The sequence below is a fragment of the Micropterus salmoides genome, unplaced genomic scaffold, assembly GCF_014851395.1.
Source record: "Micropterus salmoides isolate LMB-PRFRI ecotype aquatic unplaced genomic scaffold, ASM1485139v1 Ms_hic_scaffold_11, whole genome shotgun sequence".
Taxonomy (NCBI): domain Eukaryota; kingdom Metazoa; phylum Chordata; class Actinopteri; order Centrarchiformes; family Centrarchidae; genus Micropterus; species Micropterus salmoides.
This window is the reverse complement of record NW_024040152.1, coordinates 31,374,361-31,446,449: the sequence shown is the minus strand read 5'-3', so window position 1 is coordinate 31,446,449 and position 72,089 is coordinate 31,374,361. Positions and strand designations below refer to the sequence as shown.

Sequence of the window (72,089 nt, the reverse complement as noted above, 5' to 3'; positions counted from 1 at the left end):
GACATAATCCACCATGACACCTAAAAATGAAACGTTTAGGCTGCATATGGTTAATTATCTGTTTTGACAATACCCTTTTCTTTAAAATTGAATGCCTACCCCATATTTAACCCTTCCTTCCCCTATGCCTGAACTCTTTAAACTGGCAGCAATGACCTACTGTATGTGAAATGAGTTTTCAGGTGGATTTTTCCAGTAAGCTTTGTATTCATCATCACGATCCTCCAAAAGAGAGCCTGGACTCACTAATGGGTTTCTGGCTTTTCACAGAAATAACGTTCTGCTGTGAGGAAGGGTATAAGGTTAATCTGTATGTGTTTGAAGTCGGGGTTGTGCCTCATTGACTCTCTCCCTTTCTTCTCTCATCACCCTCTTCTCCTCTCCTTCTCTCTCTCACACATATCAGTGCTGTGAACTGTGACTAAAGCGTTGCGGTGTCTCTCTCTGTATTTTCTCTTTGACCCTTTTTGATCTGTGTTAAAAGGTTAAGGTGACTTTGGGGGATTGGGTAGGGCAGGGAGTGTGTAAAGTTCATGTTAGAGAATTTCTGTCAGTTCCACTGGCTGCATAATACAGGTTTACACCTCATTAGCATATAGAGTGAACACTTTCATTAGTACATGACTATTTTTAAATGTATCACACAGATGTACTCTCATAATCAGGACCATAACACCAATATGTCTCACATTACAGGTGATCACAGAGAGATCATAATAAGAAACACTTAAATTTAACAGAATCCGGTGTAACTATTCTAAGTGCTGTTTGCTGGGAGAAAAGCTACATTGGTGGAGGAAAAAAATAAACAATAAAATGCAATCCAGCTATGGAAACTTTCTAGAGGTCAGGGGTTAATATGTAAAAGGGGCATCACTATTGTACAGGCATACAGTTAGTACAGTAAAGCTGTGTTTCGACCAAAGAAACTATAACCTGGACCTAAGAACCTTTGGAGGAACTCACTGCGTTTCCACTGAAGGGACCAGGATCTAAACTGCCTTGCAGTGAAATTGAAGTGAAAAACGGGCAAGTAGAGGCTACTGGCTTTAACTGAAGAATGTCAGGTGTTTTTCTGCGACTGCTCCTCTCTTTTCCATCTTGTTTGCAAAACAATAAATCATAATCAACAGTCAGGAAGTTTTTACACAGAGCCAAAGTCGGTCTCCTCCTCTCCAAAACAAGCGGAACAGCTGATTACAGCAGGCAATAAAGCTCGTTAAAATCACTTTCCTCCGAGGCTCAGGCGGACAAAGATGTGAGTCCTGAAGCTGATCTGCAGCTCTTGTCCACTGGAAATGTTGTAATTACCTTCCAAAGTGTCGCTATTTTGTTTTTGTGTTGCTTTCTCTATGCTGTTATTTTATGAACTTTGTGGCTTTATCCAGTTTGTTAAATGTGTAACGAACTTGATCGTGTGTCTCTCCATTATACTCCCACACAACAATCGCTGCTTTAATGGTCAAGCATAGCCTATAGTTTTTCATTATATTCCAGTCAAATCTGATGCTCATTCATAAATTTTTCCTCATGGATAGTGGTTACAAATAATGATGCCTGGGCATCGCTTTGTACGGCGTACAGGCCTACAGCCTACGTCAGCTGGTTAATTTGCCTGATCTTCTCAGGTTTTTAGACCACGGTGGGCTGAAGGAACCTTTTAGTTCCTTGAAATGAGATCTGGAGACTTTTGGTCGAAACGCGGTCTATTACTGCTGCTACTGTTGCTGTTACGCTCACCTGTGTACTGTAACAACATTTAATATTAATTTTGGTACTACTAGCAGTAATATTACTACCTTTTTCACTACTAAAACAACAGTTACAAATGGGGGCGGAGCTAGACTCTAATCAGAGAGGGGGCAGAGCTTATTCAAAGGGAAGACCCTGACATTAATTAGAGCTGTTATTCTCATACAAATACATCTCAAACACACATTTGAAGGCAAGTTGTTTCAAATGTTTCCATTGCAATTGTTCTGCAGAAATAAGCACAGGTAAATTTTATACAGAAAATGTATCCAGACATTTTTTATTGGTCCACCACCAGCAGAGAAACCTTAAGGTATCTGTGAAATAAATCTAGTGACAGGTATGTCAAAAGATTTATCAGTTGAGCAATTCCCCCTGAGGGATAAGACTCACACATCATCTCCACGAAGGCTCAACAGGAAGCTGTGGCACCCTGATGCTTAGAGCAAACTTCAACACCGGAGCCGCTGCACTAATGTCACAAGAAAACATGATGGGTGTTTTCAGTTAGAATCTGATTGGCTCATCAATCTGTTTTTAGAGATTCCAACCTTGGTGCAGACAGATGGAGACAGTTTGACATTAGCATCATTTCCCCACCAATCATTTCCACACAAATTCCACAGCTCTACATGGGAATTAGAGGACACACAGATCCCCTTTCTCATTACTACTGTGGTAGTGTACACCTGTGTGTGTATGTGTGTGTGTGTGTGTGTGTGTGTGTGAGGGAGAGAGTGAGTTATTATGGTGATACAGCGCTCATTATTGTTATAGCAATGCACCTAAGGGAGGATCTGTGTGTTCAGTCTGGTTAATGAGATAGCTACCAACAAGCTCCGGCATTGCATCACTCTGGATGGATGGCTGCGGAGAAAGCTGCTCCGCTCCTCTCCACCTTTCCACTCCTCCGTTTTTCCTGCTGTTCTATTTCTTTGTCTACTGGGCCCTTATGGTTTCTCCTGACATAATTTAGTCAGCACTTCTCTGTCATGTCTTCTTTTCTTTGCACTTTTTCCCCATCCATCCGTTCTGAGCAATGTCTATCCATCTCTGCATTTTACCCTCTGAGTCAGGGGAGCCAGTGCATAGACATCAGGATAAATAAGGAATGAGGTGGTGTACCATTACCGCACACACACGCACACGCACACACACACACACACACGCACGCACTATTGACATCCCCATACTCTTCCATCAGAAGGAAAGGAGTGCAGGGCAAGGGCTCTCTGGGGAGGATGTTCATGTTTTTCTTGAAGAGGGAGACCAAAAACAATTCAGAAGACTAGTAATGCTGGGTGGGGTGAGCTGTAAACACGTTTTTGAATCAATCAATCTAACTGTTAATACATCTTTAAACACTGGCTAAAAATGGGGAAATGATAACACAGAAATTGGTCCTAGTAATGAGTGCTAAAAAATTGATAGGACAATTAACAGTCTGCGTATTAATATTACAGTAAATATAGGATTTACCACAGCTTACAGTTAGCCCATCTGTCAGGCAGCCATGAATATTTCACCTTGTTGAAAGCACCTTTCGGATGAGTGTGACCTGTTCTGCTTGAATATTTTACTACAGAGAATACAGCCTCGCTCAGTTGTAGGTCTCTGAATTTTTCACAAGATTGAATATCTTCCTCAAACATTATGATGTGCTTGTTTGAAATCGGGTAAATATTTCACTTTTCTTAGTGGACCCTCAGAAGGAAAAAGGGGAAGAGATCGTGCAGCTAATTACACCCCTGGGTGTTATTACCTCGGCTTATTCAATGCATTAAATCACTTGGCTGACTGCGAAAGAAATCATTTGAGAAGAAGGAGGCTCCTGTAGCTATTAGAGGACACTAGTCCATGGTGTTCCTGCTCCATGCTGAGGCCATGAGTTTTCACTATTCACAATACCCTCTATTGCCAAGTGAATAAACTCACATCGCCAGTTTCAACAGTTTCTCTTGTCAATGCGTCTACTTCTCTCTTTCATCAAATCAACACATACAGTATTTTTTCCACAATCCTCTGTATGAGAGGCCTGTTGCCTCTTGAGTTCCAGTAAAACACCAAAACAAACTCTAGTAAATGCTGTCTCAGATCCCATAATGATTCCAGATATTCTGTGTCCCCGGACGAGGAACAACACAGTGGTTCTTCCCTCGAGGTGAAACCGGCTCCTAGCTGAGCTGACAGCTGACGTGAATGACTGAAGCAGAACTCTCAGGGAGTATTCCTTAGACACATTCAGACAGTCCATCCTCAAAACTGCAACAACCACATGTTTCTGAAGTACTGTCATAACTTCTTATGCTGGTAAGACAAAAGTACAAGATAAAAATGAAGGATATGGAGTTGGATGGCTGAATGGAGCTCAGCTGAGCAGCTGCTGACAGTTCTCTTTTTCAGTAAATCACATTTCTCACCCAAAAAATAAACCAGTGAAGACATGTGGTGACTCCAGAGCAACAAATGCAACTGTGATCTGCCTCGTTTCCATTACTCCAGCCTCACAAAGTGTTCCAGGTCACCTCAACAATAAATTTGTTTAATTAATTTGAATTCAGTTAGAAACTTCCTGTGTTTCAGCAGATTTTCTGCTCATGTTCAAAACTTTCTGCACATTAACAATCTCTCCCACACATCTGTGTTCTCTGACATTTGCAGAATAATATTTTGAGACAAAGGTCGAAATATTATGAGAATAAAATCGTAGTCTGATGAGAATGTCATAATACTTTAACAAAATCTACCTGCCCCTGTGCTGTGCATCAGCTTGTGTTATTTCTCTGCTGATATGGTAGTGGTTATCCCCCTTTAGACCATCTGACAGATACAGAGCCCGTCTGGGAGTGTACTAGATGAGACGAGCGCACTGATCTTGATCAGAGGTGGAAAACCGAAACTGAAAACACTTGTGATCAGACAGAAATCTCACCACAAATCCACACAAATGTTAACTTCAGCACCTCTGATAAAGTGCAGCTCACAGCCGTATCAGAGGGAATTAAGAATCCTGGAGTAGAGAGACAGTCAAACAGAGTAAGGTGGACAGAAACACAGAGCGTCAGGTGTGTCATGTTATTCTCTCGCCGACTGTTAACCGTTTGTGTAGCAAATACAGTGACTAGACACTGACTGACAACATTTATATTTACATGTTTTGAGTATAATCTTTTTTGTTGCTGTTGTTGAGTTACATTCGGGGCTACAGGTCAAAACATGACCTGGCGACGCCGATGGCCGTGTGGAAATGCGTTCATGTGCGCATGCAAGAAATTAAACTCACGCATTCGAGCAAGAAACATCTGTGGGACCAGTCCAGACAGGATGTGAGGGCACTCCTCTCCTCATGCATCATTTCAAAACAAGACAGTGACGTTTAACTACAACTCTGGACAAATGCAAGATGGGAAGCAGTGGATTCACATTGACTATTAAAATGCTGATTAGCTGGTGAGGCTGGGCAATATGGGTGCACATTTCAGTAAATAATAAGCATCACATATTCAGCCCAGTCATTTTATAAATAGTATTTTATATTTGAATGTGCCTGATGGAGCTGATAACATTAATATATAGAAAATGTCTATAATTTACATGGGCTGTGCTTTAGTTTGTCAGTAGAGTAGATACTGGGTCATCAGCCAGTACAAGCACAGTTAATCCACATCCGGCCTCAGCCAGTACGAGCACAGCCAGAGAAGTAGAGCCGGCATCAGATACAAGCAGCTCAGACCCTAATGGACCAGTTGCTGCTCCACCAAATGACCCAGCAGATTGGCCCCAGTCTTATCAGACTTCATGAGGTCTGAGATAGTGTGCAGAAGTCCATTCAAACCGGCACTGGATTTTTCTAGAAGAGGTATCTATTCAGGCTTCTTACAGAGGGAGGGTTGTGTTGAGAGCTTTGTGGTGTCAGGTGTGACACAGTCTGTGACAGAGTTGTAACGTAGCTGGTAGAGTTTTGCAATATAAACATCTGAAAACTGAAGCCAGCCTTGCTCTGTGTGGGACTGTGAGCTGCACTTTATGAGAGGTGCTGAAGTTAGCGTGTGGATTTTTGGTGAGATTGCATCTTAGCATACCCAAAAGTCCCAAATGGGGTTGCGTGTCTGTCAGACGGTCTGAAGGGGATACTACCATCCATACCAGCAGAGCAATAACGCAGACTTATCCTTCCCACATAAAGGAATTGATTCATTGTAACTTATAATGCTGTATTCAAAGCTGAATTTAAAAAGATAGATAGCGTTTTGTAAGATCAATAGATTTTGATGTGTTATACTTTTACTTTTGATTACTTAAGTATTTTACTTTTGATTACTTAAGTATTTTTAAAACCAGGTACTTTTTTACTTTTACTTGAGAAGGTTTATACTGGATGACTTTTACTTTCACTTTAGTAATATTTTTCATGCGGTATCTGTATATTAAAATTGAGTACTTCTTAAAATTGAGTACTTCTTCCACCAAAAACCAAAAGGTAAAAACCTGGAGTATATGAACTCCTGTCAAGCCAGGTGGGCTCTACAGACCCAGCACCAGGAAAGTCAAGCCAGATGCCCTGTCTCGTGTTTTTGGAAAAGAGGAGAGTTGCAGCCCACTCTCCGACACCATTGTGCCTACCACCGTTACTTGGAGAATGGAAGGTGATGTTAAGGCTGCCCTTCAGAATCACCCCAATCCAGGTAACAGCCCTTTGGGGCCCTTTAAGTAAATCAAATTCAAATTCACATCAGCTTTATTGGCATGAATGTATAACAACAGTATTTCCAAAACTATATATAAATTACGTAAGAACAATTAATTTCATACATTTCATTAAATAAGTAAATAAAACGTTAAAGTAAACGTTGTGTTTGTGTGTCTTAATAAAAAATCTAATAATAATAATAATAAAAATATAAAATATAAAAATTCTGTAAAAATAAATATTAAGAATAAAAGTAAATAAATAAAACAGCGTGTGTGTTAAAAATATACAGGTGCTGGTCATATAATTAGAATATATTATATTATATTATTTCAGTAATTCCATCCAAAAAGTGAAACTTGTATAATGTATACATTCATTCAGTAACAGACTGATATATTTCAAGTATTCATTCCTTTTAATTTTGATGATTATAACTGACAACTAATGAAAACCCCAAAATCAGTATCTCCGAAAATTAGAATATTGTGAAAAGGTTCAATATTGAAGACACCTGGTGCCACACTCTAATCAGCTAATTAACTCAATACACCTGCAAAGGCCTTTAAATGGTCTCTCAGTCTAGTTCTGTAGGCTACACAATCATGGGGAAGACTGCTGCCTTGACAGCTGTCCAAAAGACAACCATTGACACCTTGCACAAGGAGGGCAAGACACAAAAGGTCATTGCTAAAGAGGCTGGCTGTTCACAGAGCTCTGTGTCCAAGCACATTAATAGAGAGGCGAAGGGCAGGAAAAGATGTGGTAGAAAAAAAGTGTTCAAAAATGTGGGGGAGATTCACAAAGTGTGGACTGCAGCTGGAGTCAGTGCTTCAAGAACCACCACGCACAGACGTATGCAAGACATGGGTTTCAGCTGTCGCATTCCTTGTGTCAAGCCACTCTTGAACAAGACACAGCGTCAGAAGCGTCTCGCCTGGGCTAAAGACAAAAAGGACTGGACTGTTGCTGAGTGGTCCAAAGTTATGTTCTCTGATGAAAGTAAATTTTGCATTTCCTTTGGAAATCAAGGTCCCAGAGTCTGGGGGAAGAGAGGAGAGGCACAGAATCCACGTTGCTTGAAGTCCAGTGTAAAGTTTCCACAGTCAGTGATGGTTTGGGTGCCATGTCATCTGCTGGTGTTGGTCCACTGTGTTTTCTGAGGTCCATGAAGGACGTCTACCAGGAAGTTTTAGAGCACTTCATGCTTCCTGCTGCTGACCAACTTTATGGAGATGCAGATTTAATTTTCCAACAGGACTTGGCACCTGCACACAGTGCCAAAGCTACCAGTACCTGGTTTAAGGACCATGGTATCCCTGTTCTTAATTGGCCAGCAAACTGGCCTGACCTTAACCCTATAGAAAATCTATGGGGTATTGTGAAGAGGAAGATGCGATACGCCAGACCCAACAGTGCAGAAGAGCTGAAGGCCACTATCAGAGCAACCTGGGCTCTCATCACACCTGAGCAGTGCCACAGACTGATGGACTCCATGCCACGCCGCATTGCTGCAGTAATTCAGGCAAAAGGAGCCCCAACTAAGTATTGAGTGCTGTACATGCTCATACTTTACATGCTCATACTTTTCAGTTGGCCAACATTTCTAAAAATCCTTTTTTTGTATTTATCTTAAGTAATATTCTAATTTTCAGAGATACTGAATTTGGGATTTTCATTAGTTGTCAGTTTTAATCATCACGACTAAATGAAATAAACATTTGAAATATATCAGCCTGTGTGTAATGAATGAATATAATATCCAAGTTTCACTTTTTGAATGGAATTACTGAAATAAATCCACTTTTTGATGATATTCTAATTATATGACCAGCACGTGTGTGTGTGTGTGTGTGTGTATGTGTATGTGTATGTGTATATATATATATATATATATATATATATATATATATAAACAAAACTAAACAAATGTCACACTAACATGTGTGTGTGTGTTATAATAATACATTTGAAAAAAAATCTGTATCAAATGTGAAATTTAAAAACAAAACAATCACAAAAATATCAAACAATCAAAATAATAATAATTTCAAAATTTGTACAATTATTTATCAGTCTGAGGGTCCACTTCATGGCATGAAGAGACATATTTTGCAGCAATTATTTGACATTTAGGCATTTCTCCCACTAAATAGGGGAGTTTCTGTGTATCTGATATAAATTTGAATTCGGGGTATATTTGGGAAATGTTAGCAAATTTTTTTTGTCTTAGTGTTCTATATTTAGAGCCTGAGGTTAGAAAGTGCAGCTCTGTCTCTACCTGTCTTCTGTCACACTGAGAGCAGAGTCTCTCCTTTTGTGGTAGCCAGCTCTGTCTGTGGCGACCCTTTTGTTTGACCAGGCTGTGTTCACTCAGTCTGTATGTTGTCAATATTATTCTTAGTTTAAGACATTTTATTGTACTCAGGTAGTTTGCCAGTGTGAGTTCTCTTTTTAGGGTCAGATAACATTGGAATTGACTTTATGTTTTGGTCGTTTCTTTCCAGTATTGAGTATATTTTTCTTTTTGCTTGTTGATAATTTGGTTTGGTCTGCTTGAGTTGGTGTTGCTGTTCTGAGGCTGTTGGGGACTTGTTACTGCAGAGAGCCTCAGGACCAGCTGGCTGAGGGGACTCTTCTCTGGTTTCGCTCGCTGTAAATCTCTTCCTAAGCTCCCATCTACTAACAAGACAGCTGAGCTACTGGTAAGGGAGGTTTCCCGTGCCCACGGCCTACCCAGCGACAGACCAGGGACCCCAGTTCACCTCTGCCATCTGGAAGTCTTTCTACTTTGCCATCATTGCCACCGTCAGTCTGTCCGGTTTCCATCTGCAATTCACCGGCCAAGTGGAGAAAGCATATCAGAAGATGGAAACCACTCCGATGCTTAGTCTCCACTAACCCTTTGAAGGGTTGCCTTCTTTCTCTCTCTCTCCTTATGGACATTACCGCTGGCTCACAGAGTTTGGTGCCAGTCATGCGCTGTGGGAGATCATGGAGGGATTACAGAAGCTGTGCACCAACCACATCTGGCCTACAAGCCAAGCTCAGTACCCCAGCCGCCCCTCCAGCTCCGGTGACCTCAGCCTCTGCTTCTCTACTCGACCGGGAACTGTGGGTTCCTACACCTGGGCAGTATGACAGAAATGGTGATGTCATCCTGCATCATTTGCACTACATGATCCCTGGTGGGGAGAGTAAATTCTGCTGACAGACAGGAGTAGCTTCTTATGTGTATATCTAAGTTATCTGGTCTCAAGAACAAGAACTCATGAGGAAATAACTGAATTATTAACATTATTAGACTGCATAATGGATCTCGTTTTGAGTAATGACAAACAGACAGAGACAAAAAAATAGGTGTACCCCACCTCTCGCCCTATGCCAGCTGGGGTTGGCTCCATCCCCTGCGACCTTGCACGGACTATATATTTATGATCATAAAATCCTGTTGGTCCGTTTGCTTACAGACCACCAATGATCTGCACTAGGCTATGCAATGCTCGCTGACCATACTGTTTAGAATATTTCACTGTACTGAAGGCACAATTGGAATAATAACCTGCTGCTTTGGCAGTGTTTAGCAGCTTTAAAGGAAAGAGTGAAGTCAGCGGCTGACAGGCTGCCATGTCAGAGACACAGGAGTCAGGAGCATCAGCGGTGCCAGCCTAGTTGGCAGCTCTTCAAGCAACAATAGCCAGGACTCTGAGACCCAACCAGACAAGCCACGGTGATTTCATGTCACTCAGCAGACTGCATTCCACAGAAGGAGACTTATTTTCATTATTCATCCTACTCAGAACTGTGATCTATTTCCCTTAAAGTATCTTATAGCAGGAACGAATGACACATTAACAAGCTTTTAGTTAGTGGGGGCCTCACCACGAAACCAAAGGGATGTGATTGGTTTGGCACATTTTGCCAATGGCAGTGATTTAGATGAGGGACAGTGACACATCTGACATTGATGAGAACATGTGCTTCTATCTGTAGAGATATTCTAAGACATACGTCAAACCATGTACTTAAGTCAAGTGATGAACCTTAAACTGCTATAATGGCAGGAAGCAGGCTGTCAGTCAAACAGGCTGAAGTAGGCTTTTGTATAATATTAAACTACTATGTCTGCAGCGTAGTTGTCATACACTGTTTAGAATTTTTGATTTACCATCTCAATATTTAATTATAACACACATTAAAACTGAAGTGGGGAAAAGTAGTGTTTCATTTCATGTTGCACTTATTCATTTTTTTTACATTACAAAAGAGTAATGTCAAAGAGGTCACTTGTAGTGATGAACCCAGAGAATTATTACCGAACTCTGCAGTTCCTCTCAGCTCTACGGCGTTTAAACATGTTTTGGTTTTACAGCCCACAACTTAACTGTTTGCTTCAGTCTCACCATTCTCAGCAGCACCGTTTCCAGCAGCAGCAGGTGGCAATTTTTTAATGAAGAAGAGGCGCATTTAGCAGCCAGATATTTCCCTCAGGAGTTGGTGGAGACCAAAACAGAGCTAAAAAAGGGGGTCAGCTGAATGTGGATACATGCAACCATTTGCTAATATTGCCAGAGATTAAGTAGTGTCAAAATGTGCTAATTTGTTTACAGCTTTTTGCACTGCCTCCAAGTGGTAAATAAAATGAATTAATGCAGGCTTAAAGACAAAATGTACTGACGGGAAATTAAAGCTGAAGCCAATTAAAGTGCACATTTAAGATGGAATCAGTCAATGCTAAATATGTAATACAGAATGGTGTAGTACCTAATTATGCAGCCAGAGACACACACATGAATAAGTCTAATGCAAACTACCACAAGCAGCCATTGCAGTGCTGGTATCCAGGCTGTAGGTCAGCGCCTGCTGTCTGCTCTGCAGGCTGGCATGTGGTTAATATGTGGCAGGCAGGGGGCTAATGTGTCGGCTCCTGTCAAATATCACTTACCTGTAAAGAACTGACAGGGCGCCGCAGAGAGACAGCAGCAGTCTCCCCCACATGGATCTTCACAGCAGCAGCGTCATATCAAAGGACCACACATGAATGTTGGCAAACATAATCCACACTGCAGTGTTTCAGTGAGGAGCTAAAGCTGTTACTGAGTGAGCGTAAGCTGCATGAAAGGATAAAGATGATACATTCATATGACTGTGTATTGAATTTTTTAAATATAAAGGAGATAACCACAAGCCTTTATTTTGTAGTTCCAGCCACCCCTTTAAACCACTATTCTTTTTATAGTTTTAGCTGCACAAGTGGAAGGGTTGCACACGGTTTGTACAGGCAAAAGCTCTTGGGTGGAGGCTTACTCATTTTGGGACAGGAAACAACCGACATCTCCAAGCGGTTTCTATCAACCAAATATATTTGTCTGGCTCCCAGCCTGCAACTCCGCCGCATTTAGTTAATACTTTCCACGCTGACGGATAATGAGTGAGCAGTAAGAGGAGTGTGGGTTGAGAAAAATAACATTTTGTAACCCAATGTGTATCCTTGTCCTCTCTGTGTTGAATGTTTAATGTTGTTTTCATTCTGCTCGGTGTATCAGTGGTTCCCAAGCACTAATGCTGTTATCAGGAGATTGAGCACTGAACGAAGACGCAGTTCTGCATGTTTGTAGCAATCACCAGTAATAAAAAATGTGTGGCTCCTTCGAGGACTGTTTATCCATGTGGTTCCCTTCAGTTAGTAGTGCTGGTATAAAACTGCGCTCTTTTTCTGACCTCCATGTTGCTGCTGGTTCACACACACTTACATAGTTTCAGTTTGCTTTACTCTCCAAACAGTGTCCCATATAATTCTACAGTTGATTCTTTTGGGTCTCTTTCACTTGTTACTTTGCACTCACAACAATGTGCTTATATGCAGGCTGATAGGTGATTGATAAAATACATTTTTACCTAACTATGTAAGTTATCACAACTTGATTTTACTCTTACATTAATCCTTAAAGCAGCCATAATCGATATCTTTATAATAACATAACCATGTGACAATATGAAAGGGATGAACCTACAGAGAATTGTCTCCTGAAATCTAATCTAAAGAGCCAGATATTTCCCTTATCAGCTGGTAGAGACCAAAAGCAGAGCTAAAAGAGAGTGAATATTAACCTCAAGTGCCTTTTCAGCTTTTGCCCCTCTTTTGGGAACCATGGATATCCGTTACAAATCCTGGTTATCTATCCAATAATTGTTTAGACATCGCCATCCCTAGAGCCAGACTTCTTGTGTGCAAGGCCTAAATTGTGAGCACAATAGAACATACAAGAGGAATTGTGTCACTAGATCTGAGCAACATCTGTCAACTTCCCAGTGTGCCACCTCCGCCTTTTCATCAGCCTAAAAGGTGTTAACTGTGAAACAGATAGGACTGTTACAGCCAGATAAGGGCATATCCCGTTAAAGCCTGCTAATCAAAACTTGTTAGCAAACGCCCTATCACATTTTCAAATACTCAGACCCTGCCAGAAGAGCTGTCGTATTCAAAATCAGGATTTAGTGCTCCAAATGTAGAGCTTAGAAAGGCTGAAAGGGAAACGGATAAGAGAGGAGAAAGGGAACATGAATCAGGGTGTAAATGAAAAAAGAGAACAGCAGAGGCTTGAGGCATTGACCTATCTCTGATCCACTTTCCCTGCTCCATGGTTAGAAGTTGGAGAGCAGCTGAGCTCTCCGCTACGGTCTTTATTTATGGCTCGCTGTCGCCTGCTGTGAAAACATCATTATTAGCTGATGGGCACGAGCAGCGAGTGTGTAAATATTCTTTTAATCGCTGGCGGCCTGCAGCAGTCATCACTACAGCTCCCAGTGTGATGATGTGATGAATAAAGCAGTAATTAGGGAGAGGAGGGGGCTGGGGTTCACATCAAGATGAACATGCTGGCTGTGGAGTTGAATTCTCGGGAAAGGCTTGATGCTCTGACCCTCTGTTCACTTCCTTCATTTACATCATAAATATGCAGTAATACTTTTGTAATGTTTTGTACCAAATGTGTTGTTTTCAAATGCCAGAATGATTTCAGTCATAATTACATCTTCAGAGTTTGCCCCTTGAAATAGAACGGTAGTGTGTTCACCCAGCCTGACAGCTATCTGATGAAAGGCAGACAGTTCAGTCACTCAGGTCTTTTATTATGGGAAGACTGTTTACAAACCCACCAGGTCAGAAGACTATCTTGTTAGTAACTTTAAAAGTTCCATTATAGCCAATGCAGAATATTTATTGCAGCAACAACACTGGTCAAAATGCTTGTGTATAGTGTTGCTGCAGTATTCCTTCACACAAAGCAAAATAGGAAAGGAGAATACGTCTTGGGCTTATGCAATATGAGCAATATTTAGTTGCATGAATGGCTGCCAATCTTGGATTTTAGTGTCCAGCTCTCAAACACAATTAGCCTCTGTTTGCTTCTGTACCTTGTGCATGATATTAACCTTCAAACACAAGTGTCTGAATTCCAAGTGTAAAATCTATACATTATGTTCCTTAAAACAGACTGAAAAATGAAGTGAGCAGAGTACGCACACTATATTTTTTTATAAACTTCATCTTTGATGTACAATTCACTATCAAACATTACAGATGCAGTTTTTAAGTTCAAAACAAAAACAGCGGGAGATTTGTGTGGTTTAAATGGCTGCCTGTGGAGATTCACAAAGCATGTGTCTCAGAGTCAGTGTAGGTTGGCAAAATGGAAGCGTGTCGGCTGTTGGAAGTCGGATGAGCTTTCTGTGTGGATTGGTCTTTAGACTCGTGACCTTGGCATGAGTAAAACCTTGGCTACAGCACTCTGTCTAGCGGCAGAGCTTCAGCAGGTTTATATAGCAGGCTTGGCATCTCTCTGTGCTTTTTAAACATTTTATTCTCCATGCTAATGGTTTTCCTGAGGTCCTGTGGAGCATAATAATTCATGTCAACCAAATCATATACTTCTTTATATTTGAAAATATGATCCTGTTATTGAGTTCACTCATTTCATTTCATTTTAGTAGCTTTCTTTTCTAGCTTTCAACACAAAATCCTACTTTTTTTGAACCACTATCCTTTAGCAGTGCAGCATGCAGGAAATGCAAACCATTTTAATATAAGACAGATCAAGTTGAGATAAAGAGAGGATCACACATTCCTCATTAGAGCCATTTATTCAGTGATGAAAGAGGGAGCCATAGAAAATGTCATTAATCCATGAACTACCAACATGGCTGGAATTGTAATTCAGAGTGTGTAAGGCATAAAACAGCTTCAAGTGATATCATCTGTGCTTTTTCACAAGACTCAAATATCAAAAGAATGTTTTGTGACAGTTCAGCTTTAGAAATGTGTCGCTCACACAGAAAAGCCTGAGCCTCATTCCTTCCCTAATGACACTTAATTTTCTTCCAGTTTTCATCCGTTTTCTTTCATATTTGGCTTCTATAAACTGCTGTGCATTTCAACAGCCACTTTGGAAAAAAAAATAAAAAATCGCAACATTTTATTTGGTCCATTTTTTTCAAAAGGCTTTCAGGATCCGGTCCAGAAGCTATTTGCTGACAGCCATTTTTAATCCCTCGATTAAAAGCAGAAAAGCTTATCTCATAAAAACAGACATCCCAATCAATCACTCGATCTGCTGTGCAAAATATTAAAATAGAAAAAAGATAGACCATGCATCTTCCCACCAAATTGCTTGGAATAAAATCAGTACTTGGCTGTTGTGGAGGAGGAGGGGGGGATAATTTGTCTCACATTTCCTTTCTGTGAGGGGGCATTTGGTGAGATGTTGGAAGACTGAAAGAAAAACATGAATGCGTTTGGAGTGACAAGCTACAGGAGCGTCTCATTTGGTGCAGATGATCAAACAATTAGCATGAATTAGACACTTTGAAAATGAGGGCCTGCATGTGTTGCTGTTGCATTATCCTGAGGTTTATGTTTGTTTCCAGAGCAGACTCATCTGTCGTCTGTGTGCATTCATGAATGAGAACTGTTTGGCTAAGCTGCACTTTTTTAATTGGTACCAAGGTACTGTTTCATTGTCTTATCTGTTATCTGTAGTGATGTCCTTTTCTGCTACACAATGCAGATCTGTTGTAAATAACATGTCAGTAGCACTTTGTAATTGGGCACCATTTATAAAGGGATTATAAACTGCAATTAAGATTTATGAATGGTTAATTAAGCATCATAATGCTTTATAGATCAGCCATTCATCAGAACTACTTTTACATTACCAAATTGCAGACTTCATTAATAATTATGAGAACCATTTATTAATGAATTTAATAATAACTTAATGACTTGACTGGTAATGACACCAGCCAGAAAGATTTTCCATAACCCAAAAGTTGTCCACAAATTATACACTTGTTAAAAGGAACACCTCAGTGGACAGTTGTTCTTAAAGTCCTGTGCTTTATCAGAGGCAGAATTTTATATATTTTGGTTTCATGCCAGCGTCCTAAATCCAGTCAGAATGCTGCTGGTTCTTTGTCTGCTTAAAATTGCAAATATTCAGTTAAATCATTTCATTTTAAACCTATTTGCATTAAACAGTAATTACCACAGGGCCTGACACACAGCACACAAAGAGCTAACCAGTGTTAGCAAATAAACATCCACCAGTGGAAACGTACACTGTGGGCCAGATAACTAATTAGCTAGTCAGCTGCAGCACATCAGCAACAACAGCTTAAAACGTCACATTAACACCACTGCTAACATTGGGTAGGCTCAGCTTGTGAGCCATAGCTAACAAAGGTTTACAGTGTGTCTTGGTGCCCCCAACAGCTTTGCAGGAAATCAAACATGCAAGCTGCCCCCCCCACTCTAAACTGCTAAAAAAGCAGTTCTGATCTTTCATTCACCTTTGACATCATTTTTGAAAGGGATAATTTTTTGATTGCAGTTCACCTTTAAAGGAGACCTATTATGCTTCTCCATATTTTATGACTTATCTACAATGTTACAATGTTGGATGTTCATGTTAAACATGACCAAAGCTTCAAATAATGAGGTTAAAGTATTTATAAGAAATCCCTGTGAGCCAAAACCTCAGATTTCGTCCTGTTCTGAACGCTCTGTTTTGAACTGCTTTTTATAGTAACGTCTCCGTTCTACGACATTCAGACCTAGACTGAGCCGGTGTTCCATATATGGTCATTTGCTCCGCACAGCAAGGGCACAGCAACACTCAGTCTGTCTGTACCGCTCAGTGACAACAACAGCCTGATAACATGCTTCAGGTCTTGGCCAATCAGAAGACAGTGGACTTTGAGAGGGGGGCCTTAAAAAAATATAGGACTGGAAAAGCAGCATAATAGATGGTAATGTAAATGTAAATGCTCCGTACTTGTATAGCGCCTTTCTAGTCTTTTCGACCACTCAAAGCGCTTTTACACTACATCATATACAATAGGTCTCCTTTAACATCTAATATCACCACTGTTGTGTTTTAAAATAATAATAAATGTAATACATTTGTCCACAGACCATGAGGTTGTCATTGTGGATGTTAATTGTAAGCCCTTATTAAAGGGTGTTTTATTTTTTACATGTAAGCTTGTTCCCATTAGCTGATCTGCTGCATTTTTTTGTTATTTATTTGTGCTGCAGAATGTTTACATTCTTTGATTACACTGAAAAAATGTCATCTTGACAATCAGCTAATAAATCTGAACGATGTGTTTTAATTTCTACTTCTGTGTGGTCCGGTCAGCTCAGTCACAGGTCCCTCTTGAGCTGCAGTTTCTTGTCCCTGATGTGCTGGAGCAGAATCTTCCCTCTGTGCTCAACAGTGTGGATGAGAGGCCTGAGGCCGCTGGCTCCGCCTTGGCTTTCCCAGAATTCCCTGTCTGTGTAAAGGGAGTGCAGAAGAAGACTCTCCAGACAGCCTGACTGGAGCACCGACACTGCTCTCTCTGGAAACCTGACAACAGAAACAGCATTAAATTTGATGTGCTGTAGCTTAAGTGACTTGTTAAAAGTCTAGAAAACAAGACTCCTTACCCCATGAGGCAGTAATGCCCTATACACAGTACAATACTGTGTAAGACTGTTGGACAGAAAACAGCTCTGTTTTGTTTTTCTTCTCACCTTATCACTATGTCTGGTTCTAAAGCAAGTCCAGTTGCCTTTAACTTAGCACTTCTAGATAAGCTTTATCACTAGAATTGCTCAAAGCAACGGGTTTATTTATGCAGCACATTTTTTAAATGCTTCAGTAATTCAAGATAAGATGCCTGCCTTTGGTGTGAGAGACCCGGGTTCAATTCCCACAGTGACACATACACTAATGTGTGCCTGAGCAAGACACTTAACCCCTCGTTGCTCCAGAGGCGTGCAACTTCTGACATGTACAGCAATTGTAAGTTGCTTTGGATAAAAGCGACAGCTAAATGTAATGTACTACATTTTATATCAATCTTGCTAATTTGTCAAGATATTGAATCTCAACTGGGGGTGTGAAAGTGTGCACTGTCATGTTCATTTGTACAGTTGATTGCATATAGCCCCCTCTATAACATCAGGCTTTATGCATTGACTATGAGCACACAGACGATGTATAAAAACTTTTGGATGGTACAAACTGGTTCATATTGCCATCTTTCAGCACCTCCTCTAGTACAGCAATAGAGTAATGTGGCTGTGTCTCAAAGTACTTTTCCCCACAGTACATTCCAATTTGAAAGAATCATAATATCCACAATATTGCTTAACACAACATATAGATTTGATATAACGGATGGCTCTAAATACCTAGCCACTGTTGCCGAGGCGCAGACCAGAGCTGTAGCAAATTTGGCACTTTGGCATAACAATTGGAAACAAAACAGTGTGCCTTAATTGCTGAATGCCAGCACAATTGACACTCAATCAAAGAGTGATTTCATCTGCTGGATGTGTTACTGGGTTTTTACAACATGCAATCTTTAGCTTCTCCTGTGATTGGATGTTTGTTAGGAGTACTGTCTCTTTGTATGTGCACAAGCTTGTACATTTGACTTTGACTTGACCCATTTGGTTATCTTTTGTACTGATGATTCAACCGAGAGACTTTTATGTCCGTTCAAGCCTGGGAAGTGCTCCAGTTTCCAGTAACCTGACAACGTCTAAGCAGAAAATGAATTGGACTTTCTCTTGCAGAACACTAGATTCCTGAAATAACTTGGAAACTACTGGGGAAAAAAAACAATAGTGAATGGGTCCTTTTCAGTTCATGCAAACAACATGTCAAATCTAAGAAAGACACCCTTGAGCAAGGTTTATAAAAATGCTCTCCAAGAAGTTGTTAGATTGAGAAGCAACTGAAATGAGTCACTCTCCACCTCTGGAAAACAACCAATTTTCCTTTTATTTTGCTCCATATTATTCAGTGATGAGAAACACTTTATCATTCTATTTCAATTCAGTTTCACGTCCAGGCTTAAGATATTTAAGAGCATTTTTATAGAGCGGCTTAGTAATCCTAAGTGACAGACAAAGGGGAATTTCTATCAGACCTGATTCATTCAGCATATTGAATAGCAGGCTAATTGAATGCACACTAATCTAATCAGACAGACATTGTAACAAAACCCTAACAAGCTTCCAGTGGACGTTTCTGTGCTGCTGATTTGAAAGCTGTTCACCAGGGAAATATGTTGTTGGGTGTGTTTTATTTTCTCCTGAAACATTTGCTCACATCAGTGTCTGTGCCTGCTGTGAGCCCAAATTAGTTTCTGACTCTGTGTGGTGTAATTTATTGAACCTGGAAGGAAGCACAACAAACTCTCAGATGTGCATCCTCCTGCTTTAAACTCACTCATCAATGCCCTCAACCAGCCTGAAGTTGAGGTTGTCATGGGACTGCTGCGGTCTGCCGGCGTTGTCTATGAACACCAATCTGGAGGGATCTGCCTTCCTCACCTGGACACACACACACACACACACACATACAGTCAGGAGGAAACACAGGTGACACAAAATGTAATTTGACGGTGAGTTTAGGTTGTCATCCTTTTCTTCTTGTTTTTTATTTAATACTTTTTGAATAACCAAATTAAGATAACACTAAACTGTTTTAAATATTATTGATAGGATACACACAAGTGAAAATGTTTATTACAATTTTGTTTAGTTATGGACATTTTAACACACAGCATGTTTATACAATGTTGTTTAACAGGCAATCCAGAATATATCTTTCCACCTCTGTCGTGCATCACAACTAGATTTCCCACGGTCCAACATCTTTCACTGTTTATCTTGCACTCCATTTAGCTACAAGGTGGTAAAAAACCATCCGGCAGTGCTGACGCAACATCCAGAGGATGAATTTATAATCACTTCATTATTAAACACAGCTGCTAGCTGTCCTCTAACACGCTGGATGCCCCTCCCTAACTGAACAGAGTATCCATAACAGCCTGTAACTTCCTGAAACCAACAGTCCAGCGTTTACACCCACTCCACACCTCATGTGAGGCGAGAAAGGAGCCAAGGTCTGAACATCTCTCTCTAGCTCTCTTAAGAAGCTTCTGGCTGTTTTGAACGACTATCAGCACTCAACATTGTGTTACCTAAATGTCAACAAAATGCAATCTGTACAACATATTTATTGGAGAGCACTGATTAGTAGTTTGCGTGCATGAACTGTAAATTTGCACACACAAATGGATTTGTTTCTCTCCATGACACCTGCCAGGTTTTGTAACTACAAGCAGAGAGAGGTAGTAAAATCATTTTGGATGAATTTTCTAAGGAAGATATTTTGACAGATAGTATCATAGTAGGAAAAGCACAGGTCTAAAGAATAAATTGAATGATGGCTGGATTCCGTTTAACTGCTTCAGGGTCCTGGTACTGTGCATGCTGGCTCACTGTCATACTGTCATGGCTTACTGACCATCGTTAATGTTATTAGAAACACCTGTGCTTGTCCTTCTATGACAAGTCAAATATAGCCGCAAGCATCGATGAAAGGGTTCAAACCTTCCTGGAAGTTTAGTGTTGATTGGACAAACATTTTCTCATTTGAAGCCTGATTTGCGGAATGACTTGCAGTTTTTTTGTATTTATAGCTTCCCCCTAGTGTTCCATTTGAATGAAACTTTCAGGGCATGTTTCCGTTAGTTATGAGGACATATCCTGTAAGATTTGTGATGATTGGAGAATGAATATCTTATTTATATTCTGATTTGTGTCGTGCCACACCCATTTCTTGCATTTGTAGCGCCCCCTTGTGGCCGGTTTGAATAAAACTTTGCACATGCAAGTTTTTTTTTTTTATTTAAATGGCGGGAAATTTTTGTAGGCAGACCTAAATGTTCCTTGAGGCTTTTTGTAGACAACATTGAGCTGTACCTGTGTGACAAATTTCAAGTCCACCGGACTTCAATCGAAAATCAACTTTTTAAGGGCGTACTCACACTAGGCCCGGTTAGCTTGTACTGTGCCCGAGCACAATTATCCCCCCTCCCCCCTCCCCCACTGGCCTGCGATCACATTGCGCCTAACTATCCGAGCCGGAGCACGTTTACATCATCACTCCAGTGTTTCCCATACACTGATTTATTTGTGTCAGCCCGCCAAAGTATGACACTGAGCGCCACATAGCCTATTGATTTTTTGTTGGCCTGGCTACTTAAAATCGTATTTGATTGCAGAGCTGCGGGCAGCGGACATATTCGCTCAGCACCTCGTCTCACTCGCTCGCTCACTTCCTCTGTCTCTCATGAACACTGCTGCACACAACATAAAGCGGTCAATGTCGGAGACCCACCTTAAAGAAAGTCAAACGAAACAGACTCTCAGGGTTCAACGTGCTCGGGCACGGTACAAATCGCCTAGTGTGAGTCCACCCTAAGCCTTAATTACAGCGCCACCATCTGGTCTATTGGGCTAATATTTCTATAGAAGCACACCCTTTCCAGTTATTCCTCCAAGTTTCATGTTTCTAGCTTATTCCAGCTCACAAGAATGTGAACCACGGCATAAACAAAAATGTAATAATAATAATAATAATATTACAGCACAAACAACAACTTTGTGGTTTGAACCCTAATAAGATTATTCAAATTCCAACTTCATGCCCTCTAGGCCTTTAAGTCAACTGCAGAATGAAAAAAGAGCCTGCTGTGATTTTCACACAGACAGGCTTCATCTGTTCTTCCATAATGCAGCAAACAAATCATATGTAACATCATTAGCACTCTAATCCACCTCAGAAACACCTGCCAGCCTGAGAGCTCGTTCGCTAGCTATGAACAACTCATACATTAATATAGCTGGAAGTATAATGTATGCTTCTGTTGTATCATTTAAATATAGATCCATTCTCCTGTGTCGTCATGATAGAAGCAGCAACAAAATGTTGTGCAACAAAAAAACAAGCAGGGAAGCGGGGGTGGATTTTGTTTTCTTCATTCCCTCAGATATGATGAATAATGACATTAACAGAGAACAGTAACATTTATTTCAGGATATAAATAATTTTGTTAATGGCACAAAGAGAGGTTTACTGTCTGTGGAGTTGAAATACCATTAGTAGTGATTGCGATACGCACCAGGATGTGAACCAGCAGCAGGTCCTTGGTGTTGCCACACTTTGCGTGCAGCATGTTCTCCACACAGAGTTCTGTCGGTTCAGGTGTGAAACCACAGCAGTACCTGTCCAGACGGTCATTTACCTGCCCAACAGACAAAGAACACACATGAAGTCGAAAACGATGTGGGCTTTGTAGATCATTGCCAGACCTGGTCTGATTCAGAGAGACGGCATCCATCCCACTTGGGAAGGAGCAGCTCTCATTTCTAGAAATCTGGCCAAGTTTATTAGTGGACCAAATCCATGACAACCCAGAGTTGAGACCAGGAGGCAGAGTCGCAGTTTAACACACTTCTCTGCCGTTCTAATGATTTGAAATTATTTAAATCAAAGGTAAACAGAAGAGGAGCTGTGCATAAAAAACTCAAGAGCAATAGTGCAAACAAATAGGAAAATTAAATGTGGACTCTTAAACATCAGATCTCTCTCTTCTAAAGGTGTGCTAGTAAATTAACTAATATCAGATTATAATATTGATTTATTTTGTCTTACTGAAACCTGGCTGGGTGATGGAGAATATGTTAGCCTAAATGAATCCACCCCTCCCAGTCATATTAATACTCACATTCCTCGAAGCACAGACAGAGCAGGTGGAGTTGCAGCTATCTTCGACTCTAGTCTACTAATCAGCTCTAAACCTAAACTAAACTATAACTCATTTGAAAGCCTTGTTCTTAGTCTTTCGAACCCAAGTTGGAAATCACTGCAACCAATTCTTTTCGTTATAGTGTACCGAGCACCTGGTCCGTACTCTGAATTCTTATCTGAATTTGCAGAGTTTTTGTCAACTTTAGTTATTATAGTAGGGGATTGACAGCTTCAGTACTGCGTTTATCTCTCTGTTAGATTCCATTGTTTTAACCACACCCTCGACCTTGTTTTGGTGTATGGTATTGAAACTGAACATTTAATAGTGTTCCCACAGAATCCCTCTTTGTCTGACCACTGTTTGATAACTTTTGAGTTTGTATTACTGAACTACACGCCATGGGCAAGATCTGTCTGTCTGATAGATATCAACAGGCTATGTACCACAGTACTTTAAAGTAGCTGTAATTAAACCTCTTCTGAAAAAGCCCAAACTTGATCCAGTTTTTTAGCCAACTACAGACCTATATCTAACCTTCTATTTCTCTCTAAGATCCTGGCGAAAGCAATTGCCAAACAGCTGTGTGACTTTTTACATAGGAATAGTTTATTTGGGGATTTTCAGTCAGGATTTAGAGCTCATCATAGCACAGAGACAGCACTGGTGAAAATTACTAATGACCTCCTAATTGCATCAGACAAAGGATTCATCTCTCTACCGGTTTTATTAGATCTTAGTGCTGCATTTGATACCATTGACCATCAGATCCTATTGCAGAGACTGGAATATTTCATTGGCATTAAAGGAACCGCTCTAAGCTGGTTTAAGTCCTATTTATCAGATCGATTTCAGTTTGTACATGTTAACGATGAGTCCTCCATGCACGCCAAAGTTAGTCATAGAGTTCCTGAAGGATCTGTCCTCGGACCAATCCTCTTCACTTTATATATGCTTCCCTTAGGCAATATTATCAGGAAACATTCCATAAGCTTTCATTGTTATGCAGATGATACTCAGTTATATCTATCGATCAAGCCAGATGAAACTCATCAGTTAGCTAAACTTCAAATGTGGCTTCAGGATGTTAAAACCCGGATGACCTGTAATTTTCTAATGTTAAACTCAAATAAAACTGAAGTTATTGTTCTGGGGCCTAAGCACCTCTGTGACGCATTATCTAAAGATATAGTTTCCCTTGATGGCATCGCCCTGGCCTCCAGCACCACTGTGAGGAATCTTGGAGTTATCTTTGATCAGGACATGTCGTTTAAGTCTCACATTAAGCAAATTTCAAGGACCGCCTTTTTTCACCTACGTAATATTGCAAAAATCAGGAACATCCTGTCTAAAAATGATACAGAAAAACTAGTCCATGCATTTGTTACTTCTAGGCTGGATTACTGCAATTCCTTATTATCAGGCTGCTCGAAAAAGTCCATTAAGACTCTTCAGCTGATCCAGAATGCTGCAGCACGTGTTCTGACAGGAACCAGGAATTTCTCCTGTCCTAGCTTCTTTGCATTGTGCTTCCAGTAAAATCCAGAATAGAATTTAAAATCATTCTTCTTACCTACAAAGCTCTTAATGGTCAGGCACCATCTTATCTTAAAGAGCTCATAGTACCTTACTACCCCACCAGAGCACTGCGCTCCCAGAATGCAGGGTTACTTGTGGTTCCTAGAGCTCCTCTCCTGTGGAACCAGGTTCCAGTTTGGGTTCAGGAGGCAGACACCATCTCCACATTTAAGACTAGGCTTAAGACTTTCCTCTTTGATAAAGCTTATAGTTAGGGCTGGCTCAGGTGAGTCCTGAACCATCCCTTAGTTATGCTGCTATAGGCCTAGACTGCCGGGGAATTTCCCATGATGCACTGAGCTCCTTTCTCCTCTACTTTCTCTCCCTCTGTATGCAACCTCATCTCATTATAGCATGTTACTAACTCGACTTCTCCCCTTTCCCGTAGTCTTGTGCTTTCTCGTCCCTCTCCTCTCTCCTTCTATCACTTCCTGCAGGTGTTTCTGGCTCTGGAGCTGTGGAGTCTGGATCTGTGGTTGCGGGTCACCTGCTGCCCCCGTGTTCCTGCTCGACACCCTCTGCTACAACAATTATTGTTACTAGTCCTTTTGTTATTATTGTAATTATAATCATTAACATTACGATTATTATCATAAATTAAATATAAATATCTGTACCATTATTCATTCAGTCTATAGCAACATCACCTTTACTGTCTATACCTCTGTGTATATATTGTGTAGGCTGCCTCCCTCCCCTCTCTCTCTCCTTCCATCCCCCTCCCTCTTTCTCTATGTTCCTCTCTCTCTTTCTCCCTCTCTCTCCCCTCCAACCGGTGGAGGCAGATGGCCGCCCACCCTGAACCATGGTTCCGCTCGAGGTTACTGCCTCTTAAAAGGAAGTTTTTCCTTGCCTCTGTCGCCTAGTGCTTGCTCTTGGTGGGAACTGCTCTTTTATGAAAAGCGCTCAGAGATAACTGTTGTTGTGATTTGGCGCTATATAAATAAAACTGAATTGAATTGAATGAAGTCGTAAGCTTTGACAGTGTGAGTTAAAGCTGATATTTTTTGCTGTTGACACAAGGGCATTGTTTCCATGCTGCATCCAGGCTGCACTTAATCTCCTCCTGATGGAAGATGTTAAGGCCGTACACTTCCTGAAAAGAAGATTTCATCTATATGTTTTATTTACAGTTAATATTCTACGAAAAAGACATCAATCAGAGATAAGGAAGGAAAGGTCAGTGCTTTTCTTGGTAAAGATGCAAATACATTCTCTGCCAATGAAACTAAATGTAATGTAATGTAATGTAAATTTAAGCTGGGTCAGTGGACCTATGACAAAGCGGTTCACACTAAATTTCAAGTTGTAAGACTACAGTTATAAGAAAAATTATAACCATTTTCATGACATTATGTTATTTTCTGGATTTATATAAATGTATGTAAATGCTGGAATTAGCATTCACATAGTTTCAGGTTTTTCTTTTCTTTTTTGACAGTGAGATGTGGAATAAAGATCAGTAAAAAGGCCATAAGGCAAAAAGCTTTTGATTTGTTTGCACCGATTCCCTGTAAATCATGTTGAAACAAGCAGCCAGTTTTGGCTCATCATCCCAGTCAGTGATCTGCGTCTGAAGCCGAGTCTGACAGATTATCTCATGCAGTTATCAGTGTGAAAACAGATGAAAACCACATTAACTCCCTGTGGTGATGTGAAATCACATGAAGATCAGTTGTAACAAACAAGGATAGTTTAAATGACTAGGGACAAACTGAAATTTATAACAAAAATCATAGCCTGCGAATATTATACAAATAATTAGTGTTGAGTTAGGCACGTCTCAGGACATGCCTGTGGTTTGGAGAAATTCCACTTTAAATGACATCTGCTCAAGAGACTTTAACACTACTGATATCTCAGTCTGATGTCTGACTTCACAGTTTAATATAAAATTCCTGTGTGGACTTTACTTTAAACTGCATTCACAGACAGTACACATACTGTTCTACTTCAGTCTTTGCATAGTTAGTATTTAAATAAGTTCAATTAAAGTTTAATTTCTGTTTAATCAGATCTAAAGCCAAAAGCAAGTTAAAGCATTAATTATAACTTGTTTGCATAGTTTTAGCCATCACTCCTATTGCTCTGATAATATTTTATGAACATGATAATGTGTGAGTACTTTAAGACTACTGGGAAATTCAATTCCATGTATGTTAACATTCTTGGCAAGCTGTTAGTTGAATCTGTTTCTGATTCCAACTAATCTGGGAACACAGCGATATCTGACGGGCAACAAACACGACAGTTTATTATGATTAGCTACACCACTTAATTTGAAAGTGAAACTGAAAATATCAGTAACAATCCCCCCAATGATCAAGAGAACTGTGTGCGCACACAACCCCGCTGTACAGCAGATCAGAGTTGAGGCCGAAAGACGATTTGTAAATGATCACGGATGTTCAAACAGAGTTTTGGACTCAAGCCCAATGAGAAAAAATAATGTTGTGAAAACAGATCTTCTAACAATTGAGATACTTTCAATAACTCCAACACTGCTGCCAATCACATTACAGATCACCCTGGGCTACAATATATAACAATAATTTTCATTTTTAAGTAATGTCATTTTTAAGTAATTTTTTTATCATGGCCTTCAATTTGGTAAAGTGTGCATGATGACTTGTTTAGGACTCGGAACACATTTTGAACTTTGACTTGTGACAATGACTTTCCCATCAGTGCTTACAATGGACAGTTCGAGTAATAATTGCGTTAATTTTATTTGTTTTCTCTTCTAAATAGAATCCCTAATCCCTAATGTGTTTAAAGCCTAACTGGACCCCTCACAGCTCCTGTTTCGTGCCCCGTCTGATGTCTTTTAAGCAATGCCACTGCATTCACAGATCTCAGCAATTAACTTATTGAGATCATGATTGATAGGATTGATGATCAAAACTATACCCAAGTTGTAATAAACACAAATGATCCTCCAAATCTTTTGGTGACTTTATACTATACAGTAGCCAACCCGATAAAACAACCCGTCACGGTGTGGGTAGGGATGTATGAACTTGTGCTGGCTGCTGTGGAGAAACAGAGCCTTCAGTCAGCTCTTCCATGCTACAGCCGGTGAAATGATTATCAATACGAGAAGATCTTGTCAGTGCGAGAGCCATGTGATTCACTCCCTGCTGTTAAAGTTAAAGTGTGAGAACTGACACGCCGAGAAGCAAACAGATGCAACTTTTTGATGAAATCTGCCCTCAGGTCCACTGCAGGGCTTGGCTGTTTGCTCTCCATCTGTGTATATGTATAATGTACCTTTTGTGTGCATCACACACAACCTCGGTGCCCTCGGGTCTGTGCGCGTTATTGTGCAGTAGAGCTGCACCTCCACTATTTTCTTCTCACTTGTGTGGCGCTTTTAGGAGACTTCTCACCCTGCTGCCACATTTCCCTCCCACACTGGAATACACTTAATTTGAGTTTGGTCCAACAGCCTTGTGGAGACTGAGCCAATATTGACTTACACTGACACTGAACACCAGGAAGCCTCAGAGAAAGACAAGACATGGTGCTCTGCTGTGGTCAGAGTCAACACAAAATTAAAGTGGAACAAACTATAAAGTGTGTGGAAATACATTTTGACTGAAAGTCTCTATACTCAGCACAATGATGCACTGTTTGATCTGATGTTTGCTAGGACTGTTAACATTGTTCTTTCAACTCAACCTTATTTCACCTCGTCTGCATACAAAATCTCTCCTCCATCAGGATGCTCTGTGTTTAAATGTCCTTGTTTCAGTGTTTGGTGCTAAGCACTTGTTGCTGAGCTGTTTCTTCATTGAACTTTTCAATGTTCAAACCGTGTGGCCAGTATATGCTGCCTTTTATTTTCTTTAAAGGGTGACTACGTTTTTTCAACATGGACCTTATTTTCCCATGTTTTTATGTCTATGTGTCTACTGTGACTAATAGGGACAACATTTTTTTGAAATTAGTCCAGTGAGGTGCAGTCAGCAGCAGTGAGACAGAGCTGCAACGTAATCCTTGCGGTCAATTGCGCCCCACCAAAGTATGTCCACCAAAGACTCAGATTGTTATTACAACATTATGGAAAGGTTCCTACAAAGATAGTTTTTTTAAAGAGAAAGTGGCTGATTGATTTTGTTTACAGTTATGTGTGGATACATGAAGGTAAGAAAGATTATGTTCCTTTATAGGTTACACCATTACATTTAGGTGCTGAAGTTAACATTTGTGTGGATTCATGGTGAGCTTTATGCCTGATCAGAAGTCTTCAAAGTTTGTTTCCACCTCCTTGTCTTATCCAGTACAGTCCCAAACGGTTCTGTAGCCTATATGTCAGATGGTCTGAAGGGGATACTACCATATATTACATTAACACAATTGTGTTGTATTTATTTGTTGTTGTTTGATATCTATTTGTTACTGCTGGCTGTGTGTGATCCAAATTGCCCCTCGGGTATAACAAAGTGACCTTGAATTTTAACACCACATACCCTCTTTCTCACACCCTGATGTGACCTGAGGTAAAATGCCTGACAGAGCCTACCATAAATTACAAGATTGCATTCCTGAATCATGTTCCTTCCTTTAAGCCCCAGTCTGAAATAATGTGAATTAGGTGTCCAATCGTTCGGTCATCTAGCCAATATAATTTGGCAATTTTTCCAAGAATAGTCCAATTCCAATATCTGTACGTTGTAAGATTAACAAGTTATAATTTATGGATTTAACACCTTGTTTATCAGGTGCGAGAGTCACCTGCATCTGGGCTCCTTCACGGCAGAGCCTGAGCTGATTATTTTCTTTATCATATATTTCTCATTAATGCAAAATATATTCAGTTATTAGCAGGTATTTAGCTATAAATAAATGTCCTCATTTATCAGTTGAAGAAGTTGCCTCTTATGAGGCTGATCAATTTTATGATTTATTAGATTTATTTATTTTCCTTCAAATGAAAGTGGTGCCCCAAACTTTTAACGAGTGCACAGATTTAATTTTGAAAGTAGTCATGCTAGAAATCCATAAATCTTGCTTCAAATCTTCCAGTTAACACTCAGCTCCATTTAAAGGAATACTTCAGCATTTAGGGAAATACACTTATTTGCTTTCTTGCCAAATGTTAATCTGGCCCAATAAATTCACAAATTGTCGTATTTACACTCAGGTTTTTATAAGGATTAAAGAAACTGTTTACATTTAAGAGTCTAAATTCTTTTACTTAAATAAAACATTTCTGCATCCCTCCATTGGAAAGGCTCTCTGAAAGACAAAATTATATTTGTGATGTTTGTTCCACCCAACGCTTTTATGTGGTGGGTGGGCATCATCTAATGTGCTGCTGGAAGGGCTTCAGACAGTCTTGTTTGACCATGATCACACTTTTAACTGATTTCAGACTTTAATCTGAGATCATCACTAACATGCTGAGCTTGCTGAGTTTTTTCCCTCACAGCTGCAGCAGGAACCGCTAGCAGTCTGAAGCAGAGTACCTTTCATCTTGTCACCTTATCCTCAGTTTCCCTTTCCTCCCCAGGGTGTCCTCCACTGTCAGTGTGTGTGTGTGTGTATTTGTGAGGGAGAGAATGAGTGAGGGTTTGTCCTTCACACTGCTCTTCCTGTGCCTTTGGTGTTTGGTTCCCTGCTATCAGAGCCCAGGGAGGTGTTAAGGGAGCAGGTAGGAACAAGTGTTCAGAGGCACGCTCATCGGCTCTCAGCAAATCAATAGGAGGCTATTAGAGCTTGGCCCTGTTACAGGAATTGACTTCTGGCAGCGAGGGGGAGAGAGCTGCCTCATGGGTTATTCATATTCAACCCCACACACACTGTAGATGGGTGTTAGATACACATTCCATCTCAGTGTGTCGACAGAACAAAGCAGGACAAAATTACTACTGCAGGTTGAGAAATCAGCGCTCAGGTCTGCAGCCTCTGTAGTGTAAGTGGAGTGCGTCAGAGCAAGCTCTACCTTGAGGAGGTGAAATATGAAAATACCAGTAAAATGTTGAACAACATTCCTGCTGGAAGACAGCCAGAAATACCTTTAATGTACGACAGCATCACTAAGCAAAGACACATAAATTCAGAGGATGAAGACAGCCAGATACCCAAATAATACGTTTGTGGAGCCACAGTAGTCATGCTGAACACTCTCAGTGAAAAACATGATTATTATTTAGTTCCTGTGGAATTTGAGATCAATTCTTCTTGATGAATTGGGTTTGATTTTTCCCAGTCACTTTGACATGATGAACTCACAACAACAACACGTTGATTAGGGATATTGCAAATTACAGTTATTTTCAATATAGAATAATGTGACAATTTCTCAAATTAATTGACTGATTGTTATGTTTAGAACTTCCAAGAACCCGAAGTAATGGCTTCAATTGTTTTTTTGTTTTGTTTTTTTTTACAACCAACAACCCCAAACTCAAACTTGTGCCATTTTTCCATTACCAGTACCAGCTCAACTCGCCTCGACTCGCCCGTTTTCCATTGCAGATACCCAGAGATAGTACCCCTCAATGTAGCTGGTCGCCATAGCAACGCTACACACAACTGCCGATGTAATTTTCAGTGCGGCACACACACCAGCGACCCACACAGCTGTCTCTTGATTTAAGTTAAAACGTTTCAACATTCCTCAGAATGTAAAGACAGATAAGCGGTATGAAAAGCTTCCAGCTGTGTTTTCCTCTGCCGTTGTTGCTGCAGCGGTCTGTGTGACGGCGGGAGCAGAAGGCTCTGTGAGCGGCCGGCTGGCCGGCCTCACACGCTCCTCCCGCGGGTTGGCGCAGGCTTCCCCCGCAGCCACTTGCGGAGCTCAAAACATCTCAGAAGTGGATTTAGTGATGAAATAACGTATGAAAATTGTAAAATATAAAACTTTCTGTTGCTGGCCTCTGTCTGGCGCACGCAATGATGATACAGTGAATAGTGACGATTCTCTCTGATCAGTCAGCAGTCTGCTGTGTTTTCACGTCACATTTTAGTATCGCCTCAGCTGGCTTGGAACCTCGACGGAGCTGATACGAAAAAAAGTACCTGGAATCAGGTACAGGTGCAACTTTTTCACAGTGGAAAACCAAACAAAGGCAAGTAGAGTCGAGTCGAGGCGAGCTGGTACGGTGCAGTGGAAAAGGGGTTATTTGCTATTAGTATTTTATCATATATTATCACGACAAAGACAAACTATCAAAACAGATTAATCTTCTGTCAATTGACTTATTAATTAATTGAATAATCATTTTAGTTGTATAGAGTCACTTGTTCCATACAAATCCCTATCAAATACTACCACGACCTAATAGAGAGAACTAGGGAAGCACGTATACCAATTTGTACATACACCACATTTTTTGAGAGAAAAATGTTATGTTGCCTTATTTTTCCACTCCAGCAATAGCCTATATTAATTCCAAACTACACTACTGTATATATATTGTCCTGTGAAATTATAATGGTTTCTCCACCTCCTGCTGTGACCTGTGCATTATTCAATATCAATGATATAGTATGTATATATGTATATATAGTGTACATGTAACTCTTATTCCTATTTAGTTCTATTATATTCTGTATTTTTCTGTTCTATTTTCATTTAATGTGTATTTTCTTTAGCTTTTGTGTATATCTGGAGCTGCTATAACAAGTACATTTCCCCAGTGTGGGTTCAATAAAGTCTATCTTGTCTTAATTTCTCAAAAGAGCTGGGTATGGGAGGAGCTGCTGGTTCCACAAGTGTTATCCCCATTTCAAATCTTTAAACTAAATCCTAAATATTACTAGGAATAAACTATATCAGGCTTAGATACACACACAATATTTGATTTGGATTTTTTTAAATGAGACTTGTTAAAAAAGGAAAACATTGAATATCAGCAGACTCATCCTTTAAAAGTATTACTATTCATTAAAAGACTGTGAGGTTGACAATACACTTAAGCCATGCTCAGGCTGAACCTGTGCATGAACAACCTCCTTTATTTGCCAAACCAAATCAAGCAATTCTTGCTCAGATGTCTTGCATGGCAAAAAAGTGCAGAGCAATTGTTGTGGTTTTAGTCCATGGTGGCGCACACATTAACCTCTCTGACATTACAACAAAATCACAAAACCCCTCTCAAGTACAAACACCAGCAGATGTTCTCTCCAACAGCAACACTTTGTCTCATGATAACTCAATTAGCTAAAAAACACTAGCAACAGGTAGCATGACAGTAGATGCATCATTTTATGTGAATCTTTGAAGTAGTAAATAATTCTGTGTTTTGTGTAATATTGTTTTGGTTGTGTGTGTGTATTTATATATATATATTATTGGTGATAATATAAGAAATGTGTACATTGTCTTATTTTACAGTGAATAAAGTTCCCATTATGAAATACAGTAAGAATTGTAAGTCTTTATAAAATGTACAACAGTACACAACAGGAAGTTAACAAAATGCAAGAGGAAAACAGCAAAAGCTTCACTGTACTTTATCTTTGCCATCGAATAACTCACAAATAAACTACAGTAAATGAAAATTGCAAGGAAAACAAAAGTCAGAACTGTAAAAATAAAACAAATTTAGTTCATTGGTCTCTTGCATCTGTGTAGCAGCACTCCATCAGAGGATATCACTGCACACGTGGTAACATTGGCACTCCTTTGGCGTGGGACACCCACTTTAGCTCTTTTGCCAATCAAATTCTGTCCCCGCCAGCATGTTTTGGCCAAGTCCACGTAGATAAAAACATGGTGTGTGTGATGGGCTTCCAGCTCCATGACTCTCTAAAAGAAATCCCCCCTGTGGGGGTTTGTCATTGGGTCCTAAAGAAGAAATACAAGAATTAGCCTACACACAAGCAGTAGATTTTAATTTTGGTAATATGCAGTTATGCCTTTTTTTTATTCATATTTTCCATGTTGGTTCACTGGAAGATTCTGACAATTGATGCCACCGTTGAGCGGGCCACATTTGGCTGCTCTCTGAGACCAGTCTCTTTCAACGATAGCCCATGGTTGTTTACCTGGTGACCACAGTAGCCCTAATGTCATCAGAGACTACAGCTCTTGGTCATCTCTGCTGTTGTCTTACACTGCCACGCATGCAGAATCCTCTTCCTCTCCGTACCACCGTTTCTCCTGCGTCTCTTGCAGGCGCCATTTTGAAGTGGAGGTATAACAAAACATTCCAAAGATGTTTCCTTTTTATAGGTAGTAAAGAGATCCCTAGGTGAAAAGAACAGTGTAGGGCTCTAACTGAGATGGGAATGACCTGTCGTTGGTATCATTTACATAATTTCAATCAATACTGACCCCGAATAGTCGAAGATTCGATGCTTCGATGGGCGGAGCCTGATTTGACTGTCAATCTCACAGTCGAAGCTTCGCGGCGAAACAAGGATCATGCCATTTTGATAATATGGGGGAGCTCAGCGTCTGATTTTACATAGAATTACCAGTTTTCTCCCAATAAGTTAATATCCAGCCTATTACAATATACACATTTCAACGTTTAATGCTGTAAATAAACATGTGAAAAGAATACAACTTTCAAAAAATGTTTTTAAAGTGCATAAATAAATCCAAAATTGTAACCCTAACCCTGGGTTGTCAGTGCGCATGTGTAGGCGCAGCGTGTATGTGTGTAGTGGCAGAAGAGGAACACTTGCTGAAGAGACCGAGCTTCACTGGTGATGTGCCGAGTTTTTCCGCACCTCACGGGACTTTCAGATAATTTATCATCGTGCTGAACCACACAAAGAACATTATATTGTTTTCAAATAGCCGGCTACTTGAAATAGACCAGCGAGGAACCGCAATGTGCACGCAGTTGTCGGCAGCACGGCATGCACGCAAATCTCTGCACAAGACGGGGGAATGACAGAACTACTGTAACCCCCCCGGCACAAAAACACACATGATTTGACTATCAGTCGACTATAGGCAGGACTTGATGATTCTGATTCGACTATTCTTAGTCGGAGACAGCCCTAATCAATACTACGTCACTATTTGTCTCCATAACCATCTTCTTTATGATTTTGAATGTATTTCAATTGGGTTTTTAATTTGGCAAATTGCTGGCAAATGGAATGTATATAAGTAAATAAATTAAATAACAGTTTTGAAAAGACTATTTAAGCATTTGCAAAATTGGCTGTGGATACACATGGTTTTTCTGGTGGTTGAGTGAGAAAAGAATTCATGAATTTTGAAAGCTGTGGTCATTGAATGTCTTTTGTGTTAAATCAATGCATTTTATTACAGCAAGGCAAGAGTCAGTCTCAGTTTGGTCCACATATACTTCTGTTGTGCTCACCGTGTGAAGAGTTTTGAAAAAGTAAACTCAGTACTGAAAAATACTTGTTAGCGATTGTAAAAACTGTAATACAGCGGTAATAACATGTGTACATGTATCAATTAATCTTCAGAAATGGCAACACAACTGTAGGTACGCAACCTTCTGTGCTTTCAAACAAGTCAGATTGGTGAATGATAAAATACAGATTCCACATTTATACAGTGGAATAATGTGTGTTCTGAGCTTTATCAAAGCTGCTGGAACCTTTCTTTTACTTTAAGCAGAACTCAAACACCATTTCCTTGGGATTATCACAACAACATTTCCAGCGCTGTAAACAGGATTATTGTGGGGAGCTTTGAGTTTATGCTCTGATGTAAAAAGCCAGACTGTTGCTTTTCTCACAGTATTTGTAGTTGTGGCTTTATAGTGTGTAAACATACATAAACATACTGTATATCATAATGGAAATGCATACTGAACATTACCAATATACTATATTTGTAGCCATAAGATATTGTTTTCCACAGTACAGTGAGAATTTTCATTTGTGTCCTCTGAAAAGAGCTGCCTCCCAATCGTTTTTTGTTCCCCAGCCATAATTGTGTCATGTGATGCAGGGTAGGGCAGGATTTCCTGCACCGTTTCATGGCATTGTGACTCTGTAGAGAGGTTTGAAAGCACAGTGAAAGTGGGGGATTGTATCCTGCTCTATAATTGCAAAGTCATCCACTCAACCTCGCCGAAATCACTTGGAAAAAATCACTCGGTGGGATATTTCTTCTCACATGATAAGTAGTCCTGATTTTCATTCAGATGTTGCGAATCTCAGGCTCTGCTGGGGCTCAGGAGCTCAGACTTAGGTTTGATCCAGAGCATCACTGGAGCTGAAACACACTGCAAGTGTATGTTCCTGCAATAAACAGTTAAAACCTTGATCCTGACTGAACTGTTAATGGCTGATGTTAGCGTGACCACATATCTTTCATTTTTAAAGTTGCCTTTATCTTTTAGAACTTTGCTTTTTGAGAGATTCGGCTGATTGTGGGTCATAACTGTGATGTTCGTCACTCTAAGACAGTCGTGCATTAACTGAAAACAGATACGCTGCCTGTAAAGTAGCAAAGAGTGATCAAGTTCATCTTGGAGGTGACAGTGGGTTCAGTTGACTCTCTTGTATTGTTTATAGAACTTCATTTACACAAAAACTGCTTTAATAAGTCTTTATTAATACAAGTTCCAGTACTTTTAATCCTGTGTAATATTCTAAAAATAGTGGATGTGTCAACAATCAGTGGTTGGTACCTTGTTAAAGACTGGCACAACACGAGTGCAATTTTTTTATATCAGCATTTTTAAGTTGCTGATATGGCCAATAATGGAATCCTTGAACATTTAACTTAAACCACTAAATTGGATTTAGACCCAAAGAAGGGAGGCCGCCTAGAAAGTTCATGACTTTCCTCTAAATGGGACTCCGATGCAATCTAACGTCTTTTTGCAACCAATTTCACACATGTAAGCAAGCCAGTGTGTGAAAATAAATAGGCAGCTATAATACCTAATATGGTGTACTGATGTCTGTGTTGACAAGTGTTTTTAATAGCTCTGGGAGGTTTGGCTGCTTACTTCAATATATGTTTTTTTTGGCCAGAAAAGTGGACACAATTGTGTGGATAAGACCCAAATTAAATATTACTGGGATTTTCTTGTAGGCATTTACCATCATTCTCTCTATAATACTGTATTGTACTGTAATGTAACCTATTATATATCTGCATGCTATTGATATTATATATCCCGGCAGTGGGTTGATAGATAGAGTTGACTGTTCCCTGACTGTGGAAGAGAGGAGCTCACATTATTTATACCTGTTACTTTCTCTCTCTCGCTCTCTCTCACACGCACCTTCCCCTCTTCAGAATGTCTGATTGTCTGCGCTTCATTTTCACCATGGCAACCACCCACACCCATCCATCCATCCATCCATCCATCTACAGTGTCACAGCTCTGCATCTTCACCAGCCTGTGGTTTAGCACATAAACAGCTCTGGCAATATCATTAGCAGCTGACACCTTATAACCGAGCTCTACTCAAAATGTAAATCTAAAGATTCACAAATATATACACACACACACACACACACACACTCTCAGGGAGACAAAAGCACACACACTGATATCCAGGCCGAGAGCTGTATTGGATTTTTAATTGAACCGACAGCACCGCATCCATACCCGCAGACACTGACACATCAATACCCTGGACACAGAATCCTCTGCACACACATAAACACATACAAACATCTAGTCTGTATTGCTCATTAAGTAGAACCATTACGTAGAAATGAGCTTGGCAGTTTTGGCCTGCACTAACCTCTGTACCTTTTCATTACTCAAAATTAATTATCTGAAATCTAATTACACTCAGGAATTCTGACAAAAGAAAGTCAGGCTTTTTTCTCGATTACACGCTCTTGTGGTGTAGTCACCAGACAGAAAGTCTGTAACCCTGTGATGACCAGATGCTTGTGAATACTCAGTATAACAGCTGTCCTTGTAGATTCTGGTCAGTGCTTCAAGTGGAACAAAATAGGTGCCATTATTTTCCATTCACGTGGATCGTTGTGTATTAGCAGGAACTGGTGAACGTCACATAGTGCCCAGAGAACCTGATATGGAGAGGGCAGTGAAGAGTACTGGCAGCTCGTGAGAAGTGCTGGTACACAAGGAAAAGTCTCAGTATGCTAAAGAGTAAAATGTACAAGTGCCTACTGGCCCACTTCATGTTGTGATTAGCTTACTACCCCACCAGAGCACTGCACTCCCAGAATGCAGGGTTACTTGTGGTTCCTAGAGTCTCCAAAAGTAGACTAGGAGCCAGAGCGTTCAGCTATCAAGCTCCTCTCCTGTGGAACCAGGTTCCAGTTTGGGTTCAGGAGGCAGACACCATCTCCACCTTTAAGGCTTAAGTAGGCTTAAGACTTTCCTCTTTGAGAAAGCTCATAGTTAGGGCTGGCTCAGGTGAGTCCTGAACCATCCCTTAGTTATGCTGCTACAGACCTATAGGACTTCCCATGATGCACTGAGCTCCTCTCTCCTCCTCTTTCTCTCCCTCTGTATGCAACCTCATTAATGCATGTTACTTTCCCGTAGTCTTGTGCTTTCTCGTCTCTCTCCTCTCTCCTCCTATCACTTCCTGCAGGTGTTTCTGGCTCTGGAGCTGTGGAGTCTGGATCTGTGGTTGCGGGTCTCTTGCTGCTCCCGTGTTCCTGCTTGACACCCTCTGCTACAATTATTGTTAATAGTCCTATTGTCTTATAGGACTTATATTGTCTTATTATTGTTATTATTATCATTGACATCTCTATAAATATCTGTACCATTATTCATTCAGTCCCCCCCATCCCTCTCTCTCTCTTTATGGCTATCTCTCTCTCTTGCCCTCTCTCTCTCATTCTCTCTCCCATGGTTTCATCTTCTGGTATCCTTTAACATTTTTCTGTACATTTTTTTTGCTCTTCACATCACTTGTCACTGATTGAGAAAGCACTCACGGAGATCTTTCAATTCAGTTTATTGATCGAAAGTTAACAAAATAATTGTTTACTTTCAACACACCTATCAAAAAATGACTTACATTTGATTCCCAGAATTTAATTGGAAACTAAACTATTTCACTCCTCTCTCATTCAAATAATATTCAAATATCATTCAAATAAAAATTCGCAAGCTGTAGTCTTTCCCCATATAGGCAAATACTACCTGTGAGGATGACCTAATTAGGATGAGGAACGATGTGATAAAATTTCCCAATACTTTTATGTAACAGTTATTTGAAACAAGAAAAAAATAAAATATATAACCTTGCTTGTCCATAACAACAATACAAATAATAATAGGCAACCAATCAATTACTATGGCTTGAACAGGTGGCATTTTATGCAAGGTATCGAATGAAATACTCAGTTGGAATCAGTATCACTTTAAGGGTACTGGTTTCGGTACCCAACCCTAGCGCTATATAAATAAAACTGAATTGAATTGATTCTGGTGATATTTCTCCAGGTGATCCAGCAGTTCTAGTCACCAGCGCTTCCTCCATCACAGGCTCCATCAGCTTAGCTTCGGCCATTAAAAAGATCTGTCTTGTCCCCCCAAGTAGCTGACACATGCTTCAAATTGTTGTTTTATACAACGATTTAACTACATTTTAACAACAATATATATTGTGTATACTATATTATTGTTGCTGAAAGTAGTGCATCAGCAACATTTTCTCTGGGGAACTGGCTTTGTTTACTGATTTGGAGTCCTGTTAAAAACTAGTACAATAAAATAACTTCTCCTCCATATTTCTTCTTCCATATGGAAACAATGGAGCTCGATTGTGAAAAGGCTCCCCGTCAAGCTCTGTGGTGTTTTTCATCAGAAGAACAAGCTGGGCTGGTGACTCTGACACCAGAACACACAACGTTCAAGGGTACCCACTGCATGCTGGGATACACTACACCCTGAATATGCTGAGTAGCATTATGTAGATTTGGTTGGATGGCCAGATGGATACACGGCTGCTGCACAGAGTCGAAATCAAACCTATTGGTTACTAGGGCAACTGTCAAAACCTATGACATTAAATTCAGTCTACAATGAAATAAACACCAATAAGTGATAACGGCATTGTTGACACACCCTGTGGATTGACAATGAAATAAACACCAATACCATTATCACATAAATAGTCTCATTACAGTAGCAGAGGTGTTGACCCTGGTTGCATGCTTGAACACCACTCTTCTTCATTTCCACATGTAAAAAGGCTTGTGTGCACAAGTTTACAGACAATCAGTGTTATGTACATTATACATATTTTACATGAGCACCACCACAACCCTTTCAAAAACATGACCTACAAAATACAGTTAAGAGTTTAGATGCTCTGTACATTACTATTACAGCTATGTTCCCTCTTGCTGAACCATTGTTCTTTGTATAATCCTCCTAGGGAATTGTTTGGGAAACTTTCTGCAGAGTGGGAGGATTGCTACAGACAGCTTTATGCTTCCTATATGTGAGATCAGATGGCATCTAAACTCAATTACAATTGATAAAGATGAATCTTTGATCACATCCTGCATTTAATGGCTCGGCCAGCAAGGACATCTGGTGTGTGTGTTAGTGTGTATGTTAGTGTGTGTGTGTGTGTCTGAGACCTGTCGTTTCCATTCAGTCTTTGTGTCTTCTATTCCCTTCCACCGAGCAGATAAAAGCAGAAGTTTATACAACTGTGTGCTTTATGAGCTTTATTGGTCAATGTGAAACGAATATGCCAGTCCTTTCAGCACCTGCATCCAGTAAAACTGAAATCAATGACAAGTGACTGGCAGAGCTTTAGAAAGTGGTAGAAAAGATGGATGAGTGAAGTGCAAGGATCGATAACATTGATTTAGTTTGCCCACACATACCAACATTTAAAAAAGCAAATTTTTGAAGCAAAACCAATTAACTTCACGCAAATGTATGCAGATATTGGAACGCAAATACTGTAAATCAAGACTAAACCTCTCAAGGCACAAAATTTGTTTTTTTAAGCATGCTCTGTCTGCTGCCGAAGCAGCCTATTTGTATTGTTAAATCAGTAACAATAAACAATTTCTTTTTGACACTGTAGCCAAACTTCGTCAAAAACAACCATCTGTTAGCTGCTCGCCCTTTACAGCTCACAATTTTGTAGATTTATTTCTGCAGAAAATAAACGAGATTAGATGCAAAATTTGTTCCTAATTTCAAGCTACTTCTGTAAAAGTGGTAGTACAATATTCATCTGCTGAATCCCTGTTAGTCTCTGTTCTTACAGATTTTTAAACTATCTCTCTTGAAACATTTTCTAACCTGGTTTCATCTCCTTTACCAACCACCTACCTCAGTGACCCCCTGACAGCTAAAGACCTCTGGCTGTTTCTGGGACCTACAATTCTGAATACTGTAAATTTGTCACTTGCAACTGACATTTGTCCCCATTAGCTGTGTCTAAACCACTATTTAAGAAACCAAGTCTGGATCAATGGCATTTAAATCACTATCAGCCAGTCCCTTAACTTTCTTTAAAAAAAAATACTAGAAAGAGTTTTGTCTTAGCTTCTTCCATATTTAACAACAATCTTTTGAACCTTTTCAATCTGCTTTCAGGGTCTGTCACTCTTTTGAAACTACCCTAACCAAAGTGGCAATTGATCTTCTGCTTACAATGGATTCAGATTCCACCTCAGGGCTTCAATTATTGGCTCTCCGTATGGCTTTTGACACCACTGATCATTGTGAACTCCTAGACCGACTGGAAAATCAATTTTTTTCCGTCTCTGGCCTGGCTCTCATGTGGTCTTACTGATCTGAAACTATTATATAACTATTATCATAAACACAGTCTGTGGGCAGGGCAGAACAATTAATTGCATTTGCGATATTATCGTGATGTGATATAACGAGATTTTCTAATCGCAAAGGCTGCGATTACGCTAGTGCAAAATACTATAAAATACTAACGTGACCCATATTACTATCCTGTGTACCACCAGTATTATGTCAAAGTGTTGGGTTTAGCTTGCAAGAAATGATGTAACTGTGCAAAGCAAATGTGGAGTGATGTGTTTATACTAGCATATAATGATGCAACGCAGGGGCAGCCAGCTAACGTAACATAAACACGGATCGCTGTTTGCTTGGTGACGTTCAATTTAGATTCATTGTCATTTTACTGATACTTAGTTACACTGCTTCCACCTCTCAGTGGCTGTATTTACACTTATGTGACCCACATAATAAAGAATAATGCAACATAACGGCACAGGACAACAACACAGTGGAAGACCCATTCACTACAGTAATGTACTTTGGTGTAACTGTTATAAAGTGTGAATCTCATTTATAATATTCAGTCTAACTCACTAACTTTTGTTATTATCCAATCACAATGCTGAGCCTCTGGTGAAAGATACTAGTTATTTGAGAAGTAGGGCAGGGGAGCTTACGCCGATGTGTCAGCCATGTGTCGGCTATGTTCACTCGGTGAAACGTTATCATGTGACCAGCATGGATTAGTTCAACGTTAAGCTGATACACTAACGTTAAAGTTTGGGTTTACCTGAGTTTCCAGCACTTTTATATCCATATCTAAAAACTTCACCGCTAGTGGCTGCTGAAAACTACCTCTTTAATATTCAAAAATACTGTCAATTGCAGCTGCACCTCTATTCACACTCTGTCTGAAAAGCTAATTTCAGCTCCTGTCTCTTTAAGGCCCCCCCTCCGAAAAGGTCTGGATGGGTACCCGAGAGGACACTTTTATCACGTTTTATCTACAGGGGCATCCAAGTACTTTTGCTGCATGTTTTCGAACATGGTGACTTCCTGTCACAAATTAAAAGCCCTGTAGATCTTCAGTGGACAGAATGTCTTAATTTTCTAGTGTTATTAAGCATTTGCAAGACCTTTTAATTCATTTACAAAACATTCAGTGACACTGATGTAATGTAGGTATTCTAATCTTGGCACTCACATGTTACTACAAAATACAGTTTGGCTTGGATGACTGAAATTGGACAATAACACTTATAACAACAATAACACAGATGAGTAATCCAGAAGTGCTGAATTTGTTAAATTAAAGTGATGGAAATGTAAATTATGCTTACTTGGCATCCACATTATATAAATAGGTAGTACTGTAATGAAAACAGCCTGATGTCTCAAACCTCTAATCCATTTACCCAACCTTTATAGGATAGAAAATGTTTATTTCCCTCTATAATAATTAAAATATTATGTGGTCAGTTGTGTTTGTCGTCTCATATCTGAGTAAGCCACAGCATATGAAAAAAAGCACTTGTCTTACCTGTAATAAGAAATCAAGGAGAGCCAGTCTCCCCCACTCTGAGTGGTGAACTCCCACACATGGCGCTGACCTCAGGTCTGCTTCACTTCCACAGTGGACCTGCAGCAGTTTCTGGTACTGAACCCAGCTGAGTGGTACTGAGTTCTGGTCGTTGTCTCCATCAGGGAGGTGCTGGATATCTGGATCCCACCAAACTACAGGTCTGGGTGTGCCGCTGGTGTATCTATATGGTAAAATCTCACTGTGGAAAGTCCTCAGCACCGCAGGGAGACTTCTGTTGAGTCCCAGAACCCTGTCCAGGTGGAAGGCAAACACTTCAAACCAGTCATCAGTGCGTTTGATCAGGGAGCAGTACCCCAGCTGGCAGCTTTCACTGTGGGTTTCTGGATGTCTGTATTTGGGTCCATACTGAGGGGAATCTCTCTCTGGTGATGGCTTCTGTGATGGAAATATACAGTTATATAATGCTGAAAAGACCTTACCAAGGTGTTTTTGAGTTATACCTCTTTAACTACATACTCAAACACATTCTACACAGTTTTATATTTTGGATGTATTTTTCTTTGTTTCCAATAATGTCTGCACAGTGTGAAAATCAATTAGCAGACCTATGGCACATGTGGCTTGAATTATATAAACCAACACCTTCATCTTCATGTCTGCGTACATTTTTAAAATCAGTCTTAGGGCTGAAATGATTTATTGAGTTATTCGAATAATCTGATTACTAAAAAGCATCGACACAAATTCATTGCATTGATGCTTCGTTTAATCCATTCAAGTGTCCAAAGTATGGGATTATTTCAAGCTAAAAGAAAATAACAACTCTGTATTGTTACAGTCTGTCCACCGTAAAAAGAAACTAACGTAGCCTACTGCAACAGCACGGCGGAAATGCTTTATCTGATCAGAAAGAGGGAGATGACGAGTGCTTGGACCAAGAGCTGTGCTGATTCTCTTGTGAGGAACAACTGGTTTCTGCGGATGTTATAGAGAGCGCTCTCGTGCTGTGAGTCCAGACAGTTGTGACCGAGTGGCAATGTAGCTGGTAGAGTTTTACAATATAAATATTTAAAAACAAGGAGCAAAACTTGCTCTGTTTCAGACTGTGAGCTGCACTTTATCTGAGGTGCTGAAGATTTCTGCCTGATGAGTAGTTTCAGTTTCATTCTAACATACAGTCCCAATCTGTGTCGGTTTAATAAATGATAAGGTTAGTCTCTTAATATTATGACTTTTTTTCTGGAAATGTTAGAGAACACAGAGATGTGGGACAGATTTTGAATGTGCAGAAACTTTTGAACATGAGCAGAAACCTGCTGACACAGAGGAACTATTAAAGTCCAGGAGTTTATTATTAAATTTATCATTGAGGTGAAAAGGTGCCACAATCATATTTAAAGAGGTTACTCCCACAAACGAAACACAAAAGAGGAGGGAAGATTAAATCATGACTCAGCAGGGATGATATTACATGAGAAAAGTTGATCTAAAGCAGCACAGAATGCCTGAGAGCCTTACTGCATTACATTCTCTTACAGTTTTATATTCTGACTTGTTACTTGCTGCCTGAATTTTGTGTTTCACTTTACATAAATAAAAATTCTTTAACAGTATTAAAATCTCGTCTCGATCTCATACACCCACTATCGTGTCTCATCTTGTGAGCTGTGTCTCGTCACACCATTTCCCCTATTTCCCCTATTAACTTATATGGATACAATTGAAGTCAGAGAGAGTAGAGTCTGTGCATCTGCCTTTCAATTCCTGAGCGTCGGCTTTGATATGAGTTTTTTTTCCCATATATATATTTATTTTATATTATTTTCAATGTCCAAAAGACACCATACTCATATTTTGGGTTATTCAATGATACATTCAGATGCAAACAATGAATAAATAATATCGTGCATTGAGCCAATAGAAATGACTCCTGTGCCACTGAGCAGGTCACAGCACACACTAAATACAGAAAGTAGGTTGGTATTTATGTGCAGGTGTTTGTTAACAGTGTTGGGCAAGTTACTTGCAAATTGTAATACATTAATGACTACTAGTTACTGTCATTTGAGAGTAATTGGTTATATTACAATATTACTGAATTGTAATGCTTCACATTACATCACATACTTTTTGTTACTTTCACTGCTATAGCCTAACGGGCGCATTATTCTGTAAGATGTCCGCGGATCAGGTGGGTCTTTGTCATAAAAATAAACCTTCTCACCATTAAGAAATACGCTGTGCGCATTTACGCAAGAGGTACAGCAGCATAACGTCATTGATCATTTGAATCTCCCAACACTCTGTCAGGATCTGTCAGGATGAACTGACAGCAGCCTCTCTGATCATGAAAGCCTATAGAAATCTATTTACGCACGATCCGTCAGGGGAGCTACCATCTTGTCAAGAGGAGCCAAGCTCTTCTTTAGTTTGCAATCTCGATCAGCAGATTCCCACAACATGAAATAATGTTACTCATTTACTCATGATTTAGTTTTTCTGGTGCCAAAATGTTTCTTGGTGAATTATTAAAAAACTAAACTAAACTAACTAACTTTGGGTTAAAATGTGTTGTAATGCTCGTTACTGAGATTGTAACGGGTATAATGTTATTGATTTTTTTAAGTAATGCTTTATATTACTGCGTTACAGGAAAAAGGAATACATTACTGTAATTGCCTTAATTACTTACCCCCAACACTGTTTGTTAAACAGACAACAGGCTACAGAGAGGAAATACTGCTGCAATGACAGTGATAACTGTGTGCCTTCATTAGTGTCAGCACTAGAGCCCGACCGATATGGGTTTTTGGGGGCCGATGCCAATATTAAAGTGAAAAAAAGCCAATTTGTGAGCCGATTTTTAGATTAGAGAATGATTTGGTTAGTAGACCCCTTTACTGTATAAACTACATTAGAACAGGCCGCTATTGAAAACTGGTATGTATGTGGGCTATAAAACCTTTTCCTAAATGGATTATGTTAATAAAATCGATTACAAAAAATCTCTCAATCTCTCAGAGAGAGTCAGAGAGAATAAGCATGTGTGTTTCACATAATCTGCCATAATTTCAATGTAGCACATTCACATGCAGTTCTTCCCTTTACCAGCACTCTTTAATTCTAACCAAAGCTACGTGAAACCATTTAACCACAATCGGTATAAATCATGCCGTCTAGGATACAGTGAGCTGCTGTTGAATGCATCTAATACTAAAGGAGTGTCTACAAAGAGGACCTGCAACTAACGTTATAACTACAACCAGAGCCTAACAGCGTTTCACATCTACAACGTCACAAATAGAGGAGCTACAAGAAGCCGTGTTAGATTTTTGTTCAGCTCACGTTTCTTTACATGTCCGCTCTGGTTTAATCATTTCAGACTCACAGACTATAACTGCAGACAGGCGGCTATGCCAATTAAATGCAATTAGCTCATATTGGTCGGGCTCTAGTTAGCACAGTATGCAGACACAAACTCCAACAAAAGTCTCTACAGCTTTTCAACACTCCCACTGAGGCTGAGGGCTAAATAGTTTGAAAAAACACATCTACATTGCGTAACATTTCATATGATCTCTAACTTTATTCTTAAAAATTGTCAAACTGTGTACCTGCTGGTGTGCAGGAGGATCCAGCGCCACTTGGAGCACCTGTCCATGTGCAGGCACCCGGGCCTTACTGATCACCTCACCCCCAGCAAGGAGCTCCATCTTCTGGATGTCATCGTCGTTGAGCCAGGGAAGAGGCCTGAGGTTTGGACTAATCCTGATCCTCCTGTGGTCACTGTCTGGGAAGTTCTGCTCTGTAAAGCTCCGACACCAGCTGCTGTCATCATTCTTTAAGGCTGCATTCAGTTTGGACAAAGCTTTTCTACGGTCCAACAACCCAGGATTCTTCTTCGCTTCAGAGGGATCCTCTGAGAGATTATAGTGTTTTTTGACATCCCTGGAGGGCTTTTTCATAGCCTGCTGCTCCTTACTGACTTTGTCAGATTTCCCAGAGTGCTGTCTGTGTTTTTCCAAAGCCTGGTGATGTTCAGCTAGCTTAGCACTTCTATGGCTGCCATGTATTTGTTTGTCTGCATTCCTGTTTGTGTGTCTATCCTCCAATCTGCCTGCCTGTCTGTCTGCAGCTCGTCTGTCACTTATTAGGGTATCTGCTGGAGCAGGGATGTGTGCTGCTGTGGATTTGCTCCTTTCAAGATGAATGTATGAGTGTGCACTGTGTTTTACCACAGCACTGTGGTTGCTTGGTTTAATTCTATGCTTTGGCCCTGTGTTGTTGACTGTAAACTCTGGGAAATGGGGATGGTGATGACTGGTTAGATGCTGGATGGCGCCTGCAATCTCTTTTCTTTTGGAGGCAATGCCTTTGCTTTTGTGTGTTTTTCTCCGTAAGTCTGCATGACTTCTCTCTTTGATGCTGTTTCTGTCATCGCCAGCAGCGTCCCTGAAAGGTTTAAGTGGCACTGAGTGTTTGTCTTTTTGAGTGCTGGATTTCCGGGCCCCACTGTGGATGTGAGTGAGTGGCAGCTGAAAGGCAGCGGCCGGAGGGGGCTCCATGACCCTGGGCCTGGAACTGAACTCTCGGGCGGAGCTCAGGGCTCGGGACCACCGCCGGTCACTGTCAGCGGATGGCAAAGGAAGGGGGAGAGTGATCGTCATCACAGAGATCGTGAGGAAGAGGAGGAGGACGGGGGAGAGGAGAAGTAGCCATTTTTGACCACAGCAGAGTTTTGACCACACTTTCCAGGCCTGGAAGAAAAAACAGACAAAAAGGAAAAAGACAGAAACATAAGTGACCAACAGAATCATGATTATAAAGTCTACCATAAAGTGGTGCCATAAATTGCAAAGATAGCATTTTCACTCAACAGAACAGAGAGCTAGAATTCCTGAGGGGTTAACCAAAGGCTGCACTCAGATCTCTTGGCTCCAGGCATGTGGAAAGCAAATGTGTTCATGATTCACACTCTGCGAGGGGAAGGGAGTTGAAAAAACAAACTGTGCTGTGGCACGTAATTCTGTTCTGTCATGTAACAATAGTGATGTGTGACCTTTGTGTGTATATTACTCAAAATGGAAATGAGAGAGAAAAGCGGGAATCTGGTGACAAAGACAGAGAACAGCTAAAACACCCTGTTTATGCTGCACAAATCTGAATATGCTAGTGGCATAATATAAAGCTTGTGTCAGCCGGCTCTGTGTTTCCAGTAGCTTTCAGCAGAATTGGACTTATTCAGCTGAGACCAATACGATTGTGGCGTGCTCATAATTCAGTGCTGCCTTCTGCACGCAATGCACAGCAAGGGGAAAAGCCATATTTCACACAATATGCTGTCACTGCCCCAATATGGCTTACTGTGTATTCACTGAAGGCTCTATAAAAGTGAATTTGCTGTAAGAATTCAAAGTGCTGGCTCTTTATTTACTGTGGAGTCAGGCTGTGTAAAACATATCATGCCCTCTTTCCATTTGATGCCTTTAAACAGAGGCAGCAAAATGTAGCTTTTCAACTGACATCCAAATAATAAAACCAAAATAAAGCCTTCAAAAGATTTATTGTTGAGTATTCCATGTTTGGAGAAGCCCTTATAGCAACATCTACTCTATGTGACAGCAACCATCTGAACAGAACCTAGAAATAAAATTGTCTGAGGAAGCCTGGCAGTTCCCCTGCAGACAGGGTGGCCAGTCAGAGAAAAGATAAACAGTAATAGGGGAGGCATAGACCACCTATCCCAATAACGCAGCTTTCTTTCATTCCCAAAAACTGGAATCATGCCCAAGCAAGAGCAACTAAAACCTTAACCAAACAGTGTAAGCTCTATTTGAATGCCCCAGTTTTTCTCCTCACCTATAAGTAAAGCTATAGGTGAAAGGCAGACGTTTTTTTCATTTCTTAACAGGGTGACCCAGATAACTGCTGCCTCTCCACTCTGCCCCTGACTGCTCTCTCCCTCTCTACCCCCCCCCCCCATTTAGGTGAGCGCAGAGTGAAGGAATGTTTCAGACCCTTGAGACGTCTTCCCCATTTTACAGCCGTTAACAACATTCCCAGATCCCTCCACCTGTAAAAGGATCCCATTATTCTTCCCCTGGACAGGAATGCTCTGAACCAGGCTAGTACTGAGAGCCTGACATATTATACACACTTATACATAGACACTACTGTCCCAGTGTGAGACTCAGGGTATGTTCCATACACCTCTTGGATTTAAAAATTTAGTTTAGTAATGCAGTACTGATGCAAGATTGCACAAAGTATATGGGTTTCTACTATACAATCTACAGTATTTTACTCAAGTCAAACTTTGATTATATTGCACTGTTGGGATCTCACCACATAAGTGAAAAAAGAGAGGCCTACATGTAAAGCCTGAACAACAAAACTGCAGCAAAACCATTGGGCATTAGGCCTTTGGTTGTGTTTTTCTGCCACTGCGTGTGAAGCCAATGACTGCACTTCATCAGTTGAAAGACCAGTACCACGACTGTCGAATCTAAGTCTGCCTTCCGGGTACCTGAGGGCTAACCTCCACACACACCTCAGCATACTGATAGCATAATGATAGCATAACTCAGCTGTGCTCCACACCATCTTGTGGTTAGGGACAGGTAAACTACATCCTCCATTTTGCTCCTTATTCCTTTGTTGGGTTTGTGGTCCTGCCTGCCATCTTGAATTCTTGCATGATGTATTCACCCTTGTGGCCACATTTGCCATCTTGCTTTTTTTCTCTCTCTCAGCTCTCCAGTCCTCTCACACTCACCTACACACACATTTGTGTATACGTGTTGTAACTGGTTTTAATGGTCAGTGCTTTATTAGTTTGATTAAGTAATTGAACAACCCCTTTTTAAGACTGGATCCATGGTTGGGTTATTGGTCCCTGATTCTGAGAGGTGCCCCATAACTATTAACTCTTAATTTCTCATAATTTAATTGATATTCATCAACATATTTAATATTTGCTAATAACCACACTTGTCCTACCAGATTCCCAACAGCACATTTCATACACAGGACAACAGAATGGGCTCTACATAATGTGACAATACAATCACAACCCAAAGTGGAAGTGCAGAAGATGAATATGCATATCAACAGGCGTCAGTACAATTATACAAGAATCATTGCAGAACATACCTATGCCAAAATATACAAAACACACACACACACACAAGAAAAAAGTGTTCAGTAGGAGCCACTATCAGGACCTCAGGGAGGGCGTTCCATCTACTTGGGCCATAGATAGTTGGGGCATAGATACAGACGTAACACGATGAATACTAATCCGTCCACAATTGCTCAAAGGTGCTACATGGGGCAATTTATTGTCAGTGAATCATTACTGCATTTAGTGTGAGGAAAATCACACTAAATGAATGCAATCATTGCAGAGAGGATTGGCAGCCTCCACTGAACTCAAAATGCCTTTTCTATTTCACACCACTGAGTTGGATTGCTCAGCAAGTCTGCAAGATTGCCTCAGTCCAGTGGCATGAGGGACAAGTGAACAATATTTTTTATACATACATATTGTAACAACATACTGCAAAGACGATTATAAAAGCTATATATAGCACATTTAAACATTTGCATGCATTCCTGTCCAGTTGATGGACAATGTCCAATGTAATACTCCTTTTAGCTCTGTTTTGGTCTCCATCAACACTTGAGGGAAATATCTCATTCTTAAGCTGCTAAATGCTCCACTATGTTCACCAGCCAGTTGTCAACTTCGTCTGTCTGCTGCTGTGCAGGTAGTGTACAGTGGGTTAATTGAGCTTTTTAACTGAAAACCTGCTGCTGCTGGAAATGAGGTTGATGAGAGTGGTGACACGACGGACTATAAAACTAAAACAATGAGCTGAAAGATGCTAAAAATGTTCCCTAGTGTTGAAGTGCAGAGCTAGGTGATAATTTTCTGTGCAAGCTTTTTTACCTTTCTCATATGTTTAATTGTAAATATAAAAATATTGGTTAGTGCAGCTTTAATTATAACTCTACAGATTTGTCCATCCTTCTTTTCAGTAATAACAACATTATAGTCACCAGTTTGAGTGCTGAGATCTGGGACTGTGGCAACATCCCTAAAAAGAGTCAGAAGGGGCGAGCACAGGACGAGCAGTAAGACCATCAGTCAGATTTTAAGTGGTGCTAATTAGCAGAGTTTCAGGAGCGGGACCACACATCAACCACGTCATCGCCAGCATTTCCATAAATACCCACACGTCCTAACTCCTCCCCTTCGCTCTCGTATCCTTACCCCCCCCCCCCCCCCCCCCCTTCTGTGTCCTGCCTCCTGATCTTCCTCGCCATAGGGTTATAAGGGGGTCCGTTGTCCCCGGGTGCTACGGCGGATTTCCCTATCGTAGCTTCTCCACAACGCTTTCGAATGTCTCTTCGGCAACCGCAAGCCTCGTACATCTTCTGTTTCCATCATCAATAAATCATTTAATCATACCTGTTGATTGTGTGGTCCTTGCTAGTGAAACAAGCCTCCAGGTTAACTTAGCTGGAAGAGAAAATGAGGATGAACAGTATAATTACTACCCAAAGTGGCCGTTTTAAAAATCAATCCTCACTTTCGATTTTAACTCCAAATAAAGTAGTTTAGAAAATCTGGCTAAACTGTTGGCTTGTTTACAACCTGTCTGATCATCTGACTGCTGCTTCTTGCTCTGCCGTCATTGTATTCCCAGATCTCAGGACTATCTTTGGTGCAACACCTCTTTGTTGATGTACAGTCACATGAGGCTCTTTGCTCACAGCTCCGATTCTCACCAAGATTCAGCATGTGTTTTAATTATTGCAAAAGCAATAAGTCACTGCATATTAATGTGTTAATGCTTCACTCTTGCTTACCCATCTCCCTCTTTGTTAGTACATGTTTTGGCTGACCATAGATAATTACCGTCCAAGCATGTACAGCTTAGTGTAACTTAGTGTGAATGTGTCGAGGTGAGAGTGTGTTGTCGGCACTGTGTCGCTTTCAACACCTCTCTAGAGCAAACACACACAGCCCGGCCACGGCAAAGGTCAACAGAGAGAGACGTGAACGCAGCTGAAGACACACTCACATAAGAAATCACACTGTCTGTTTCACGTGATGAGGTTGTCTGTATTCTTGTGTTTTGATTACGCTGTCATGCACTTTGACCTGCAGAATAAACAGGAAAACACTGTGAAACCACATCATATAAGCACCTGTTTCACACGGTGCGGAAAGAGGAGATTTGTGGGTAAATGCACAGAGACACAGACACACAAACACACACATAAGGATCACATTTCTTTTAAAGACACAAAGTTACAGAGTTATTGTAACATTTTCTCTATTCTTTCAAAAAGAAAAATGACACTATTACTGGCAAGCTAAAGATATTTTCCACTTGTTATCTCTCCAAGCTCTGGTTCTTTCTGACAGGTTATTTGTGTCTTTGTTCCTCACTGCGCTGCTCTGACAACAGCCGATGGCCAACAGCTCCCCCCTCCATACACAAATAAATACTATAAATATATCTATAATAACCACATCTTCCCTGAATAACCTCCTGCCTGTTCCGACAGGCCAGGTGACTATCTGACAGCTCCCTAGCTCTTCTTCTTCTTCACTTTCTCTTTTAATATCACTCCTTTTCCTCCCTCCCAGCTGAGGGCTTCAGGGGAGGTATGCAGCATGAGGTCGAGACACGCAACAGGTGTTGCAGCCAGCCAGCTAGCCTCAGGAGAGGACGGAGGCAGAAAACTGTCTCATTACACCGTCTCATCTATGAGACCTTTAATTAGTGGCGCAAGAAGTATTCAGATCCTTTCCTTAAGTACACATAATAAAGTAAAAGTAGTCTGCAGAAAAATGTTCCCTGTGACTGTTACTATATTATTATATCATTAGATTATCATTACTCATGCGGCAGATTTTACTGTTGTATTTGGTTGAGCTGGAGTTTTTTGCTATTTTAAGTAGGACTGCTGATTATTTTCTTGAGTAATCAATTCAATTGATTGTTTGGTTTGAAAATAGTGACGTTTTCACAATGTTTGTTTTGTTTAACAAATCCTCACATTGATTTGGAACAAATTTGTTTTCAAATTGTCATTTATTTTCTGTCAGTAAACGAATCAATGAATCATTTAATCCTTTCAGCTCTACTTGTGTATGTTGTTAGACAGCTTTATTTAAAGCAACATATTTTATAGGATATTCATGTGTTTTGTATGTAAAAATCTTAATCTGCAAAGTAACTAATAACTAAAGATGTCAAATAAATGTAGTGCAGTAAAAATTTTACTTTAGTAAATGTATTTAATTACATTCCTCCATTGTCTGTTTAAAGAGAAGGACAAACAATCGTAGGAGAAATCCCATAATAGAGAAGCATGTTGACAACAGTGATTCTGCTCAGTCCAACACAGACAGAAAATCAGCATAATGATCCTGTAAGAGGGAATTTTAAGGTGCTAAAACATACCAGATGGAGATCTTAACATCAACAACTGGAAACCAGCCATCAGGCTTGGAGTACATCATAGCTGACCATCTGTGCAGTATTTGGCGTTACAAAGCTAAAACAAAGATACTTAATGCTTTACTAACAAGATGGGGGACTCAATATGTACTTCCAAACTTTTCAAAATAGAACAAGTCACATAATTTGCAGTCAGATACAATTTTTGCCATACCATACACATCCAAAACAGGCTCTCCTAAACACCTACATTTAGCAAAATCTAAAAGGCCTTGATGCCTTATAAAACCTTCAATCAAAAACAATGTAGTAGGATGTATTTAATGTCAGTGATATTAACTTGAGTCATTGTCGAGAAACTGAGAAAAAGCCTACACGTTTGCCAACTTGCCTTTTGCTGAGAACTGTTAAGCCAACCACCTACAGATTTGTTTCATTTTTGGATCAATTACAAACCACACTAATGATGTCTCGAAGTAGCATCCAAACAACCCACAGTCTTTGATTTCCTTCCTTTGGTCGTTACTATTTTCATTCACACGCACAGTTTAGAGAGTGACCCTTGCCTAGACATTAACAAAGAAGAGCTGATTGCCATTCATTATCACAACAATACAGTACAACCAACTATAAGTAGAAGGTGGTGGTTGTGAGTTCATAAATATCTTAATGGCTGCATAATAAAGACAAAAGAGTATAGATTACATTTTTTGATTATGGAGATCCATCAGATTTGACTGAATATTACTTATTATTTGTGCACAATACTTTTTAATTACAGTGGTAATGTTTTCATTTTCTTACGTAGAGATGTTGATACCCATTTGTAGATAATATCTTAACAAAACAAGAGGCATACTCTATGTTTCTCATCTTCAAGTGTCTTCAACCAAGTCCTTGATTTCCCTTGATTTTAATCTTGGATGACCTGGATGACTGAGAGTCTTCACAGACGTCAGCTTGCTAACAGACTTAAAATGATAAAGCTGGCATGTTTTTCTTTAGAAGGTATAATGTTTACTATCTTAGTTTAAACCCTTTTGCAATTGCAACATTTGCGAAATTTATGAAATTGTTTGGCAGGTCACAAAACAAAGGAGTGGCTTAACAGATTTTTGACCTGATGATGGCGCTAGATGAAAGGTCAGGGGATCAAAGCTTAAAAAAATCATCCTCAGGGTGACATGAATGTTGTTGTTGAGTTATTTCAATAAAAAACAAAAATGTCAACCTCGTGATTTCTCTAGAGGAAAAGTCAGGGGATCACCAAAATTATTAGGATTCATCCTCTGGGGACCTTGGATGTCTGCACAACATTTTAAGGCAATCTACCAAACAGTTGTTGAGATATTTCAGTCTGGACTAATGCAGTGTCCATCCCTAGTACCAATCTGCTGGCATAGCTAAAAATAGTCACAGAGAATATAAGATAATAATTCAGTCATAAACACTACTGTAGGTCATAGAGCTCTTCATTATCTGTGATGGTCAATACATCAAACAACAAATCAAGTTAACAAATCATTTCTGATTGTGCAGAACTCTTGGCCAGTGAGCAAGTTGCAGGCAGCATGACTTTACAGGATTTTACAGTGGTACTTTGGTAATATTGTATTGAAAAATGTGTGATTTCTGTTTAGGTTGTATGGATGCTTGAATAGTGTTTTACTCATTCTTCATAGATAAACTGTCTAGAAATCCAAGTTCCATTCCAACACTGACTACTCAAGGTCAGGACACTTTTAAAATGTATGTATTGTATTGTTCAATACATTTAAATCAAAGTGTTTAAGAATCTATTCTGTAACTCTAAACATCTATATAGAAAAAAATCTGAGGGCAGAAACAAAAAAGCAAAGATGGTATGCTGTTTACTGATGAGTAAAAACATATTAGAAAGGAGGTTTAACACCATATGAATGATAAAAAGCTGATATGAGGACATCAGGGAGCTGTGAGCTGAATACACACTGTAGTTAGAATCAGCCGGTAGTCACAATTTGTGTAATAGAGCCATCAAAGCTGGAATTATGTTTGAAATTTATGAGGTCAGAAGGTCTCTGTCGGCGCTAGCTTCAATTATTAGCACGCACGCACATGAATACACACACGGCATTCGCTCACTAACACATACACACAGATACGCATACACAATCCCTGCTTGAGCAAAGAATATCTCTTCAACTGGATCAAAGAGGATTCACAGACTCAGAGAATAATCAGTTAACAGAGTTTGGCTTAATTTAATCTGAGAGACACTCAGTCCCATGAGAGAGAGAGACATCATGCATGTGTTAATGGGCATCATCCGTTCACTAATAGGGATGCTCCAACATGGAGGATCCAGTGTCTGTGTGTATATGCATGTGTGCAAGCTTATCTATGTGTGGAACAGAGACAAAGACAGAGACAAACATTCAGTCAATCAGAAGGAGACAGACGTGTGCACAGATAGAGCCCAGCCACACCAGCATTTATAACACATTATCAACTGAAATAAGTCCATTTCAAGGGAATTGTTTATTTAGTGGATTTGCTCACAGAGACTAAACAAATTTACAGTGTTAAAAAGTGAAACTACGACATGCAGAGTCGTGCCATTGACCGAACTGTAAAGTTTCTTGACAGTGCTGACCTTTAAAGAAAGGGAGAGAACTGGAATCCTAAATAAAGGAAGCAATCTTTTCTTATTCTACCATCAAATTTTATATAGCCCTGCTTTGCTGAATGAGAAGAAACGCCAACAGAACTTTTCTCTTTGTACCTATTAGCTTGAAAAAAACCTCAGGGGGTCTCTGCACAACCTGCATGTAATCATCATGAATTTCACTCTGCCACATCCTGACGTGACCTAGCACCACATCTAAGGGCTCGATTTTCGAGTTGGTGAGGGTTACTTAAAGTTATATCCTTGACTGCGCTCCAGTTAGAGGAATCGGTTTTATTCTGACTCTCTTTCGAGCCACCTGAAGACAGCAGGTTTCTTTTTGCAGTCTCAAACTGAATAAATGTCGTACGATGTCGAGCCTCTGTTGTGCACAGCAGATCCACAGGTTACATTTTGTTCAACCAGCAAATGTGTGCACATCAAACTTTTTGATTAATTATTCCAGTTTCTACAGCAAATCAACCGGCATGTTGGAGGCAAATCAATTCAAACTTTTTTCAGCAAATAACTCCCTCAGGACCGTCCGTTCCTGCCAATCCTCTCCTGGTGTCTCCATCCAAAACGGAGTAACAGGGAGAATGTCTACTACTTGGACGATTATGAATCGATTCACAAATGTCAATAATCGATTAGCTTGAGGTAAATTTATAACATAATGTTGTAAATAAAAGGCGCTAGCAAACATCTCCTCTTCAGACTGCGGCCTGGAAGCTGAGCAGGATGTTATTTGGCTGCCGTAAAGTTGGTTTGTTGTCATTCGTCCACATATCAAGTACACAAATGGACGAAATGCTGTTTCTCAAGGCCCATGGTGCTCAATACAAGATTACAATAATCAACTTACGGGACAAGACACAAAACATATTACTACACTAGACGAGACAAAAAAGGAACAGATATATTAAGGAGTGAACGTGGTTTGGCTGGAGCATTGTAAAGTGCGTCGTTCAAAACGTATCTGACTCCATACTAATAACAGCAGCAGCAGAAATGAAAATAGCAGCAGCAGAGATCAGTAATAACACTGTAATAATGTAATAATGCTATGCAATGTTAGCTACATTTATATGAAGTAACATTAAATATCTGCATTTCATCACTACCTACTACAAACAAATACTTCGCTTTAAAAGTACCAAATGGTAAAAAAAAGTGAGAAAAAATACATCTTTATCCTATTCGTTTAACAATGGCATTAAGCCCACATAATGGTAATGAGGTACCTAGAAATTCCCACATATGAGGTGATGCATCGCGATGCATCAAGGAATCGAATCAAATTGAATCATTGACCTGATAATCGTCATCGAATCGAATCGTGAGATCAGTGAAGATGCACACCGCTAATGGGTGCACAAGTCATCTTCTTCTCTGGCATTTCAGTTTTATTTGATGGTGATAGTAGAGCGAGCGAAGAAAGGGGAGATAGAAGGGATGACACGCAGCGACGGCTGTCTGTGCTCGCGTGGACTTGGCTTACGGTGTGGTAGTGAATTGTTGAGACGGAGTTATTGTCAGCATGCAGCTTTAATATACATAAAAAAAACAAATGTTTGGAGTTGTAAGACTTTTTATGGAGTTCTAAGGATGCACTGAAAATATAGCAGTATCTCCGCCATTGTCATGTTGTTATTCATGCCGTGTTATTAATGCTGTTTGTGAAACCAATGTGAGAAACACATTTTGAACAAGCACTGCACTGCACTAAAAAAACTCGCGCAGGAAGGCGTCACATCGGCCCCTGTGAAATAAACAATGTTGGAATTTAATGTTATAATCTCACTAATACATTCATTAATCCTTTTTCCTCCTGCAGGTTGTGGATGGAGCCTCTGCAGTGGACAGATGTAGATTTAGCCAGAGGCAGGATGCCATTATGCCAATATGTGTTCCTTCTAGCTGCCTCCTACTGAGAGCAACACGTTCCCCATGTTCTGAGGGGTGGTGATGGTGTGTAGATAAGATGCTTGCCTTTGGTGTAGGACACCTGGGTTCAATTCCCACTGTGAGACATCCAAATGTTCTACATCTGTTTTACCAAAGTTATTATTATGAAAACTGTTCAGTAATCTTGTTCATATAAAGTTGTTGCGTGGGTTGTGTGGGTGGTGCTGGTGTGTCGTGTATCCGTCCCTGGACAAAACACAATTACAAATATGTTTACGAGTGCTAAGCCATCATTTAGTTGTACTGCTGAGCAAAGCAAGTTTGCAAGAATGTCTATTTTGAAAAGATTTATTTTTTCTGTAAAATTTTAACTTAAAACGGTATTGAGTAATTTTTTGTATCTGCACTTATGCTGTTGTCTGTTCAAGTTGAGAAATTTCAGTATTTTGTGAATTTTCCTTTATATCACCTTTTGTTACCATTATATTAAAGTAACAATATTGTCCACAATAATTACAATATGACTTTTTCTCCAAGCCCTAGTATAAATACATGGTTTATTTTAAATGTCCAGTATTGTGTTTCGTATTTTCTTTAGAAAACAAATATTATTGCTGAAAAGAGACTGAAGAAAGCGTGGAAAAAGAGATAAGAGATGAGAAGAAAAAGAAGGGCATCTAACATCAAAGCAGATTCAGAGGGAAAGACAGAGTACAGTATGTGTGTGTGTGTCTCTCAGCTGTTAACACTAACCTGTCAGATGAGAGCGGACCTTAATGAAACCAGTCACATCCTCTCACTCGCTCTCTCACGCACACACACACAGAAGAGACGAGGAGAAAGGATGTAAAAAGATAAAAGAAGTACAACAGCAACGCCACAAAAGAAAATTGATGTACCAAGATGTAGAATGCAACTGCTCAATTCTTTCTCTGCTGTGTTTGAGTCTGGGGATGATGACAATACATTAAAGATGAAAAATAAACGAGTTGAGATAGAGATCCCCGTTTCTACAAAGAAAATAACAAGAGCACTGCAGCCAAAAGAAGAGGAGATGAGGATGAAAGAAGCTTTATTTTAAAATGTCTGTATTTCATGTTAGAGGAGAAAGACATATTTGTGCCGTGGCTGGAGGGGAAGTCTTCTAGAGAAAAGTGAGGATGACAGATACTGGTAAGAAATCATTATTATTAAACCCATTAATCCATATTAGTGCTGCAACAATGTATTATGACTAATTTGTTGACTATTTTCATTTTTATCAATTAAGTTGAAATACTGAAAAATGGCCTTCATTTTTCCACAATGATTTAAAACAGGCAAGCAGAAAAGCTTCACATATGAGAAAGTGGAATTATATACATCCCCCCATCCCAACATAATCTGGAGGCTTTGGCAGGATGTAAACAGGACATATAATATGTATATGAGTGAATGAGTTGGCTGTGGGCTACAACTTCAGCCCTGATTTTTCAGCCTACATTTTGGCACCATCTAATCAAAGTATGGCAAATTAGCTAAAAGCAGTTTTCCTGTTTTCAGTTTTCCCACTCACGATGTGCGTGTCATGTCTGTGTGTTTTTAGGTTAGAGCTGCAACTAATGATTATTTTCATTATCGACTAATCTGCACATTATTTTCACGATTAATCAACCAATTGCTTAGTCTATAAAATGTCAAAAAATTGTGAAAACTGCTCATCAAAATTTTGCAGAGCACAAAGGCTTCGTTCAGACTGCAGGCCTTGATGCTCAATTCCGATTTTTTTTCCAGATCTGATTTTTTTGTTTGACAGTTGACATTATTGTTTAAATGTGGCCCATATCTGACTCCAGTGTGAACTGTCCGCGGCTTGAAAGTGACCCACACTCGCAGAAGAATAACACGACACGTCACACACGCTGTGCAGGCTACAGAAGTAAACAAGGAGCAACAGAGGTTAGCTCTGCTTATTGTCCTCTCATGGGTCACATTTCTCCCGAATTATGACAAGTGTTCACAACTTTCTGTTCTTTTCCTTACAGTTTCTGGCGCTGGACAGCGCAACTGCCCCATAACTCACTCATTCCCTCTATCTCTTTCCCCACTGTGTCCGCACAGACAAATAGCATACTCATAACTCAGAAAACAAACAAAAAAATCGGATTTGGGTCACATTGTCCTGCAGTCTGAACGTAGCCAAAGTGACGTCTTCAGTTTGTTTCTTTTGTCCAACCCACAGTCCACAACCTACAACTCTTCATTCACTATCATAAATAGCATCAATTCCTTACATTTAAGAAGATGAAACCAGCAAATGTTTAACATTTTTGCTTAAAGAAATGACTGTAACCTTTAATTGATTATCAAAATTAATCAACTAATCGTTTCAGCTCTAGTTTAGATGTGACTGAGCTGTGATTCAAAAAACGATAACAAATTTTGACACAAATTGCTGCTCACGCCACATCTCTCCCTCCGTGCCCCCCTTCAACTCTCCCGTGCTCCCGTGGGGAGGTGATCCTCACAGTTTGAAAATCTCTATTTGAAATGTTTCAAGAACTGTGCACTTCTTTTGAGAAGTTAAGGCCAATTTATACTTCTGTGCCAAGTTCTATGCACAAGCCAACGCCATCATGGAGCATTTATATATTTAATCTATATTTTGATTTATAACCTCTTAAAAAACATGCTAGGAATGAACATCATTCAAAGGTAAGGCTGTAGTAAAGGTGCTAATATAACATAATGTGGGACTTATATTGTCCAATATGGTAGTGAATTGTTTAAACAGAGTTATAGTCATCACGCAGGTTCACTATATGTTAGAAACAAATGTGTTGTGTAGAGTGTAATGTTCTAAGTTCTAAGGAAGCGGTGAATATCTAGCAGTATCTCCACCATTGTCGTGTTGTTTCAGTTACATTAATGCTGTAGGTGAAACCAATGTGATATTTTAGACAAGCACTACAATACAAAGTGCAAGGAGGCGTCAGAACGGCCCCTGTGAATGGGCACTGCACTAGTTGTATCAATGTATGAAAGGTACATTGAAGAAAGTAAGGAAGTAAGAAATATTGTACTGGCCAGACGGTAAACATGCCTGAGGAAGATGAAAACATCAACAATTAGTGGAATAGCTGAAGTAATATGAACCGACATGAAATGAGCACACACACACACACACACTCACACACACACAGGGGAATGAATGGTCACACCACTGGAAATGATGCATGTAGGCAGTTACAGGTGTGGACAAGTCAATGCATTGGCAAGCATTCAGTGTGAAAGCATATAGTATGAGCTCCACTCTCTTTGTGCTTCCAGATTTTTCCATGTAAAGTGCTCACTGATTATGTATTTCATTTATGTCCTGTGCATAACGTGGAGCTAATTAGCAGAGTTTCAGGAGCGGGACCACACATCAATCACGTCATTTCCAGAAATACCCACACGTCCCATCTCCTCGTCTTCGCCGATGCATTCTGCAACCCTCCCCCCTACCACTTTTTCTGTCCTTCCTCCTGATCTCCTTCTTCCTCTCCATTGGGTTATTCGATTCGATTCGATTAGGGTTGAGGCGTCTGTCTGGCTGACAGACATCACGATGTTGAGCCTGCATGGCGATTGTAAAACCCCCGCACCCAGCAAAAAAAGAAAATCTCAAATGTTCACATTATTCCACCCTGTGAAAGCAGGTTTTAATGACCACGAACATTCTCATTATTTTTTTTAAATAGGACACACTCACACACACCTACACCTCAGGTAAACACCCCGGCTTGCCTCGCCTCTCCCCGTCTTTCTCTCCCCGTCTGCTCCATCAGCACCCATCGCCGATGGACGATGGCATTATCTATCGACCCAACCCTAGTATGTACCTTGGTTTTGGCTTCACAGCTCAGTATGTTTTTAAACAAAAAAACATTTTGATATTAAAAACATAGTAACATTTTGTCATTTATTTTGAAAAAGAGAAACATGTGGACTCATTGGCCACAATTCTTCCTGAAATAAATAACACGTTTTCCTCCTGAGCCATTTGGTACAGGAGGAACACATACTCATAAACTTTGACATTTTTTATCAATTAATTTAAGGCTGCTCTTTCATTTCTTTGTGGGAACATTTCTAAAAAAAATAAAATCCATCTGAATCACTTTCCACTGCCCTTGACTGTTTCCCATTTTCCAAAAGCCACCTCAGGATAAAATATGTATCGCAGGCAGCCACAAAACATCTCTTTCTGTTCAGAGTGCCAAACCAATCTCACCTTCAGATGAAAAAGCTTTGTTGTGAGTGAACATACTTTTTATTTTCCTTTGGCAAAGGAAAAAGGATACAATGCTGTATGTGCCCCATCTCTGCGTGTAGAACGAATCCCAGACATCAGATCACAGCTCTGAAAGTAGAACCCTCGCTCCATATGGCTGCAATGGGACTGCACATGTGGTCTAGCCAGTTTTTCATTGCCCATTCTATTCCAAGAGGAAGGTGCAGCGTGAGAGGGAACATTTGCTAAGAGAAGTGGTAGCCAGAAGATAACGAAGGCTGACATTTTAAAATCATTCACTGACACACAAGAAACACACTAAATTTGGCCAAGCAGATGGCTGCTAGGACAGTGCCCCTCTTGGAGTTGTCCTCACAGCAGATTGAGTGGAAGGCAACACCAACCTTACACTGCACTGAAATCTCTCCTATTGTTCTCTGTCCAGTTGGTCTTCATTACCGTACAAAGACAACACCACAACACAGACAGCAGCAGCTCTTTCATTCTATATACACAGGCACACAAACGCCAGAGGTTGTAAGACAGCAGGCATTTGCATCTTCCTATTGCTGCTATGTCTATAAATGTGCTTGCTCTACATCTTTTATTCACTCTGGTTACTGATTTATTTGCTTACATACATTGTAAACACGTCAAATAAACATTAAGGCCAGCAGGATATGGGCAGTTTATTTCCCTAGCTTGATAACATTACACTTTCAATTGGCTAAATGAACAATAGACACTTAGCTTCTACTAACATTTTTTAAATGATTATAGAGCTTTTATGGTTATTTGGTGGTATAGCAAGCTTGACATTAGAACCAGTCCCTCCAGGATTTTGCGATGTCGCGACTGCAACTATTAACACATATTCAACAAATCCCTGTGAATTCAGCGCGACTTACAATTTTGACCAATCACCGCAACTTTTCCGCAAATTTCAGAATCAGAATCAGAAGGAGCTTTATTGGCAAGTAGTGTTTTACACATAAGAGGAATTTGCTTTGGTGATAAGGTGCTTCACATAGACAAACATACAGTTGACATAAATAAATGCTGAAATATATAAATATGGAATCGACAATGCAAGTTATATAAGAATAATAAATGAAAAATAATACAACTATTTGAGGAGAAAGTCACAGACATTTATGTGCATTATTCTGGGTCAGCCCGTTCTCATCTGAGGGCGTCATATACCGACGATTTGAGAAAGAATGACAAAGCGTAGTCTCTATGAGACACTCTGGGGCGTCCCGTACAGACCGGAAGTGTTTGTGATAAAGGTGTTGACAGCCCCCCGAAGCCCCTACCCTTACCAAAACCATCAGAAATGTTAGCACCTACACCTAAGTCACTGAATTTATGCATGTCGACCGGCTAACCCTACAGCTACGCACATTGGCCTCACGGCCAATGTGCTAACGGGTAAGATTAGCCTCCTTTGTGTTGCTGCAATGTAGCAAACGGGGGCGTTTCATACAGACGCTGAAGGGTACCTTTAGCGTAAAATCCTTACGCTTTGTCACGCTGTCTGAAAGCGTCAGTTATGACGCATTGAGATGAGAATGTGTTGTCTGGGTTTGTGTTGTGCAGACGTAATTTGACCTGTCATCGCCGTTTCCCACAAAATGTTGGTGCAGCTTGAGAGGGAACTTTTGCTGAAAGAAGTGGTAGCCAAAATATAACTAAGACTGACATTTCAAAATCATGCTCACACACAAGTAACACACTAAATTTGGGCGGCGGCCAAATTTCATTTCATACTAGGGATGCACCGAGTGTTCGGTTACCGAAATTAATCGGCCGAACATAGTTAAAATAGCACTTTGGGTGTTCGGCCTAATAAGTCAAAAGACCGAATAAATTTTATTTAACAATTACGTTGTCATGTCGGCAGTTTGGAAGCATTTTAAAGTGTCGTTTGCAGACACTGTTCTGCAGAATCGTCTCCTAGCACATCCACTCCATCTGTGGCTGACTTCTTTGAAAAGGCAACAAACGATAACATTTATTCGGTCTTATTAGGCAGAACACCGAAAGTGCTATTTTTACTATTTTTTACTATTTTCGGCCGATTAATTTCGCTGACCGAACATTCAGTGTATCTCTAGTATGAAATGTGCTCTATAAATTAATAAATAAATAAAGTTGCCTTACCTATGCTATTTGGCCGAACATTCGGTGCATCCCTAAACACAAGTATATCTAAGGCAGATGATGCTAAGTTCCGGGACTACCACGGTTATTAGAATTCATTCAGATATGGAACATAAATGTCTGCACCATATTTCACTGCAACCCATACATCTCATCCAATATAACAATTGAGAGAGTTAATAATTAAGAGACGTTTCACTCAAAACCACAAATGTGAACGTTGTGGTGGCACTACAGGAAAAGTCAGGGGATGATTAAAGTCAGTAGGATTCATCTCTGGGAACCATGTCCGTACAAAGGTTTGTGTAAAAGCATCCAGTAGGCCTAGATTTTGAGATATTTTGTGGGATAATTGAACATTTTGACCTGATGATGGCACCTAAGGAAAAGTCAAATGATTACCAACGTTTTTCAAATGTCACATTTTATTTCCTCCTCCATTCAAAATAATAACCAAGCAGGAAATTTAATCTAATGTGTTTCTTTGTGTGTTATGAAGTTCTTAGGAGAGGTGTTCTGTAATACAGCAGTAAACTTACTCAGCAGTAATAATCTGTAGCGTTCACAGCCAACAGTGTCTGTTTTGGATCCATCCATAATGAAAAGAAGGATTTTACAAAACAAAGTATAGAGGACTCTTTAACTTTATAGCCCTCTGACTGCAGTTTATTTTCATTACTCATTCTGTTGCATGCAGCTCTCAAACATGAACATTTTGGCAGTGCAAGAGTTAAGTTCAAAATGGAAATGCTGCTGTCCTCTGGGAAGTATAAATGTGCCCTGTAAATTTCATAGCAATCTGGGCAATGACATTTCATTTTTCTTGTGTACAAATATAAAATTTGACCTGATGGTGACACCACAGGGAAAATCTGTGAGTCACCGCTGCTGAACTATTTCCTGGGGGAAACTCTTCAATATCGCCAGTAGTGTCAGGATAAAGTTCTGGACAGACAGACGGCCAGATGCAAGGACAAAATCACAGGCAACACCAATGTAGCAGCCATGATGAAATATCCATGCTTAGGGCCCTATAAAATCTTTTCCCAAATTCTGTGTTTTACAATTTAAGGACATTTTATCATCAGAGAGTGTGTAATCATGTGGTGGATGAATACAATTTCAACATAATCGTAATCATTATCAATGAATTTGATGTAGCCTATCATGCAAATATGCATATAGAAATATTCAAATTATGTGCAATCATTTATGGGGACAATTCACAATGGCTGTTTTGTTGCAGTTGATTACTGATAATTTCTTCTCACGGATCTTCTCCAGGAAAGTCTCCATATGCTGCTCCAACACATGGTAATAGGTGGGTCTGATGGAGACTACTCTCATGTGAGCAGCACTCCTCCTTGTTTGCAAAGCTTGACCAGACATACTTTTTTCACAAGTTTGTTGTAGCCACAAAGTCTACAATTCGTTTGCACCTTGCATCTGCCAATCTGGTTGCACTTTGGAGAGTTTAGTGAAGTGAAGAGTTCTTGCTAGCGCACCAACTTCGATATGACGCCGTGTGTAAATGACACCTAAATGTGCTAAAAAGTGCTGTTAAAAAACTGCTTATAATGCTAGGGAAAACCCAGATTTTTATAAACTGTATCCACATTTTTGCAGGTTCCACGATATTCCGTGTTTTATCATACAGCCCTACATACTTGACTCAAATGAATGACAGTTGCTATCTTGATAGCTTGTTAAATCTTTCAAACTAATTAAAATGAATTTAAATGTTTTGCATTTAGCAAAATGTTTAGCATTTAAAGCTATCTTCTTGGCCATCGTTTGTAAAAGACCACTGACCTCTACCTCTGTCTTTTCCTTACACCTTTCCACCCTCTCTGCTCTTTCCTCCCAGTAGACACTTTCCCTATTTCTTCCTTGTATCATTTTCTTATTCCAGTTATAGTTATTAGTTATGCAATTACTTATTCCAATGTCTGCTCTCATTCCTTTACTCTGCACTGTCCTCCTTTGACTTTGTAGATTCACTGATTCACTGATTCACTGCCACACAAACACCTGCAGATACAAACCATACAGGTATAATTTTTATGGTGTGGCGACCAACCTGGTTGTTTCATTTTACAAACAAGCTGTTAGGATCTGCTTGCATTCACACACACACACACACACACACAGCTGTCTCTCTAAGTGCCTAAGAGGGAGGAGTGAATACTACAGAAAAAGAGTGGCATTCCTCCTCAACAGTATGTTTTTTTACAAGGCTACCTCTCTTAAATGCCGAATGAGGAGCAGGGGGAACCCAGCCAGTGTTAACCCATCAGGCATGATAAAGCAAATGGCTTTTAGCACTGATCTGTTATAACACGTCCACTACAAAGTCCCCCCCTGACTATAAACACAACTGTTGCCATACTTATTCCAGCCTTCACTCTGTTTATTCACCCCCTCCCCTACCTTCTCCTTATGTCTGAATGCCTGTCTTTATCTTTTAACCCCCACTTGGTTTGCTTTTGTAATACTGCACGTCATGAGTCTTCATGCAGATGGCTGCATGGACAGTGCCCCTCGCGGAGTTGTACTCGCAGCAGATTGAGTGGGAGGCAACAAGCCTGTGAAGTCCCTTTCACTCCACTGAAGTCTCTCCTATTGTTCGCTGTCTTGTTGGTCTTCATTACCGTACAAAGCCAACGCCGCAACACTTCAGACAGCAGCAGCTCTTTCATTCTATACAAACAGCCACGCCAATGCCAGAGGTTGTAAGACAGCATGCGTTCATATCTTCTTAATGTCTGCTACTTTTGTAAATGTGCTTGCATAGATCTTTTATTCACTCTGTGACTGGTTTATTTGCTTCCATATATTGTAAACATGTCCAATAAACATTTGGCCAGCATGATATAGACTTACACAGGGTCTATATTCATTTCCTAAAATGTCTTGGTTTGTCACCCAAGTTAATCACTGGGAGTAGGAAGCTTATTTTCCCTGCTTCATAACATAACACATATTTAAGCTGGCTAAATGAACAATATACACTTAGCTTTATATTCTCACTTTATATTACAAAACCTTGATTAACATACTGTTTTTTGTGGTTACTTGTTGGTAGCTTGACACTAGCACAGTGCTGTAGCACAATACAAATGTTACATGTAAGATATTTTTTGGTCTTCCAGGAGCCTTTAACCCCACTTACACCTCGTATTATGTAGATATGTTATCTGGATAATGACATCTGATTACAGGCCTGTTGCATTTACACCTGTTGCTAATAAGTGTTCTGTTTCTCTTGATTTGGCGACACTGTGATAAGATCTAAATATAAGAAAATTAGATAGGGAGAGCTGGCTCGACTTGTCAAAAAATATGGTGTGTCTCTGGTCAGGTGACGCAAGGAACTGCTATGACATGCAAGGCAATGATTATGTGACAAATGGTGGCTGAAGGCTTCTTTTCAGTAGTCTTGCAAACTAGGCAATCAGAGCCAGTAGAGAAGCTTGATAGCAGCAGTGCCAGCTCAACTACGCATCAGCTATGTGACCTTCGTTCAGCTTTTTGAACCCTCAGCAGTTTCCTTGGTGTTAATTAAAAAGATATTCATTCTAATGAAAACAAGTGGTATACATTGATATTATCATTGGTTGATAATCTGCAAAAGTCAGTAAATATTGTATATTTCCTAATGTTTTTACATTTTTTGGCATTTTCATTTCATGAAGACAGGGTAGATGGATTTGCCAAGAGTTTGCAAGTAGGAACTCCGACTTTGAATGGCATTCCACAGCATAAGGTTCACCATTTCAGGTATTTTTTTTCTTCAGGCCCTGCACACCTCCACAGGTATTTTAAATTACTCTGGTGTAGTTACCAGATGTGCTCGGGGGGTCAGATGACGACGACGTGGCAGATTGTGATTGGCTGTACATTGGAGTGTTTACGGATACAGTTTTTATGGGTCCTCGGATCAACTATGGAGACCCAAGAGCCGTTAAATAATATTATTTAACGGCTCTGGGAGAACTTACACAATGAAATACAGCTCTACTTATTAAACGGGACTTAACACAGCCTGACAATTGCTGTAAAAGCCCTAAGAGCAGAAAGCCACGATTCGCTGAATTAATGTTACAATGGTAATGTTAGCTGCTGATCAATTTAAGCTACCGAAAAAACACTACAACATACAGCCAATCACCATCTGCTACGTCATAAAAACAAACAGCCAGTCATGTTATGTGACGTTACCAGCAGACACAGGCCCCCGAACAGATCTTGAAGAAGCCCAGTTACCCATATACATGGCCAAGAAATCACGGGAGAAGTCTACGTGGAGGGAATCAGGTTTCTCTGATCCCCTAAACAATTACAAAATAACAGGTTTTTCATTTACCATGACATTTCAGATATCAGCTTATCTGGTTCACAGTAAACACGGTTTAGTACATTTAAATGCACTGACTGTAGAGATGTGACTCAAAACAGACATAATGCTGTGTATTTACCAACATTAATTATAACAACTGCCAGCCATTTAGGTCAACCACTTTCGAGGCCCTACTATTGTGTATGTTGGCTCTTTGGGACACTTAATGGAACTGAGCCATCGTTAGTGTCATTAATTACACCTCAGCTTTTGCTGACAAGTCAAAATATGGGCTTTGAACAAGGTCAGTCAGGCCAACTGAATAGTGGTTGTTGCTGACATTAACTGGCTGCTCACAATGAGAATTTTGATGATAATTAATTTTTTGGAAACTGTACTGAAACCTTGCACTGCAACATCTGCTGGGACGAATGGAAGTTGGAACCTGAATATGAACTGAAATGGACCCATTTTAAGCTATGTGCCATCTTCTCTGGTGAAGCTGTATAGTGAATTCAAGTCATGCTGTGCCTTACACTTGTAGCTGATTTTTTCCCAAAGTAGATCAACTATTTGAATCTACCGCACGCTTATCTCATCAGATCACAGAACAACTCATTAGTAACTAAATATGAGGGTCATGGCTTTGTGGTAAATCTGATTTAGTTTCCACTCCGGTCATTTAGCAGGACGTTGCATATTTACAGGTGACGGAGGCTGAGATTTCATGGGTCACTCATAATGCAAGAGTGCAACAAATGCTCTGCCCCGCTGCATGTGTGCGTCAGCTTGAGTGGGAGGGCGAATCCATACAGAAATGTGTGAGCGTGGATGCGTGTAAAGGAGGTTGTTGGTAAATGTGCATGCATTAAGGCCGTCATATGCAAGTGTGCTGCCTGAGGCAAAATCGTTAATTATACCCAGAAACCTGGCTTTTTAATGAGGTGGCCATTTCCTGTAATTTAAAATTGCTTGGTTTATTTAACGGGAAGGAATGCAGGTATGTTTGCTTTTGCACATATGATATCCATAATATGTGTGTGACACACATCGTCTAGTGCATGTTAGATAATTCTCAATTAAGTGACCCTGGCGGGCCTTGTGAAAAGATAGGAATAATGTAGTTCACAACAGATTTCACAGCCACTGAAGAGCTCTGGGTCCTAGTGCCTTCTGACTCAGATATAGGTGTGTGTGTGTGTGTGTGTGTGTGTGTGTGTGTGTGAGAGAGAGAGAGAGAGAGAGCGAGAGAGAGAGAGAGAGAGAGAGAGAGAGAGAGAGAGTAAACAGAAAGAGTGGTGGAATCAGCCTGAAGCACTAAACCACACTCTGTCATTTTCAAACTCTAAATGAGTGTGTGTGGGCACGCTCAACTGATATAGACTCAATCACTCCAATCAGTTAAAGCATGTCTACCCTCTATTTTTCTTCCTCTTTCCACACAGACGTGGAGCAAAGGAACAGGAACACACAGCTGAGAACACAATAAGCTGCAGCAGGGCAGCAGTCCCTGGTGTTTAACATACAAAGACTGACTATACTGTGGGTCTGGAGGGTTTTGTGTGTCCAGCACTGAATTCCAATGTGGGCCCCGTAACTGAAGAACAGTGGTATGTAGACTTGAGCTCTGCAGAGGACTAGACTGTTACATTTCAAACAAATATTACAAAAGGAAAGGTATCAGCAGATTTACAGGACTTCCGAGTTAAAAAGTCACTCTGACGCATATATTTGCGTCCATCTGTCACCTTCATTGAATTAAATTGGCAACTACAACCCAAATCAATGTAGCTGTATGTTCACTACACCCACAAACAAAAGTACATTCAGTGGCTAATTAGTCAGAAATGTCCAAAACAGATTTTGGCCAAATATGAGAAGAGAAAAAGAAAAGAGGAGAGAAGGAAAGAATGGGCAGAGTTTTCCTCTTGGTTTCCATGTGGCGGTTCAAACCAAGAGCGTTTCTCTGCTCTGCATATGGAACCAATTTGAAATGTGAGACTATAGAGACTGCTTGAAAGACAAGACGATCAACCGACAGGAGATAGGAAAACACTGTTTTGACTTGGCAACCGAGCTATTTTCAAAGTTTACCTCTCACAAAAAAATAAAAAAACTGTCAGACGACACAGTGATTTGTGTACTTCTATATTGTGTTAAGTATTTGCGTAGAGTCATGGGGGGTGAGTGCCCAAGATGACGTCTTTAAATTTCTTACTTTGTCTGACCAACCAGCTAAACCCAAAGATTTACAGTGATCTAAAATGGGAAACTGCAAAGCTGGAGAGAGATAGTAAATGTCAAATATACCTTTTTTTCTAATGCAGCACACCAAATACTATATGAACAGCAGCATTCTGTCCAGTTTCAGTAGCCAGGATATAGTGTTGACTGATAATGTCAACAGTTCATGGGGTCAATGGGCAGGACCCCCTAGTTATTGAAAGTAGTTCCACCAACAAAAAGCAATGATTTATTAGTATTAACAACCTAATAATGAAATATATTACATCATCATTCACAAGTGCTTTTTTTCTAAAGAACACAAACTTGATTACATTTTTGCTGACAGGCCTAATACTTCTTCTGTTAATACCTCTTCCACCATAGGAATACACCCTAGAGAAAATACAGCTATAATACGTATTTATAATTACTAAAATTCTTATGTCAACAGCTTGATATCCTTCAAGCTTGAAACTTAGGTCTACAGGTCCAGGATGTGCCTACTCAGCACTTCACTGAGCCCAAACTCCAAACGGGGTTTCAGACTGTTCAGTGTTTCAGACAGCACGGCTGAAGGGGGACTTTAGCATGAGAACGAGTCTTACCATGGTTCATATGCCCGGTCGAGTGCATTCCACTCCAGCCTCTTCAAATAAGTCATTTAAGACATCCCGTCGACTGGAGGTTACTGGACAGCCGGTGGTCCTGAAGTTGCAGCCGCGCGCGACTGAACCAACAACTTTAGTTTTAAAACTATTTCCACAGTTAACTGCTGTTTTTTTTTTAAAAGTTGGGTAAATGGCACAATGAATATCACCATTCGGTCATTTTCTTTGCCGCAAACTTCAAATTGGTCGACAGGCTGTCGCGCGCACTTCCCTCCCAGGGGAACGCGCAGCTCCACGCGAGCGTCTGGGAAAGCTGATTTCAAAGTAAAAGCCCATGTGTTTAGGGAGGAGCGCGGGTCTGCTTGGAGTGAAATATGAGAAGAGTCTTCCCCCTCTTCAAAATAACGTTTCTCCCCGCAGCCAGAATACTGCAGACGGGCCTTGACCATAACACAGGGAATAACCCGAGTTATAAACCATTACCTCCAAACGATAAAAAAGCATGTCTAAATATTCTAAGACATTTTTGGGTGGGGAAATCAAATGCTTATACAAGTTTATTTTTAACCCAGACGCATGGGAAATATATATGAAATTGTAAGTTGTTATTTTTATAATTGGAAAGCAAATATTTTGCAGCCATATTCTTTAAAAAGTTCTGAGCTAAACTGAACACCAGTTTTTTTTTTTTTTTAAACTTCTTAACTGCAGTGTCATTGCCAATAGCTACAAGATAGACCTACAATACAATGCTGCTGGCATATGGCTTGCATGGATGTTGTCACCCATGTTGGCGACATACAGTATATTTGCAATTGAATACTGATACCTACATAATAACTACCAGGCACATATTTCATATGTACTAGCATATCACCATAAATAACATGTATTCATCTTTCGTATATTATTTTTATAGGTCACATATCCTGACTCAGTATGTCCTCATACTTATCCTGCTCCGTTTTAAACACCCTAATAATGATGTAAGGCACATATAACACATATGTTTAATTTACACATTAATTACCATCTCCTAGTGTTGAAAGTAAATTATGAGACCTATTTGGGGGAGCGGTGCCCTTAACTTTAGAGGTAGAGTAGTGGGGGTTATTGACCCTGAGG

The 72,089-nt window shown here is 40.1% G+C and overlaps 1 protein-coding gene across 2 annotated transcripts; it reads right to left on the bottom strand.

Annotated features, from left to right (window-relative positions):
- Positions 1 to 14,565: 14,565 nt before the first annotated feature.
- On the bottom strand, positions 14,566 to 71,259 carry gask1a (golgi associated kinase 1A). Of its 2 annotated transcripts, XM_038712275.1 has the most exons (6): positions 70,962 to 71,259; positions 45,955 to 47,097; positions 42,338 to 42,775; positions 21,968 to 22,090; positions 19,225 to 19,328; positions 14,566 to 17,349 (listed from the first exon to the last, which is right to left on the bottom strand). In XM_038712275.1, exons 1-6 carry the CDS (start codon positions 70,962 to 70,964, stop codon positions 17,145 to 17,147), a joined length of 2,016 nt encoding a protein of 671 aa, XP_038568203.1. In that variant the 5' UTR covers positions 70,965 to 71,259; the 3' UTR covers positions 14,566 to 17,144. The 2 variants fall into 2 exon arrangements, with proteins under 2 accessions (XP_038568203.1, XP_038568204.1); XM_038712276.1 differs by lacking the exons at positions 14,566 to 17,349; positions 19,225 to 19,328; positions 21,968 to 22,090 and adding an exon at positions 32,548 to 32,969.
- Positions 71,260 to 72,089: the final 830 nt, after the last annotated feature.

Coding starts and splice junctions, on each gene's coding strand:
- gask1a (XM_038712275.1), bottom strand. Junction 42,776..45,954: donor ATCCTCCTGCACACCAGCAG/GTACACAGTTTG, acceptor TTTCCATCACAG/AAGCCATCACCAGAGAGAGA. Junction 17,350..19,224: donor CTGGTTGAGGGCATTGATGA/GTGAGTTTAAAG, acceptor TTCTGTTGTCAG/GTTTCCAGAGAGAGCAGTGT.